Source organism: Polyodon spathula, chromosome 11 (assembly GCF_017654505.1).
Source record: "Polyodon spathula isolate WHYD16114869_AA chromosome 11, ASM1765450v1, whole genome shotgun sequence".
Classification (NCBI taxonomy): Eukaryota; Metazoa; Chordata; class Actinopteri; order Acipenseriformes; family Polyodontidae; genus Polyodon; species Polyodon spathula.
This window is the reverse complement of record NC_054544.1, coordinates 12,802,815-12,863,762: the sequence shown is the minus strand read 5'-3', so window position 1 is coordinate 12,863,762 and position 60,948 is coordinate 12,802,815. Positions and strand designations below refer to the sequence as shown.

At 35.3% G+C, this 60,948-nt stretch overlaps 3 protein-coding genes across 10 annotated transcripts in view; all 3 read right to left on the bottom strand.

The window, feature by feature from the left end:
- Window positions 1-825: 825 nt before the first annotated feature.
- On the bottom strand, window positions 826-14,411 carry LOC121322543 (CAP-Gly domain-containing linker protein 4-like). Of its 2 annotated transcripts, none has more exons than XM_041262648.1 (11): window positions 14,162-14,411; window positions 13,506-13,665; window positions 10,150-10,465; window positions 6,436-6,594; window positions 5,496-5,622; window positions 4,898-4,974; window positions 4,378-4,505; window positions 3,014-3,144; window positions 2,720-2,811; window positions 1,911-2,276; window positions 826-1,547 (listed from the first exon to the last, which is right to left on the bottom strand). In XM_041262648.1, the coding sequence occupies exons 1-10, from the start codon at window positions 14,250-14,252 to the stop codon at window positions 1,953-1,955; spliced, it is 1,605 nt and encodes a 534-aa protein (XP_041118582.1). In that variant the 5' UTR covers window positions 14,253-14,411; the 3' UTR covers window positions 826-1,547; window positions 1,911-1,952. The 2 variants fall into 2 exon arrangements, with proteins under 2 accessions (XP_041118582.1, XP_041118583.1); XM_041262649.1 differs by having other exon boundaries at window positions 827-1,547; window positions 6,445-6,594.
- Window positions 14,412-15,352: 941 nt separating this feature from the next.
- Window positions 15,353-28,810, bottom strand: LOC121323160 (Golgi reassembly-stacking protein 2-like). 4 transcript variants are annotated; one of them, XM_041264033.1, is made up of 11 exons: window positions 28,646-28,810; window positions 25,028-25,108; window positions 21,583-21,621; window positions 21,094-21,297; window positions 19,163-19,252; window positions 18,389-18,519; window positions 18,169-18,301; window positions 17,312-17,435; window positions 16,805-16,891; window positions 16,592-16,714; window positions 15,353-16,371 (listed from the first exon to the last, which is right to left on the bottom strand). In XM_041264033.1, exons 1-11 carry the CDS (start codon window positions 28,706-28,708, stop codon window positions 16,079-16,081), a joined length of 1,368 nt encoding a protein of 455 aa, XP_041119967.1. In that variant the 5' UTR covers window positions 28,709-28,810; the 3' UTR covers window positions 15,353-16,078. The 4 variants fall into 4 exon arrangements, with proteins under 4 accessions (XP_041119967.1, XP_041119968.1, XP_041119969.1 ...); XM_041264034.1 differs by having other exon boundaries at window positions 19,166-19,252; XM_041264035.1 differs by lacking the exon at window positions 21,583-21,621.
- Window positions 28,811-41,372: 12,562 nt separating this feature from the next.
- LOC121323657 (glutamate decarboxylase 1) overlaps window positions 41,373-60,948 on the bottom strand; it is a 19,983-nt gene continuing 407 nt past the window's right edge. The window contains exons 1-17 of one of the 4 annotated variants that reach the window (XM_041264845.1): window positions 60,943-60,948; window positions 59,594-59,758; window positions 57,080-57,142; window positions 53,119-53,274; window positions 51,844-52,086; window positions 50,010-50,100; window positions 47,509-47,621; window positions 46,737-46,852; window positions 46,540-46,619; window positions 46,336-46,390; window positions 46,084-46,200; window positions 45,546-45,610; window positions 45,381-45,459; window positions 44,700-44,849; window positions 44,254-44,361; window positions 43,373-43,462; window positions 41,373-43,119 (exon numbers count right to left, since the gene is read on the bottom strand). The exon at window positions 60,943-60,948 is cut by the window's right edge and continues 407 nt beyond it. In XM_041264845.1, coding sequence (XP_041120779.1) covers window positions 42,946-43,119; window positions 43,373-43,462; window positions 44,254-44,361; window positions 44,700-44,849; window positions 45,381-45,459; window positions 45,546-45,610; window positions 46,084-46,200; window positions 46,336-46,390; window positions 46,540-46,619; window positions 46,737-46,852; window positions 47,509-47,621; window positions 50,010-50,100; window positions 51,844-52,086; window positions 53,119-53,274; window positions 57,080-57,142; window positions 59,594-59,669 — 1,776 coding nt within the window. In that variant the 5' untranslated portion in view covers window positions 59,670-59,758; window positions 60,943-60,948 and the 3' untranslated portion in view covers window positions 41,373-42,945. The other 3 variants (XM_041264847.1, XM_041264846.1, XM_041264844.1) reach the window with 3 other exon arrangements.

Here is a 60,948-nt window from a genome sequence, read left to right as displayed (position 1 = left end):
TTTGAAAATAAAGGAAGGCATTCACCAGAATTTGAAACAGGTCCCACAAGGAGCACACAGCATGCTAATGAATTAGCCTACTGTGCCATCTCGCTTCCATGGAACAGCCTGCTTTTTCATTTACTTAAAATGAAATTAACAAGTTCTTTTGAAAATAAAGGAAGGAATGAGTTGGATTTAAAACAGTCCTCAAGGAGAAACAACAAATTAGCCCACTGTGCCATCTCACTTCAATGGAACAGCCTGCTTTGTAATTTACTGTGGGAAGGAAATTAACCAGTTATTTGAAAATAAAGGAAGGAACCAGCTGGATTTCAAACCCAGTCTCCTGGGAGAAACAACACAGCATCTTAATGAATCCGCCCACTGCACCACCTGTCTCGTTGTGACAACTTCTCACAGGCTGCACAGTTTTGGAGTTGAGAATTCAGGATCTTATTATACAATTACACTGCTACATTCCAAAATGTATTCTGCAATTAGTTCTTTGTAATCTTTTACCAGAGTACTAATTCAAAGTTTTCTTCATTCTTAAACAAAGCTGCCAATAACAATGCCTTTGCTGGTGCCTTGTTTCTTAAAACCAAGCCAAAGAATTTCCAAAGTGTTCAAGTGCAGTGCTTTGAACCTTTGTTATATATTTTCCTATAAATAATTAGATACTTGACCTGACAATCACCAAGGAGGCATGTTTTTCTCACCAATGATTTACGTTGCTTCAGAGGCGTATTTTAGATCAGACCTAGTATTTATTTCTTAAAATGTTGTTTGTTTTGTGCATAATATTAATGCATATATTTAAAAGGATAAATTGACACACTAACTAGTATTGAATATTTTTATGTGGAGTACTAATAATAATAAAAAAAAAAATACAAAAAAACAAAGGAATTAAAAACGTTGTCTGTCGTAATGTAACCACTACCAAATATATCTCTTACAACCAAAGCAATACCAAATACAGAACAATAGTCTTAATGTATAGTGCTTATAACTGGAGTAAGTGCATTATACACATTCGTCTTTCTGGGATGTATTCCCAGGAAACGACACAACAAATAGTTACTACACACAAGTATAGATGTACTGTTGCATTCTACAAACATGCAGAGGGGTCAATTAACCTCTTGTCACAATTAATAAAGAAAATAGTTTTTCTTTCATCGTAGAACCTAGACTAATAAAGGTACACATTGGTTTCCTTGCGAGAATACCAAAATCCATCTGATTGCACATCAATAACAAGAAAGTTCATTTTGATTTAAAGTGTCTGTATAGTAAGTAATTAATCAGGTAACTGAAGACTTGTATGTCGTTCTGCATACTGCCCCAAGGAAGTTTTAGGTATCCGCTGGGAATTTCACTACAGCTTCTAATGTTTTCTATCCAACAGCAAAATAGCTGGCCGTTGAAACTGAAGGCAAGTCTTTAAATATTACAGCTTTGTGTTAAATGTGTTATACAGTACTGCTGTTGGCTTGAGATTTAGTTCCTTGGTCCATTGTGAAGGTTATGATGTCCGTTTTGCCAAAATGGATTGTCCTCCACTGGAGTCAAAAGAACAAAAAGACAGTTTCACAAATCATGCAAAAATATCTTGTAGCATTATGTTTTCTATCCTGGCAACAACAGTAAAACATCTGAAATGTCAAAAGCAAAATCTGAATCTTGTAACCCTAATCAAATAGTACTGGGCAGTAGTACCCCATGCCAGATTGGCTCAAGCACAAGATTATATTTTTTGCACTCCCCGAAGCTAATGCATATCAGATCCTTTTTAAAAAGCAGTGACACCTGTGGTGCATTATAATTAGGGCTTCTTATTTTTGGTTTTAACCAATAAAACACCCCACCACACCCTATTTCCCCTAATATCGGTAGGAAAATAACAGTGAACAAAATAATTATACCAGAAAAAGAAGCAGGATTTTTTTTATTTTTTATTATGCAGATCAAAAAACCTTCTGAAACCCCTTCATGTCCACTGGCCTTGAGCGTTCAGTTGTGTAGCCAGGAGCTAGAGAAGGGAGTGGTGTTACTCTGTTGAAGTTCCTATGCACTGCAGGACTGCTGTGTGCCTCGGTCCTTTTGTCACTAGCGACTGTGACTAGTGGCTCACAGTGAACCAAGGTGTTGACATGCAGCTGGTTTCTTGTCCTTCGAAGTGATCTCCTGCAGCTCTTCCTTGAGGTACTTCTGCTCCAATCCGAGTCGCTGGAGTCTGGCATATTCGATGCTGTGTTTCCTGAATCGGGCAGGGCAGCTGGTTTGGAAAGCTATGAAGAGTAGAAGTTGTTAATTCAGTAAAAAAACAACAAAAAAATCCTAACTAGCAGGTTCCAAAATGTGGAAAACTTTCTGAAGCAATTTCCATCTTCTGTGCTCACGTAAGTTGCCTTTTTAAAAGTGATTACTGATAAATATATATATATATATAATATATATATATAATATTATAATATATATATAATATTATATATAATATATATATAAAAAAATTCTTTTATGAATCAGAAGTCTGTTTCGCCTTTCTTATGGTTTTACATTAGTTATGTTTTCACTTAAAAGACAAAATAACAAAGTTTCAAACAAACAAAAAATGTATTTAAAAGTTTTTTTTTTTTTTTTTTTTTTTTTTTTTTTTTTTTAAACAGTTGTACTTGTCACCTGTTTAAGTGTGTTTCTTTGTATAAAATTAAATAAATGGATGAACACAAACCTTTTGGATATCAGATATTGGAGTAAAGGTGCCATGGTTGGGTTTGCATGTGAAATATCGTTTCCCATATATCTCCCCATCACTTTCTCCACCTGTAGGGTTAAATAGACACATCTAGTTGTCACTTTATAGTTATTTGAAGTGCATGTGAAAAGTACAGGAATGACAGAAAGAATTTAACTTGAATTCTCTTATCCCTCAGTATTTATTATTTGATATATATATATATATATATATATATATATATATATATATATATATATACACACATACACACAAAACAGTGTTACTTACAGGGCGTGTCTAACTCCACACCAACAAAGATCTCCTTGGTGTTCGTAGTGGCCAGGTATCCAATAAACCGTACAACTCCTTTCAGTTTCCTTTCTATCAGCACCCGATCATCCAGCTTCAAACGCTGCTTCCTTTCACAGGTTTGAACAAAGCAAGCGAACTATTACAGTTTGCATTGTTAAGTTTCAAAATCTAGTTTACATATAATACGGCATTTGAAAAAAAAAATCACACTACAATGCAGTATTATACGATTATTATCTGATTATTATTATCATGCCATAAAGGAATACTGTGGGAGGTTGTTATACTGCAGGCATGCAACAGTGACACTTTCTTCAAGTGACAGAAGCATTATCATGATGTTAAATAAGTCATTTATTTTTTAGCCTTTTCCAAAACAAAAAAGTGACCCAACAGAGGGCTTAGTAAGCCAACGTAAAAAAGAGGCACGTCGAATTTGGCAACGCCACTCAAGCTTTTGCAGTTTCCCGTTTCTTATTTTCTGTCTGTGATTTCAGGCAAACCTATCCAACACTAACACCCGTAAAGACAGTGGTTCAAGTTACCTGGCAGTTCATCTAGGTTTAAGAATATTTTAACAGAAGAGGATGAATCAATTCTCACCCTGTAATTAGTTTACAGGCAAAAAATTAAATTACAAGGTTAAACTCTCTGCACAATCACTCAGTCTGTTAATTTGCTACATGGCAAATAATACAGAAAAATGAAAAAGGGTTTCAAATATCCTTCATGGTGAGGAGGATGGACATAACTGCAGCTCAAAATAGTCTGTACATCACCTTAGGATTTAACAGACAACATGGTTAAAAAGGCATACAACAGCATTCCTAAATCGAAAACTATAGGTACAACCTTGGTTCTCAAAGCTTGATATCAGACTACATTCATGAAGTTAACATTATCTTATATATTCTGGTAACACTTTATTTGAATTGAACACTGTAGAATTCATAACAACTTCAAAAAGCCTACAAAAAGCTTTACAACTAAGTGCATAATGACTTTGAAAAACACGATAACATGCATATACCAGTAAGTATTCATAAAACGGTGTTACTATAATACTACAAAAAATGATATATTTAATAGCTCGCAAGAGATGTAGTGTTAATCATAACTTTTGTTCAGCGCAGTTATGATTTTCTGTTTTTAGTTAACAAATTATTCAGCCCTACTTTGTCAATAAAGCACACATTTTTTTGTTTGTTTTGGAAATTTTAATTTAAAAATTAAGCATTTTCTTAATTTTTATTTCCAAAAAAAAAAAAAAAAAAAAGGAAAACCTTTATTAACAAATGGAAGAAAACTACCTATTGCTGATGCCTAAAGAGAAGCCTCACCTGTCTGTAGAAGATACATCTAACTGTCCCAGAGAGCAGCTAGATTCGGAGCTGTGACCTGGAACAGAACTCATATTTTGCTCTCTCTGCTCTGACGGAAGATGCCTGGTTTTGTTGTTTCCCTTTTGCTGATAAAAAACAAAGGAAGTCTTACAAATATGTCAGAAAATCAAAGACTTGCAGATTTGTGATGCAATACATAACAGAACACTGCAAGCATGCAAGTGGATTACAGGTTTACATCTCTGTGTATTCCCTTATGAACAGCAACAAGTCAACACACCCTCAGGAATCAGAATCAATGAAGCCCTTTATCTTTATCTTTACATTTTAGCAAAAATTAGCAATGCCCTCTTAGAACACTTTTCAAGTTATAGATTCAGATTATTCTGTATATGAAAAGGGAAGTTAAAGCAGTGAGTTGACTACTCTGCATGTATAAAGTATGGATCAGAGCCGGGTCCATGCTCCTGCTATATGTTTGTACAAAACAATCCATAGCTTTACTAGTCAAACAAACCTGGTGTTTCACATCATTCTCTGCAACTTCTCGACCTTTGCAAGAGAGTGTTTGAATACCTCCTCCATACTTGAAAGCTGGGGAAAAACAAAACAAGAGTCTTTTCATCGTAATGAAAACTGATGTGAATCTATAAAACCTTACGTCAAAGTAAGTGGTCTGGGTCATTGATATGGCCAGAGGTTTAAACAATGCAGCAGTGAAATGGTTAGTTTTTGAACACCACGTATTGGAACTCAACTGAGAAAATCAAAGAATACAGCGGTATGGCAAATACTAGAACAATAACTACTAGTTTCCATCACACTGTGAATATGAAATGGTTTATATGAGCAGTTCATGTAGCAAAGCAGCAGGGTTTACAAAAACATAAGTGTGGCTGGTTTTACAGACCTTGATTAGCACTAAGCCTGTACTACCTAATGATACCTTAGGCATCTTAGTCAAGGACTATTGTTAATTATAGTCTGTGAAACTACCAATCACTCACTGATGGCTACTAAAGCAAGACTAAACCTGATCAAATTTTTTTTGTCATTTTGAAATGCATTCTGTTGTACACAAGATAATTGTTAAACGTTTCTCATTCCTAGCGTACCTTGGTGTTGTAACGTTCCTGAATTCTTTCTCTGGACGTTCCGAGGCCTGGGACAGTGCTCTGCATTGGAAGCCTGAACTGCAGGAAACTTAGCAACATGATCCTTCGTGTGAGTCTGAATATCAGACTGAGTGGAACAAAAATAAATCCCAAAATAAATAGAAACATACACACACACACAAATACATCTAGCCCAGGCAAACCACAGTATTCAATGACTGCTGCCTCTATCATGCAATATAACAGTGTATACAACAGGGCTTTTTCTTGCATGTTGTAAGCAGACTGTTGACATATTGGAAGCTTATTCATTGATCAGTACAGCCAACCCTTTTAATATCACTTCAAAGGGATGGAGCAAAAATTGTTACAATAGCATATTTTATGTTGGTTTAAAATATACAATCTACTATACTGTACATGCTCAACATATTTTACTATTAAAAACAAAAAGCTGCAAACATATGCATTGTCGTGCTCTGTATGTTATAGTCTCCTACCATTCTTTATATAAGGTTTACATGCCACTCAGTTGCATGTAAACCTTCTAATCCAATGCTTCGGTTTCCCAAAGCTATATTAAGTAGGATGAGAGTATGGATAAAAATGAGTGATATTAACTGGAGCATGACAATAACTGGTGATATTATCAGGAGCTTGTTCCAATTGACTCCACTTATATTCTGGATATTCTGGGACATTTTAAGGTGGTGATAATAAGGATGACATTAACAGGAGTGATTTTAAGCAGGTTTGACTGTAATTAAAACCAATGAAACCTGGAGGCCTGGGTTTGAATGTAAAATGAACCGTGCTCAATCAGCAAGAGGGTGGAGCTCCAGGGCAGGCTTTAGGCACCCAAGGGGCAATAAACACAGAGGCCTTCAGTATACAGTGCAGCCAATGACAAGCACCAAAATCCCTCACAAATAATACTAACCGAACGCACCCCATTACCCTGTGGTCTGTGTTTTGTCAAGGTGTCTGTTGACTCCTTCAAGGCAACCAGAGGAGGGAGAGCAGAATAGTGGGGGCTTCGACTCTCTCCCTGCAAGGAGGAACTCTGTCGGCCTGAGCTGGATGAGCGGCTCCACTGTTCCTGAGTGTCACAAAAAAAGAACAGAGGTCATATAGACTGCTCAGGACCTTTCAGCCAATCAGTGCACACATTTCACCTCTATTCCACCACGCATCACATTCATGACATCAGCTTCATGAAATCATTCATAAGGCAACTCTCGGAATTCCATTTCTGCAAAGTCCATTCCAAACGGTGACATCACACCCGGACGCATACCTCTTCATCAAACTTTTCCCTCTTTTCAATGAAATTCACAATGGACTAAATAAAGGTTGGTAATAATCAGATGACAAACATAGGTGGCTCTTTAAATTGTGTATTAAAAATCAGTTTATAATCGAGTTATAAATGATGAACGTCTGTATACGTGTTATATCGACACACACAGTGCTTAAACAGACTTTGGCTTTCAGCCTTGGTCCATTAGCTTCTACTTGTGCTGACAGTCTGCCATACACAGACATATGCCGTCCTATAAATCTACATTAACACATGTATTTGTACACCCTAAAAACTATCCAATATCATCCTCTTATTATTCAAAGAACAAAAACTTTACAAGTGCAAAGTAACTGGGAGGGACCTCTAGGAGTGTACTGTGTGAACATTTAAATACTTAAAGTATTATGATTAAATAAAAATGTTTTTTTTTTTTTTTTTTTTTTTTTTTTCAATTGAAAAAGCCTTAGAATGAAGCATTATAATGAATTAATTAAATTAACTGAATAACTGGACTAGGCCAGTTTCCAAAAGAACAACATGAAATCTTTGCTTACAGCAGTGTTCTCAGTATTTACCCTAAGAGGTAAACATGGCTAATATTGAAGAGTTTGGCACATCAACAATGGATTGGTTCCTCATAGTTCAGCCAATGGGGGTTCAGCTGTTCCTTTTTAATTCTATGCACAAATAACATTTTCTGTCAGCTCATACTGCAAGTTCAAATTCTGGCATCTGACAGCAGCGCAGAGTCTGAAGGACCTGTAGAAAGAATCCACACTCCTGCCAGCCTCCTATTCTACCAGGAGAAAAGAACACTGGGATAGAAATGAACTATGAGGTCAAAGTAGTGATTGTGTTGCTATGTAACAAAAAAATATATAAAAAATTAAGGGAAAAGGTACAAAATGTAACTTAAAATATCACGAAGTACAACACTGACCCTGAATGTTTTTGGTATGGCACTTTCTGAACACTTATCCCTGACATACAAGCTGATCATTCCTACTTCGCCAAAAGAACTGGCAGATATGTATCTAATTGTTTATTACACATTACCCTCCAAGCTCCAGGTGGGTGATATAAAGATAATCTCATGACAGGCAAAAGCCTCAAGCCTAATATTCCAATACTGGTTTCAGAGACACCTTGGCAGTTTTTTAAAGGTCGTTGGCAATTCACCATCCTTAACAACGAGTGTCTTCCAGCACTGAATCAAGGTAAAAACTTGTGAAATAAACAGGCCATATTCGATGATTATTTTAGTATAATTCATTAATCATTGTTCATGAATTTTGTCTTTTTCTATTACAGCACCTAAGGCATTTCTCTCTACACACTGTACAGTTGCTATTACAAGTGTACATGGAAATACATACAACTATGCAGTGACAGCAACGACATTGTATCTTGTTTTCTTTCTTTTACTTTTGAATGGAGTTGGAGATCAATGCTAATTTAAGATTAGGTGCTCTATTCACTATGTCCAGCTGGTGGTGCCACATGGCTCTACAGTGTAAATAGCAAAGGAGAAACACAAGCATTTTTAAAGTCCTGTAGTTTTCATTGTGTTTATGGTTTCTGCTTCCCTTTAAAGCCAGTTTGCTTTGGTTTACAGTTTGCTGTTCCTGTCTGTCGGTTAGACTGTGGGCTATAGTCTCAAAGCTATTTAACCCAAGAAGAAGTGAAAAAGTAAAATAAATAAAAATAATAATAAAAAAAAATAAATAAATAAAAAAAAAACACCTTCAGGCAACTTACAAGACCCACTGTTAAATGTCTGAGTTGTTTCTTTCTGGTTTGGAAACTTTATTGGGTGTGATTTTCCTTTCTGAAAAAAATGCACTAATGACAATCTAGAGTAAATAGCTTTGAGAATATAGCTCTGTGTCTCTTGCTGAATAAATAAAACATTCAACGTGATCACTGTCTTGGCAGTCTTCACTGCAAAAACTCATTTTTAGGAGTAAAATGAACAGATATTCCACCTAGTCATTGTACATTGGTAGCAAATAGATTACATAAGGGTCTCCCGCACCTGTGGTACATCTTGCTAATTTAAATCTTTAACCTATTTTTGAAAAGGGACAATTATCCATTGAATGAAATCAAGATACTGAATTACTTAAATGGGGCTTGTGTGGGGTTAATGGGTAACAACGGTCCTATCTCCTATCACTCATCATTTCAGTAAAATGGATTTCATTTTTGGGTAGCTCTGATCTTGTGAGACGTTTGCTCATTCAAATATTTTGTCATCTATTTGAAAATTATCTATCAGGAGTAAAATGGGAAACATTGTTATCCATTATGATTTTCCATCAAACTTTCACAGATATACCATGCTGTTCTATATGTGAAATAATACACTTGTACCTCCCTCAATTGTTTGCTAATCCCTGATGAAAAGCAAAGTTCTCAAATTGCAGAAGACTTCATTTCATTTTTGCAGGAAACATGCTTTGCTTGTCTGGAATTTCAGCAGTCTTTAGCAGATCAAACAGTACCTTACTTATAAAATAAAATAATTAAATTACAGTTAGTGAAGCTTACAATCCATAGCAGGTAAAAATTGTTCAACTAATCTAATACTATCTTCTAAAGAATTCAAAACATCTTCTTAAGACAGCTCCATTACTCATTTTACTTATCTTAAGATTTCCTAACAAAAGTTTCTCAGTAGAGTGTATGTTATGAGCTAGGCCACGGTAATGTGAGAAGTTAAAAACTAGGTACAGCTGACAAGGATTTCATTTTAGAAAAAGTTCAATTGAATCATCAAAGATAACTGAGAATTTAAAAAGAATTGCCAACTATCACGACTATGGGCATTACTCACAAATCTTTACCTGTTATTTAGTCTGTTTTTCAGTGCCTGCTTTGATGAATTTAAGTTTTACACTGATGAAACACAGCTGGCAAATACAGACCATCTCAGTCAGAAACAAAACATTTCACTTTGAGCTCAAACCTCTCTTGTCTATAAGCTGACACCCTCTGTTTTATACCATGCACTAATCTACAAGTTACAATATTGTAAGGTAAGGTTAGAAATCAATGGAAAATAACTACATATGCTTGGTAATAAATGCTTTCTTTCTATGCAGAAACTTTCTTGAAATTTGAGCCTTGTGGTGTCTGCACGTATATTGTTGAAGGTCCTATCTAAAACCCCTTTACAATTTTACAACAGAGAAGCCCCATCTCAGAGGGACATCCTTTTTTTCTTGCAAATTTCCAAAGGACACGAAACGCGTTAGGAAAAGTGAACTTGTAAAAACTTGACGTAATCTTTCCAGTTTTCTGTCAGTCTTTTCGCTGTTACTCCTGCCCTGTCTGCCTGGCTGCACAAACCTCTGTGGTGCTGAGCAGGGTGGAGGGGGAGGAGCTGGTGGAAGAGGAACTGCAACAGGGGCGGGTCTGGGATTTGGTAGAAGTGGAGCTGGAGTGGGGACAGGTCTGGGAGTTGGTAAAAGTGGAGCTGGAGTGGGGACAGGTCTGGGAGTTGGTAGAAGTGGAGCTGGAGTGGGGACAGGTCTGGGATTTGGTAGAAGTGGAGCTGGAGTGGGGACAGGTCTGGGATTTGGTAGAAATGCAGTCTCGGAAAGCTGGTGGCGTGTTCCTCAGCAGCTTGATCAATCTCTTTTGAGCTTCTACAGTTTTCTGTAAGCTGTCAAGAAACGAGAAAGTGGTTTTATTAAATACCTGAAAATGTTTACAGCCTTGTATTACAATTCTAGGTCTTCAGAGATTTGTGTTGAAACAAAATACTTGACTGTTTTTACTAAAAGATAGTAGAACTGGTACACAAATACCAAGACAGTGGCAGACACCCAGACACACTGAGAAGTGAGTCATATTTCAAACAATCTAATAACAAAAAAGAGATGTCTGTATGTTTTTTAACAGTGTTAAATGAATTTAACAGTGTTTAATTTCAAGTGAATGAATCATAATGGTTTCCTCTCACATCACAACACGGAATGATGGTAAAACGTGACAAGAATGAGGGCAAACAGAATACATAGTTATGTATTTGTTAAGCTTCATATTTTTTATATTGTGTGAGGGTCAAGTAATGTAGGCAAAAAATAATAAAACATATATACATTTATAACAATATATAACAAAGCTAAATATATAACTTAATCTGTACTGAACAGAGAATTCAGAGTGGAGTGCATTTTCACTGGGGTTTGAAGTTTAAAATACAAACCTCCTTCATCATAAACTTACTATGAATAAGCCTAGTATTAATACTGGTGAGTAAAACATTAAAGATGACTACTGATAAAAGACTGTCTGAAGAAAACCAGACAAACTGGTTGTCTTGCCCTGTCTTTCTCCACTTTGATGAATGGCTTCTCTAAATATATCCAAGCAAAAGCTGTTATGCTAGTTTGGCAGCCTCACCTATAATCTGCCCAGAGCAATGTTACTACTGTGCTCCTGAATGTTTTTAATTTGCACTAATTAAACAGTATGGTTCATCGTAAATATATGTGCTACTGACATGTTTGCCTAAGTGTGTTTTCAGTAGCTTAGAAACCAAATATGCATGCATTCCTATAAGATCTAATCGTCTTGTAATACAAAACATTTAAAAAGTAAGACACTCATGCTGAGCCCCTTTTTCAAGAGTGGTGATGGTAAATTTGTGATGAATAGCCATCCATACCTGGACTCTAATCTCTCTATTTCAAAGAAATCTTCTCTAGCCAGGCTGGAAAGCCACAGATAATCTATAATTTATTTCCATTAAGAAAGCTGAACATCCAAAGTGTTCGCAGACAGAGTTGTTATTTCGAACTGAAATGCTCACTTGTTTTTCATTTCCAATGAATTTGAAGAATACAGGAAGTTAATGTTCAGTGGAGGATCACAGTAGGAGGTTCAGTCACCTCACAGTTGCCAGAGTGATTAGAAACACACACCCAATGAAGCAGGAGAGAATCTTCCAGACATCTCAGTGCTGGGTCTTTAGGAGGAGCTATTTAACAGCATTAGGCACATCTCCCACAGAGACAGAGGTTTTTTGTTTTGTTTTTTTTTAATAAATAGTTTCACACATTTCAAACAGTATGGCAAGTTAGCCCAGCATAAAATGATGTCATTGTCAAGCTGTAGTTCTCATTTTGAGAACATTGTATTTTATTTAATCATCTTTGTTGCAGTTGTGTTTATTTTAACTTTGTATTCCAGTCTTGTCAAGGTACTGCTACTGTGCAGACACAGACACATTCACCTAATGTAACTTGCACCATTCCTGTAGCAAAACCTTAGGTCAAGTATGTTGTGATGAAGGTATGAATCAAAGCATTTGACTTGGTTGACTTAAGGTCATTACAGATTTATTTGTAACCTTTTGTCACTGTAACTTTCTATCTTTCTCTCCTGGTTTGTATATCAGATCTACTACGGTATACTAGGCTATTGGTAGTAACATGGTTTATCTGTAAAAATGAATGCGTGTGTCAAATAATGAGATTACTGTGTAACCTCTTCATGTCTATTTTCTTGGTTCAGTGCAAAAGAAAAAAAGCCACAGGAGTAACACTGAAAACTGAATAAAGGCTATTAAATAGGTAACTTATTGCTCGCTAATGAGCAATGTGACTTCATATCTAACTCCTCAGGCTTTTCTTTTTCCAGGCTCAGTCTGAAGTTGGTACAACAGCATGCTGATCTTTCTTCATGAACACAATATGGAATATCTGATAGGACTGCTCACAAACTAACACACTTGTTCTGTTTTTACTGGTGACAGATGCTAGTACATGCTATCCCCAGCAGTGGCGTAGCTAGGGGGGTGGTTTTAGGGTTTTGAACCCACCCCCCAACCCCCAAGAAACGTAATCCAGAGTTCACTCATAAAACATTCAAGGCACACAATCAGTCCAAGAATGCATTTGTGATACACACCACATTACCATTAAAGATAATAAGCTGCATTATTTTTCCCCAGTGGTAATCGGTGTAGTCAAGCATAATTTTAATGAGCCACTGTTTTGCAGCTTTTCATTCTGAGGCATACCAATCCCATTATTTGTGAGAATACATTGTAAAATGTTCTGCGTTTTGGTGGTGTGCCAGGAACCCATACCGTACTGTGTTGATGAACACGTAGACTTAGTGTTCATGTATGCAAGTCCTGGGCAGGGGCCTTCTATGAATAGTATCCAGACAGGCCAAAGCCAAGACAGACAATGGTGTCTTGTGTAGCCGCACAATGTTGTGTTAAATCCCTAACTGCCAAGCCAATGGTGGAGCTCAATTCACTCTGTACTGTATGTGTTTTAAATACCTGAGCCTTTTAAACTCATTTAATCTCTATGCCAGCCATGGTCACAACGCTTTTTGAAATACAACATTTTTAGCTTTATTCTCAGTCCCTGTATACTGCCATATATTCTGTATACTTATCACTCATGAATAATTAATAATTCCGACTTAAGTGCTGTCCACGGTATTGTTTTGTATTAATCACTGCCGAAAAATATGAAGACAGTTCCCATGCCAACTTGTTTTTGTGATCCCAAGTTATCCTACTACCCGTATTTCGTGCTGATTTCCCATGGAACAATACTTTTACAGTTTCTTTACAGGTAAATATGTTAACCTCTACTTCACTTCTCTGCCACTTTAAAAGTATAATTTAGCACAGGGAAAGTTTTCTTACAGGTCTTAATTCACTGCAGAATTAAACTTACCGTCTATTCTCTCGAAGTAGTTCAGCAATACTTGAACACAGGGGGACAGCCCCTTTCCGCGCACTGTTAATAACAAACAGAACAGCCTTTGAAGCGATCTGTTTATCTTCTCTCAAACAATCAGAGTCTGGGTAACATTCTGCAAGAGGAGATTCCATGACTAGAACAAGAATATAAAAAATAAGATAAAACTCATAAAACATGGAAATGGATCTGAAAAAAAAGGCAAAATAAGAAATTGGTAGAAAACAATCCTTGCAAACTGATCAAGGCATGTGCATTTTCAAAAGCAGTCAGAAACCAAATCAAACTGTAAACAATCCTCCTGCTACCTGTATCCCTACGTAAAGTGGGGTAGTTTTATCTTCCTTCGTTTATATTTTCACATATCGATACGCAATACTAACCTACTTTAACATTTGCGTGCTGCTATCCAGATTCTAGGCTTTAACTACACAAACTTAGAATTATATATATATATATATATGAGTAAAATTCGATGTTAAACACCTGCTGCGGAAGGTGCAAAAAAGACACTACACAAAATCAAGAACAGTTAAAACACTACACATCATAACCAAGACCAGTTGCCAAAGGTCCCTCGATTCCAAATGCACATCGATACTCTACCAATAAACCAAAAGGCAAACCTTTACCTGGTTGACTGCTTGATAAAAAGCTTCCGTCCAGATCCATCCTGGAATTTGAAATCTTTTCACCAGCGGGGCTAGTTCCACTGATACTCATTTCTCTGTCTGCATTCGAGGTTAAAGTCCTTAATATTGTGTTTGTTTGTTTATTATTATTATTCTTAGAACTTGTTTCGAGTTGCAATGCGTTTTAAATAAGCGCGCAGTGAATACTGTACTTGTCAGACACACTTTGAAGCCTTCGGGCTGTGTCTGGAAATCCCGGTAGTGTCATTACCACACCTGCTGTAATAAAGCGGTAGTGCAGGGGAGGTATCTTAAGAGTGGTAAGAACTAACATTTAAACTCGTTTCAGTTGTATTAGTACCAGCAATTCTTCTCTCTCAAGATAGCACGGTGCTGCTTCTCATTTTATGTATAACAGCTGTACTTTGTTGTGCATTGGATGTACAGTTCGATGACCAAGCACCTCCAGCAGGTGGAAATCCAGTTTAGCTTGTTGGCTCAAATCTGCAAAACCATTTAAATGTATGTCAAATAGTGTGTATCTCCGATTAAAAATAAAACAAAGAAAACTGTGATGAAACCATGCCAGCGCATTAAGGTAACCTAAGCCTGTAATGTGTTACTTACAACCTTGAAGTTAGTTCGTCCTGTAGAGGGCAGCAGCTATCTCCCAATAATATTCAACTTCATGTTTTGCCTATGCAAGTGACGATAGCAACTAGTTTCAGTTAAAGTTGTGCAAGACATGATGTTTATTATGCAAAGAAACATATATAAAGCAAAGAGCACGTTATAAGCCAATTACTGGCCACCCAACCCTGTTTCTAAAACCACAAATTTGACTTTCATACATATACTTTGCTGTTAGTTTCTTCTTGCCATCGGATGAGGAAAATTTACCAACCACTACTAGGATTCACAGCGGCTCCATTTCAAGATTTCCGATTCCTCTCCAACAGTACTAGTAATGCTAATCATTCAAAGCAAATCTTGAAAAATAAGTGGAATCACTGAAAAAGAAAAGCCATTATTCTATCTTGTGTTGTGCATGTTACAATACTATTACATATTAAAACATCCATATACCAATCACGCCTTCAAAACAAAATGTTATTTTGCAATTAAATACATCAGGTTTATTTGCAGATTAAATCATGCACACCATAATTTAAATTACTCAAACAAAGAGTGTAAAATTCCATTTGTTTATTGCTTACTTATGTTAACAAGTTTTAGAACAGTTTTAATGACCAGCCGCCTACAGTGCCACCTTCTGGTTCCCAGCTATACATAACTTTGGTTCCATTTTCCACGTTTCCAAAGGCTTCATATAGTGGGTTGGGAAACATTTCAGAAGCATACTTAACATACAGCACACACTTCATATTAATTGAACAAAAGACTATCTTGTGGATTGCAAAGACTGGATAAAGAAATGCAAGACTAACAGTGTACATGCTGATATGTAATAAAATATCCTTGATGGAATTAAATCCATTGTGATAAAATAAATGTACAATCCATTTAAACAAAGCAACAAAGATAACCCTTTCCAATCACACTGTAGTCTTCCACCAAATTAGAGAAATTGCAGAGGAAATGTCAACTAAGCCATCACAATATAGGCCGAGAAGGCTTGGATAATTGTGTACATATACTGTGATGAAATATGCATTTAAACCTATTAGATGATTATGCTAGGTTTCCTTTAACATACTTTTGGATATCTGCTTTCCACTTTCAGAACACCCTTTTCGCCAAACGTAGACACCAAATGATTACGTTCTCCTCATTGTTTACAGGATTATAAAGAAACCAAATAGACTATTCTGTCCTACGTAATCTTGTGGGTTTCAGTATCTTTTCTGTGGCTAAATAAATATGCTAAACAAATCCAGCTCTGTCAAGGCAAAGTCGTTAGGAGGATTCTGAAGAAACTTGTGCATCTGTGGATTCAGAAGATTGAGCTCCACTGGTTACCGTTGGTTCTGTTTCCTTTTCATTAGAAACTGATGTTGCATCAAAGACAAGGGCAGGAATTTGCTCCATTGGAGCTGTGGCAGCAGCAGCGTTAAAAGAAGAATTTAACTTAGTTGGAACAGTTGTTACACCAGTGACTAGAGGGAACTGGGTGGGGAATACACTAGGCATTGGCAGAGGAGCCATACCAGGCAGGTTCAATGGTGGCAGTGGATGAAGTTGGGAGAAACCTGGAAGGCAATAACATTCAGTAAACAGACTATCCAATCATTTATCAAGCAGAGAAAAGTATTTAGAATTACGATTTTAATATTTGCATAAACCAGATTCCAACAATGCCATACTTGCAATGTAGTCTAATGTAAAAAAAAAATAAAATATTAACTAAAACTCAAACCAAATGTAGCATTAGGTCCTGATAGTTACGCGCGGGGAAACAGATGTACCTACCAGCTGTCGACACAGGTAATCTTCCAACTCCTGGTAATGAAATTGGAGTAAGATTTGGTAAAGTTATATTCAAATTTGGCAAATTGTGTAGGCTAGGTAGACCGGATGGTAATGGCATGAAACCTGTGTAGATACAAAAACATTAAATGTTATTTTTTCAGTACATACTTAACATTATCTTCTTAGCTATTCTAGAGAAGCAAAGATCCTTACCAGGTAATGTAGTAGCAGGGTTTAGTGGTGGCATTGTACCCATTGCAGGATTTATATGTGGAGGCAACAGCGGTACTGTTGGGACACCTTTTAACAAATAAATAATAAAAAAAAAAAAAAAAAAAAAAAGGTCTGCTTATTAATTCAACATTTGCACTAGAGTGCCTGTGTAAGACAACGCAAACCCCACAGAAAACTTCACATCAATCCAAGCCACTAAACTGGTGATGCATCCTCCAAAACATTTTCTACTTTAAGACACTGCCACTGTCACTCTTTCATAGAACTTAAATCAGCCTTTGCTTTAACTGCATGTCAAACTGCAACCCATGATGCTTGCTTTGGCCATTTATTTTTTCACACCATACAGCCAAGCTAACTGTGTAATAATAAAGTCACTTAAATTTTAGGAGATTCGTTTGCTTGGAAGCAGAATTTGTGGTTGTCAACAGAACTCGCACCGCTTCCATGAATAACATTACACATTTAGAATACAGAAATATTTACCTGTGTCGAGCACATTAGTTACAGCAGAGGGAGCTGAACTGATGGAAAGGCCCGATAGCCCTTCTTCTATTCCTGCAGGTGCAGAAGGCACAGCAGGTGTTGGGCTAACAGCAGAGAGTTGAACCTAAGATAGATGTATTTTGTTGATAAATGGCAAAGGTCATACACATCAAAACAAAAGTAATTTATAATTACAATCAGCAATGTATTTCTGAGTTATGGCTTTCTGCACTAAAACAAGGCATGCACTATAAAGAAGGCATTGTAATTGTCTTTTAAAAGGCATACTTTGATCTCCTTTTTCAATGAAAGAAAACAATACAGCGCAATATAATTGAGGCAGCTGGTAACATCAAGGAGAAGCTAAATTCTCTAAACAGAAATCGGGGAAAAATATGTTACTTGTTATAAAACACACAAACCTGTTCTTTAATATGATTTTCTTTATTACAAATGTTAAGGTCTCTATTGACAAACCTGTCAAACCTGCTCAATGAAATGTTTAACAGCCTGTTTTAATTTATATTTTCTATTTCAGATACTTCTGTGTATATCCAGACAAAGGAGAAGTACAAGCTATGACATTATTCCATTAAATAGTTACTACATTTCAAAAATTGATAATTTGATTTGTATCGTCATAGACAACACTCAAGGACATTTAATATAACCTGGAGGATCTATCCCTTCTAGATTATGTTTCTCAAAGTGATCCGAGGGATACCTTTTAAAACTGTGCATGAGAGGAACCTCCTTGGTGTAATATAGCCCTGTGGCAATAGTTTCATGGCAAGGCAAGTATTTCCTTGTACACTGTACATAACTGTTTACTCCACATAACCCATGAAATATCTTACCTCTGTAAAGCCATCTTTCAGTGGGCTGACCGGAACGCTAGGTATCTGTCCTGGTAGAGTTAACTTCTTTCCTTCTTCAAATGGACGAGTAGGTATCCTGTGTAAGTAGCCGTAACCGATTCCACAGCCTAGACTATTATAGGAAATGGTGTTATAAACGTGTCATTCAGAAAATCAGTTTATCCACACACTTAAAATTAGAGGTTGGTAGCCTTCTTACCTGCCCTCTCCACCCCATGCAGTGTTTGGTGTTATGACAACTTCTCGACAACTGTCAGTGTCTGTGTTGTACACATATAGTTTCAGGCCTTTTCCTTCATGCGTTTCTATGAGCGAGAAAAGATCTTCTGACTGAAAAAAGGAAGACTTTTTGAAAACCAAAAATACTACTGGCTGGTTTCACAGATCTGATTAGCACTGATCTTGGCCTACGTAATGTTACCTTAGGTAAGAAAGTCCATGATTAGTGCTAACGGATCTACGATACCATCTAAAGTAATTTATAAATAAGAAAATAAAAAAAACACATCAAGAAGCACTTACAACCAGATATTGTAATTAACTATCCTTATTCTTTTTAAAACATGTAGTATCACACAGTGGTATTACAGGCAAGAACATTAGACATGAAAGTGAAATTTTACAAAACAAATGCAATTATATTAAACACAGTTTCTTTACTCAAACTACTTTTATTTATTTATTTTCACATTTACACAATATTGACAGTGTGGCCTCTATCCATGAAAACATTCACCTTAGAGAATTTTTTTATTTTTATTTAATGAATTTGTTTTTAAATAAAAATATTTCCTTCATTGTGTAGAAGAGACATAAAGCTCTCTGGACTAATTAAAGTTAGAAGTATTTTTAAATCCAAGATATATTGCAATTTCATAGAAATTAATTCCAATTACTGTTATTGGGTTACCAAAAAAGGAAGGTAGTGCACATTTATAGATTAACCGCATTCTTTCAAAGAAATATTAACCACTACCTCGTTCATGACAGTGTCTGCACCAATAATGTAGTCAGTGTGGGGTCGCAGGCCTGCCAGTGCAGCTGGGGAATTTGGCTCCACTTCCTGGTAAAATAATTATAAATAAGACGGTTAATTATAGAAGACGTGAAAAGTACCCAACTTTCATTACGAATAGTTCTGTTAAGATAAATGTGCTGTTCACAATCCACCATAGAAAAATTAATAATCGCTGTAAACAGATCACACAATCAGGAAATAAAACATTATAAGCTGCAACAGCAAATGAAACAGATGGTGCAATTATCCTGTGAGTTGGTTAGTTTCCTCATGGCTGGAATCCAGATCTTCACATATAAACAGCCTATGACAGTTCACATTTAAATTCAATTCCTTTTCGTGTCAGACTTTTGAATGGTTAGGACAAATATTCCAATGATTAGACTTTCAATTTGCATTCATATTTGCAGTGGTTTTCATAATATGCAAAAAAAAAAAAAAAAAAAAAAAAAGATATCGGATATATCTATACACATTATGAATTGGAAACAAAATAAATAATTTAAAGAGAATGTGCACACAGTGTATCACATACATCTGTAGACAATTTATAAATGACACTATTAAATGCTGTAATTCCATTAAAAAAAAAAAAAAAAAATGAACTCTATTGAAGGGCGACTGGCTTCAAAGATTTCAAACACTATACACCCACCCCTCGTTATATCGCCCCTCCCTATACTGTGGATTCGGATATATCGCGGTCCTGGAGTTCCCATTTTTACAGTCTAACTGCGCATGCCTTAGCTGCAATACATAGGTACTTAGAATTACTGTTCATTTTATTTCGTACTGCACATCACAAACAAAGCATTATTATACTGTTATCATATACGCACGCATTGCACATTAACACAAAGCAAATTAAATATCTATTTGCTGAAGCGGTTTTTATTTCAGACAGCAAGTTGTTCACTTGTGGCAGCAGCAATGGATTAGCAAGTCACAGGGCAGTGATGTCAGCTCCCCTAGCAACAAGCCTCCTATATTTGGAATGCAGCGTGTTTGTGCATTTCAGGAAGGAGAGGAAGACTCATGAAATTAATTGGAGACTGAAGTTAATCAGAAGCAATTACCCTCTGCAGTACGAATTAAAACAGAGTACGGCTTTTTATACGAAAAATGAGAAAATGCAGGTTGCTTAGAGGATTTATACTGGACCCTGACGGGAGTGGTTGTACAGTATTTGTTAGCCTATTTGTTTTTCTATGGGTCTCTCGCTATATCGCCGCCCTCGATATATAGCAGATTTATATTGGACCCTGACAACCGCGATATATCGAGTGGGTGGTATATATTAGTTTCAACACGCTTAATCCTACTGTTTAAACATTCGAGAATTTAAACAGAATCAAATATGCCCAGTTTATTACCATTTTTTTGTTTATTATTCTGCTCAAAGTGAATATTGTTTCAAAAAATCTGTTCCATCTGAGTTATTAATGCAACAAGAGATAAGCAAGTCCTGTTTGCAATTGTAATACAGAATTACATTCAAAATACACACAGTACAAAACAAAATGCTATTACATTTTAATTGGAAAAGAATAAATACTGGTCTTTTATTTCACTTATAGTACACATTAGCAGAAAGAGAAGCACAGCACCTTTACTTGAATGTGCGCGTATGAGAAGTTACAGGTACCTAACTATCAAGACGTAGGTTTTTCTGATTGTTACAGATCGACAAATACACAATGCACCTTTACTTGTATACAAGCAGGAAGAAAACAAAGAAAGGAAGAAATGAGCATGAATTTCTAATCTAAGTATAGTAACAGCAAAATAGTACACCTGTCAACTAGGACAGCACTGTTCAACAATTTTGTATTGACATTGATTTCTGTCATCACTAGGCTTCAAATTTAGTAAATAAATATACTTACCAGTACATGCCAGACATTTTCATTGGCACCCTCGAAGCTGCAGAAACGAATGCTGACTCCAAGCAATCCTTGCCCTCCCCACATGTTACTGGGGGTCACTGTAGTTTCTCTCAGCTCAAGTGTTTTGCTGCTGTACACCAACATTTTCACTGGCTTCTCCACATTCGCTTTCAACAGGTCTTTAAGGGTGTCATTGTCTTTATTCTGTCAAAACAACAAGTGAAAAAACATAACTTTTTAATAACTAGAAAAAGATCTGGAAAAAAGCACTACAGACAAAATATTAACACATTCTAAAATCACCCAACAATAAACTGTTCAATAATGTCCTGAAGAAACCAGATTTCACATTCTGAATCAGCATTTCTATTATACAGCTCATAGATTTTCTTTGAATGCAATCTTTTTTCTGCTTTCCCTTGCTTTTTTTAATTGCAAACAAGTTAAAGGCAAAATGGAGTGCTCCTAAGTATGGTTCTAATAGCTCACCGGTTCAGCATTAGAAGGAGCTGAAATTCCCTGCTTGACCTGTGTAAGAAAAAGAAGGAACTTCTATGACATTTAATTTGCTCAATAAAAGACAAAAGTATTTTGACTACGCAGTGACCACGAGATGAATGCTGAATGGGTAATTGTACTTCCCTGGCTAGGAAAAAAGAGTTTCAAAATGCTGATCTTGGAAGTCACTTTTGCAGAACTGTCTCTCTCAGCAGTACGATGTAAATGTTGCCAACAAATATATGTACCTGGAAACATTTATACATATGTATATTTCGATTAGTTGCCACTACTGTATGAACAGCCTAGTGAATTTCATATACAGAGTTTGGGTAGATGTCATTTGTATTGCCATTAATTTGTAAACTTGACAAGTGTACTTTTGACCCACCTATCACAGGCTTTTCTAACTTAGTCTTGTACCGATAAATAACAATGAAATTATCAATTGGGACCCTACGATAACAAATCAATAATATTTTAATGAAATCGAATATTCCATGAAATTAAAAACGTCTCTTGTATATATTAACTTACTGTCAATAACATAATCTGTGTTGTTGTTTCTAAAAGTTAAGGCTGGTTCACACTGGGCATATGATTCAGACGGACGCTACGAAGATACGCAGGCTGTAGTTCACACTGAACAATCTTCTCCCTGCGTTAGTTGGTTTAAAACGGATTGGTTTATGCTGCTGAGAGACACACATCAAACACGGTTTAAATTCCTGAGTTGTTAGTTTTCATCTAAGATTTGAACGCATGGTGATGCGTTCGTATGCCCAGTGTGAACCAGTCTTTAAGAATATGTGTCTGTGAACAAATAAAGGATGATGATGCAGAGATCAAGAGTAACCTTCTTTGTTAATGTATTTTATACATATGATTGTTTTAAAAATCAGTCCCAACTTTAGCCATCTGTCTTGAGCAAAACTAATAATATTTAGCATTATTACGTTGTCATGTGCTGCTGTTTCAAAAGTTATTTCATTATTTTTTTTACCTTTTTGTTTTGAAGCAATGCACTGTCTACAACCTTTTTTGTTTTTGATTGCTGTCTCAGTCTAAATGCCACTGTACCGTAGAAGATGTATGTGATCCAATGAAACATTGCAGGTTGTACGAAATATTTTGCCACCAATAGAATGCAAAATTATTGTGCACGATCTGCTGCAGTAATTAGACATTTTTTTAAATTAATTTTGGACACTCGCAAAATGTTCACTCGCTTAACAGTATTAGTTGAGATCTCCTAGGTTACTAAACCCGGCCTCGATGCCAATCTCTACCAATCAGTGAGGAGAGCCCAGAGTAGTTGGCTGCTGTTAAATGTCAATCAATAAATCCTGTCCAGTTTTCTTTTTCAAATTGAAACAAGCTTATATTCACATCAGGAACCTGGACTGATACACATAACTTAATTGGATTTAAGTGCAGGGTAAAAGAACACAAAAATAAAGTTTTCACAGTGAAGTATGAATTTCACGGTCGGTGTCCTGTTTTTAACGGTCGTGAAATAGGTAGGGTCTTAGCAATGTACAGTATAAGTGTAAGCGAATCCACGTGGGTGAAACGCTTCTCTGAGCACTCCAGTATGTGACGCATTATTGGTTGTGATGTGGTATGTAGATTGATTAGGCCCATTCATGTATGAAAGAGATATTCTACATATCTTGGTTGCGATGTGGGCAGTAAGTCAATTAATAATAACTCCACATACATGTATGAAAGAGATACTATTCATATTCAAAGTATAGAGGCACAAAATAAAATTATCAACCCGAGTTGTTGCTGTCGAAAGTTCCGATGCAGGAAAGGGTCGGCTACCTCCAATGTACTGTTTGGAAAAATGACAATATAGTTATATACACGGAAGATAATGCAAATCTACGTGGAAGGCCATGTAATTCATAAACTGTAACCAACAGCAAATTAAAAATAAATGAGAGATCGAGTTATTTGCATGTGAATAGGCCATAATGTTAATGTAGTGTTCAAACTTTTTTTTTTTTTTTCCCCCCCTTGGACAGTGGGGTTGATTTTTTTTTCCTTCTTAATTTACCATTATGTTTACCTGGAAATGTGTCAGATTTTACACAAAACAAGACAAAGGCTAGTGATGGCCAAAATGTGTCTTAAAACATCAGGATCTCTTTGGATTAGTTTTTTATACCCTGCTTTTTTTTTTTTTTTTTTTTTTAAACTTCTGAACTGTTTTACTATATATCATGAAAGATTTAAGCAATATAAAAAAAAAAAAAAAAATACAGCAATAACTGAATCAGCAGGCAGTAAACTTCAACTACACAAGTGTATTTTAAATTGAGGCTACTAGCAACACGTTCTGCTTCTAATCCTACATTGAAAATTAACTTGTTTTAATGTCTAACAACTTCACTGTGTCCTTCACTGAAAACTGAAACTTTACTTCTCCGCTACTTATTTTGGCTACAACCCTAAACCTCAGGACATCAATGTCTGTACTCATGTTTAAATTATCCAGTGCTGGCAACTGATCCATCGCATTCTGACCAGAGGTGGGCACTTAAGAAAACAATTATGTTTTTACTGTGAAGTGCAGAGTGGCTATTTTTTCAAGAATTATACAATTAACCCAAATTTAAAAGTATTTTATTAAGGATCCCATATATAGGTTTATCTTTGGCATGGAATTAACTTTTTGTGGCAGAATTTTACGGCTGGAAACAAATATGATTTTTTTTTTTTTTTTTTTTTTTTTTAAGGTAAAGTACATCTTGCTGTATTAACAGAATACGTTGAAAAGCTACTACTACTGTAAAGCTGTATAATTTTGCTGTAGTTGGTACAGAACCATAAAAAGGACAACAGCACATCCGACCCAAGGATGGTGTAATCGATCACACCTCCAGAATAGAGTCCTTTGGGATAGGCTACACAACACAAGACCACATCCTGATAAACTGCACTAACCCAGCTATGATACAAACCTTTACTGATTCCATGCCCATGTGCCTGTCAGCACAGAACTACATCTGCTACACAGACTGCTACATCAGCATCAACAACATTAGGTCTTCAAAAGTGTTCAAACCATCCTGGAAAGACTTAGTTAATAAGTGGGATTACAATGTGTGCCTTAAACCAAGACACACATATTACCTCATAACACGTTGCATGCTTCTTTATTAAATTATAGTCACAATTTACAGATAGGAGGAATACTTACAAGCTTCTGTGTACACCCATTAATTATACTAAAACAGGAAGAAATGAAATGATAATATTCTGCACAAATTACCTGTTTGTTTATGTTTTCCCATACACTCCAAGACTCAATGATTATTTTATCTGCCCACTAAAGCAACACGTGCATTTGCATTTTCTGCTGAAACATAAACATTTACTGCAACTTCATAAATCCTTTAAGTATTACCACAAAAATGTAAGAACTTACCAATCGTGTGTTATTAATTGAAACAATGAAGTCAAAGAATGGCTCCAGCCCTGCCCGGTGTCCTGGAGAATTCTCTTGTACCTGAGATTAAAGGAGGATTGGGTTATTCTGTTGAAATCCGCACCACGTTTTCCCAAGTAAAGAGCACTGCCAATTGCTTGTCACCACTGTAACTGTTACACTGGAGATTTGCCATTGCCTTAGTGTTCCAACCAAACCAAAATCATTTGATTCAACAGCTTTGAATGTCTCAATGTGTGCAGAAAAAACACAAAACACACACACACACACAATTGATTACAGGTGAGATATAGAAATCAGCAGATGATCACCTTTAACAGTACTAATTTTCTATATAGCAAGAACTTGCTTCTTTACCCTTTAGCCCATATTTCCACTTTACATACCATCAGCAACCACGTTAAAGCCAACTTAAAGCCTACTGATCAATGGTGAAACCACATTATGCAAAGTGCCTCAAAGAAAAGTTATGCATACCGAGGAATACCTTTACTTGGTTTAAATAAATCTGATTTAAAAATTATCATTCAACTAAATGTTTATTTATTTTTTATCAATTTTGAGTGAAGCTTTCAGTTGAGTACCCCCTGACACTACACAGGTATGGAAATAAAATTGCTACTGCATAGCAGTTTCATCCACTCCAGGTTTTACTAGGAGCTAGATTAGTCCCAGTGTACAGTTGTCCCGTGTTAAACCAACCCCCTTCATAATGCCACCCTCGCATAACGGCAGCTATTTTCTCTAAACAAATGTTATCAGTATAAAAACAGTGCTATTTTTGCCCGTTATATTGCCAACCCCACTGCCCGCCACCTTCCCCAGCCAAGCAAAGGTAAATATAAGCATTGTAGTTTCCCTCATTGTAGCAACAGTGAAATAATCATGCCAATTAAAATAAAAGTTATGCAGTTAACCTTTGACTTGCTTTTCTAATTCATTGTTAACTAAATGCTGATACCAATGTCATCAACACTTCCGCTCCCAAAGCAAAAACAAAAAGTACAACATGGCGAGTCGACCCTACATTTAACACCAGAGCAAAAGATCTAAAAATAAGAAAGCAAGACAATGAACAAAGAAATGTTTTCTTGGCCTATACTGTTAAAGTACAATCAGAGACATTCTAATAGATAAAAACGAATGGTTAACCTTGATGGAAGGGGTCGATTTGTTTAACCCAAAAAAGGCTTGACGCAGTCTACAATAAGCGACTTTAATAAACCACGGTAAATATTAAAAAAAAAAAAAAAAAAAAAGTACGGTAAGAGGTTTGTTTGTTTACGTGCAAGTTTTGTACAAATGAAGTTAACTTAAACTAAAGCATCAGTTATGTAAACAGCAGAATTGTTTTTTTTTTTTAATGTTACTTTTCATTTTAAAAAAGTTTTGCCTGTACATATTCAACTTTTTTTTTTTTTTTTTTTTAACTGCTTAAAAAGGAATGCTGTCAAGCTTAAATTGCTTTGTAAAATAAATAGATGGCATCGTTCAATGGTATTCAGCAGTGAAGTTCAAATGACCAGTATAGTTTAAAAAAAAAAATAATAATAAATTTTAACTAAAGCAGCTTTTTTGTTTTTATGGAACTGTTTGGTGATTTAACACTAACTAGTGTTTATTTACTTATTTCCTATTTATTTAAGTATAAACTGTTCCTCCATAGTAATCACATGTTTCATACAGATGGGAAAAGATAATACAAAGTCACTAGTAGACCTACTGTGTTAAGAACTAGTACTGTAGTTTTAAAAAAGATTAATGTTTTATTAAAATGGTCTGGAGATACTGTAATTGTATAATTAAAAAAAATAAAATGTTTGATTTTATTGCAAACATAGATGGTTGTGTGTGTTTTTTTTATTGACCCCTCACAATAACACCACCCTCACTTACTGCCCATGACCCTTACCTGACGGTATAAAGAGGGTTGACTATGTAACAAGCTCAGGTGTGTCTTCTTAAACTCATAGTGTAAACATGAATGGATCAAACTGCTATGCAATGGGAGTCTTTTCCATCCCTGCTACATGGGACCTTTGTAAACTTTCAGTTACAAAGAACATCAGGTCAATGGTCACCACCCACAAAACTAACAAATCATACCCCCAAATTGTCAAATGTCAAAGCTTTTTATCGTGTGCTGTACTGAGCTAAACTTCTGTAATCATGCCCCTTGAAAAAATGGTCTACCTGGTGCCTATGCAAATACGTAACAATCAACACCATTCATGCTTAACATCAAATTTAAGATGAATCCAACCATATTCAAGTATTTAACAGGTCCGCACAATGTCTAAACCTTCCAGAACCAAATAATTATACATTTATAATTAATATAAATGGCTTAATGTTTCTATTTCACTTTGAATCTGATAAGAGATTTGATTAGCTGTGCAAAAAATAACTAAGAAAGAGGTATCCTGTGGCAGATGATGCTGATGCTAACATTATAAAAAATTACTGTTAGGAGAAAATCTTTAGGTCCCAACCAGATTCACAGGTGCACATTGTGCTCCTGTGCACAACTATTCTGCAGCCCTGGTATTTGCCATTCAAAAATATTACTTATTCCAAATGTCATAGACTTACTTCATCTTAATATTCAACTATAAGATCACTCAATGTAACTCATTTGTTTCACTTATTGAGTTAACACTGAGGTATTCTGTTTGGCAATGATCATTTCCAAATGCTAAATACCTCAATAAAATGTCAACCTTATCTTAACTGAAGGACTGAGAATATACATGTATAAATAATCTGTTAAGCAAATGTGAATTTATTTTTCAGTACTTAGACTGATAAACGGGATTTTTTTAAAGGGTTGGGATTGCACAATTCTTAATCCACAGGCTGTTACAGGACATCTATGACGCGTCACTTTCGTACCACCCTATTATATATAAATATACTATTTATATGAATTACTTCAACTCGTTAGTAAATTACTTTGTGATGAACTACAATTCACAGGTCAATGACTCGGATTATTTTACAAAACATGAACTAACATACTTTAATATTGGCGATTTAAACAACTGAGTGGAAACAATGGTGCTTCAAAACTCATTACTGGTGCCTAACCCACACAAGAGTAATAACACAACCACAAAAAACTAACATAGGACAAAACATCATGCATTACAGCTGTTCAAAATCTGTTATTTTTTTATTCAAGTGCATATACGAGCGATAACCTTTTACCGTACCACACGCTGACAACCTGAAATGAGCAAAGATGGGATTTCCGCAGACACTGTACTTATTGTAACACCGGTAACGGTAGTTGTTCATGGGAAATGAACGCCACGCATAATGTAGAACATCAACAACATGTAATTCAAGAACTATGACACATTATTGCAATCGTGAATAAAAAAAAGTAGTCTAAATGAAATAACTGACTTGAAAACGAGGGCACGACAGAGACACTTAGTATACTAGGCCGCGAAGAAATCCCAGTCCTCGGGTTAAGTACACTGCCTAACCTGGCTTAATCGCTCTGGGGATGATGGAATTTAGACACCATGCCGTGCTCCGTAAAAACTAGCTGCACATCTTTGAAAAAAAAAGGAATAAACTTAAAATGCATACTCTGAGCACATGATAACCCTCGGAACCTCCGCCGGGAATCTCGAAACTCTGCGAGCCCCCCATGTCTGCAGCTTCTTCAATGCTTATAATAAGTACGTATTCCACCTCGATTCCGGCCAGACTAGACGGTGCAACAGCCAAATGCTCCGTCAGCAACAACAGCAGGCAATTCAGCTGTTACGTGGCACTTGGAATAAAGAACCACGGAATGCTGGGATCGAGAAACTCCAACTATAAAAGAGGCTGGCGTTCTTCGAGAACAGCTACAGTATTAGGCATTAAGGTCCTTTGGAGATGTGATTGGAAGGGGAGACAAATTTAAAAAATACATACGGGAAATGATGTGTATGTATTAACAATCAGACAAATTGCCATTAAGTTGCTCCGTAAAAAAATAAAAAATACACACGTGTGTGTGTGTGTGTGTGTATATATATATATATATATATATATATATATATATATATATATATATATATATAATTATATATATATATCCCAATCTATAGGGTCTATAGTTCAGAAATCCCAATACTTTTATTTATCATCTCCCATTATCAAGTTATTTAGATAAATGAAAATAAATCCATTGCACAACTATGTCCTTTTCTTCATTTTTTATTCCAATATAACAATAAGAAAATTAATAGCAACTACAGTATACATATATGCAAGTAAATAAACAGGACAGTTGATGTGCCATTGTGTGTGTGTGTGTGTGTGTGTGTGTGTGTGTGTTTTAAACTTTTTTTTAAGCTGACAGTTCCTTAAGATACAATCATTTTGTTGTTAGTTTCTTGACATTGTGTATTCAGATTATCTTGATCTTGATTTTCTTTTATCTTGCTTTTGGGTGGCTGGTCATGACTTCTTTCAGTGTAAATATTAGGAAAGAACTTCATAAATAATAATAATAAAAAAGCAGTTTTTAAAAAGTAATTAAAAAGCAGAGGTAATGCTTTGAAAATATGGCCCACTGTTTCTTAACAGCATGTATCACCTACACCCAGTAAAACCAAATCTAACACGATGCATGTCATCAAAATGCATAATAAATAGAATAAAATAGCATGTCACAATGAATGGTCTTCAAATGTATTTAACTATATGCATGTTGTGAAAGATGAAAAACTCCCTACATAGTCAACATATTTACAATAATGTAAAAAGAAACAATTACACAGATAACTAATTAGAAAATGAATATAAAAATATATGAAAAGTTAACAAGAGATGTCAATATGACCTATTTGTTCAGTAGCTAATTGATCACATGACCTTGTCTAGACAGCTCTTGAATGACTCCCAATGACTCAGCATTGAAACCATGGTTTGGTTATTTTATCTAACGTCGTCTTGCCTAGTCTCCAATTATTCAATTATTCAATTATTGTCCCCTAACAAGAGTTCTGTATTGTCAACCAGGCTTATCCATTCTTCCAGAGGATTATTCCAAGACATTATAAACAATGAATGGTTTAGGCTGCTTGAAACATTTCTAATTCACATGAAACTCAATCAAAATAGTTATGCATCCGTGAAATAAAAAAAATGTATTACACCTTTGTGATTAACAAACTCTCAATTAGAAATGTATTACACCTTTGTGATTAACTAACTCTCAATTAGAAATGTATTACACCTTTGTGATTAACTAACTCTCAATGTATTATGCCTTTGTGATTAACTAACTTTCAATTTGAAAACTTGCATTTAGTAGAGTTACCTACTTTGGTTGACATGGCATCTTTGTCAAATGCAGTTTTCAGCTGAGTCATAAAATAAACGGGTAATGTCAGAGAATTTTCTAAATTTAAATCATACAAATGAGCTAAGAATCTGATTAATTTTGTCAGTTGATGTGGTTAAATTGTTGAGACTCAACAGACCTGGACAGTTATATATATATATATATATATATATATATATATATATATATATATATATATATATTATTATAAGTCAAAATCAAATCCTAGCACTTTCAAAAGCTTTCGACCTTAGTACCATTATGATATTATAGGGTCGTTAATTACTGGTTAAACCTTCCATAACGTTAGACGCCATTTCTTGCTAAATTAGAGGTTATTACTCTAATAATAATAATAATAATAATAATAATAATAATAATAATAATCTTTATTTTTATATAGCACGCTTCATAGTGGACCACCATCACAAAGCACTTTACAAGACACAAGACTAGGGTCTGTGAACTATGCATCAGTTGCAGAGTCACTTACAACAAAGTCTCACCTGAAAGACAGAGCACAAGGAGGCTAAGCGACTTGCTCAGGGTCACACAATGAGTCAGTAACTGAGCTGGGATTTGAACCTCCTATGACCAACATATAGACAACAACAGTGTCTGCTCTTGTTGCAGTCTTACTTGTCTTAACAATCTCTAAAGATGTTCAATGTAATAACAATTCTCTTCAATACATGGGGATGCCAGATATCCAACTGGAAGAAAAATATACTGCCAGTAAACACAACTCAAGATTATAACAAATAGACACACATAGTATGTGTTTTATCATTATATTTGTTAATAATTCTTACATTTAGACAGAACTGTATCAACTTCATCTTGTAAGGTACCAGCCAATGAGCGTTTGTAGGGATCCACTGTCAGCCCTTACCTAATAAGTCTCTTCACTTCCCTGTGACAATTCTTTGGAATTTCAAACAGCAGTGGGCTATTATTTGCTACCTAGAAATCAAAAGGGGATCTACATAAGGACTTTTCAACACAACCAGTTATCATTCTCAAATAGTAATACATTAGGTAATAAGGTTCATTTGCATGAATAGAATAACATCAAACACATTCGGATTAGCCAAATGAATAAACCAAGAAGCACTGTCAGTGCCACTACGTTGTTTTACTCATATCCCCACTAAAGAATAAACAGCATCTATACTTACCACCACACCTAGAGATGGAAGGTGGTGGTATCTCTTCATCCATGGGTGCCTGCCTTTGATCATGTGAAGCAGCATGCAGGTGGCACTCCACACATCTGCTCTACCATCGTGACTAGTGCCTTTAGCCACCTAGGGCGTCTGAGTCATCCCTTGCAACTTGCCTTTGGGAAATATAACTTGAGACTAAAGGTCTATTTTAACAATCTAGGGAAACTTTAGACTTTGCAGTTTGTATTCATATTTCTCCTTTCTTCTGTACTCTGTTGGGTTAATATTAAGATTAGCTGAAAATACACAGGTTGCATTCATATTTTAAAGTAAACCATCTATTCTGTGCATGATGGTTGAATAGTTTATTTTTAAATGTTCACTTTTTATTTTGTTGAAACCATCTTTAGCTGCTTACACAAGGTGCTGTGATTGCCACCTCACCTTTACCAATCAAATCCTGTCCAGGGAGAAGTTTTTCAGCAAAAGAAAAGCCAGAGACTTCAAAGTCATTATGTTATTTGGTTGATCAAGTACAAATAATAATATTAGTATGGGGTCAAAAGTTATACATATAAACATGTATTCACAATTTTTTGTGTAAAATAATTAACTTCTTTGAATGTGTGTAATAAGCATTTACTTTATTTAACAATAGGCCTTTATGCCAGTCCTTCTATTTATTGTTCTTTTTTTAATTTCTGAAGATCAACACAAAATACACCAAACTCTTGAAGTTCTTTTTCACCTCCATAGATCAACGCAGGCTCATCTTTAGAGGATGAAAAGTCTGTCCTTCTCCAAGGCTGGCAGGCTTTTACCAGAATCTCCTGCAGTATCATTCAGGTACAGTTAGATTGTCTGGGGGAGGCAGGTGGAAGAAATCCCAGGGAAAGGACAATGTGCTGCTGGATGTGGTGAAGAAAATGTGTCCAAACCCTACAAACAACAGAAATTTGAATTATTTTGACAGTAGACAGTAGTATGTTTTATTATTTGCATTCAGAAATACATTAGCTCCAGTTTTAAGAGGATTCCTGTGCATTCTATATTGAATCACATGGTGCATTTAATCTTTTTCTGGCACCCTTGTTGGTTAAATTCTTCAGATTTCTAGCAGTATGAAACCCAAGTGTCTAATATATAAGAACGGTTCTATGCAGAACCTAAAAATCCAGCAGTTATAGTATAATTCTATAGTGCCCCTTCACATTCGTTTCTAAGTGCAGTATATTGCGTTGTATAATATGTCATTAAAAACAACTGATTTCAATATAATATATGCCAAAATCAGCAATTGTTTTTACACTCCACATAGAGGTATGAATATAAATGTGAAACACTGGCTGTCTTTATTGTGGTTTGTTAACCACATAGTTTCTTGTGGCGTGTCATATTAAATTGATTAGCACTAACACTTTAGAATTACTTTAGGGAAATCTTAAGTTGATTGGACCAAAAAAAGGCCCTAAAACGAAGCAGACAAATTTCAGACACATTATTATTATTATTATTATTATTATTATTATTATTATTATTATTATTATTATTATTATGTTGATAAGGCTCTGGTATATAAAGCCTGTTTCTTGGTCAATGTCTAGTTTATGTTAACTCTCATTTCAGTATTATCATCATCAGATTGGACAATACAAATATCAATGGTTCCAAATAGTCTTAAGGCGTTTTCTACGCAGCACCGTATCTGCAAACCTTTTTAAATGTTACCCACTATTTATTTGAAGAAATTATTCTGCTATTAGGTTTCAGGCTCTAGGCTTTTAATTGACATTTCTAAAAGAAAATGTTTACAATTTTCTATTTCACTATTGGCTCTTTAAGGTTATAGACAGACAGGGGTATGAAAAAAAGTGGGTCACCTCACCATGCCCTGACAGAAAGCAACCAGTATAAGTACCTGATAAACATCACAAGAACCCAAACAGCATTTTGCTTATTGTTAGGCTTTAATGTGATTCTCAATACAATATACTGACACTACAGAATACAGGTACGTTTTACTTACTAGGTAATACCTTTCAAGTTTGGACCCAGATTAGACAAAGAACTCAACATGCCTCACATTATCTGGAACTCTGGGTATTCGTTCTCACCTTTGCACTACAACAATACCTTTATATATTATTGATCCATCGATTGATTAGGATTAATGGAATCTGCTGCGGTAAGATATGTATTGTGTAATCACACTACCTACCAAGAACTTATTAACGAGAGGGTGGATCTAGTACTTTGTGTATAATCATGTGTATAGAAGAAGATTTAAATACACTGAAACATGATGGCTTATTATAAACGTACTAGAATACTGTAAGCCATATCAACCAGACAGAGAGCTGCAGATCACTACTGAAAGATTTTAATAAAACCTTGTATGACAACCATCTTTGATTTCAAAATAAATAAACTAATTATAACATGTTTTTTGTATAACATGTGACAACTAATTAACTGTACACAATGCCATCAGTTAAAATGAATGGTAATCCATTACTGGTAACACCACTGTATGATGGCAACACATCATTTTTCACATGTTCTGCTATATGAGAACAGTAGTATATAACGTTGCTATCAAACAAAGCATTTTATAACAACAGTAATCATGCTGGTCCTCAATGGGTAGCTACTCACTAAGAATGACTTGCAGGCTAATGGGTATCAAATGATCCAGTTTAGGACCTCCATGTCAGTCATTGTCATCTCACTAAGCTGTACAAATGTATTGCAGTTTACCAGAGGCAAGTCTTATCAGTGAGACACAATCTGTCTTTAGACCCCTACACCCAACCTTTATTGGGTTTGTGATATTCACTGACAGAATCATGGGCGCTTTCGATCTGGTTGAACAATGCAAAGCAATTTCCCCTTGGTATTCCAAGACCTACTGATAATTTATCACGGAATACCAATTTACTATGCTTTAACAGCAATGTCCAAACTCGGACACCTAACTACATAAAATCTCCAATTGAAAAGAGGATTGGGGGGTGATCGGGCTCCGATTGTATACTCTTACTGTTCTCACCAATTCATGTTTGCTCTGATTCTGAGGTTAGTTTGTGTACTAGCAGAATAGTCTTGCACCATGCACCCTACTGTGAGATTATGGCTGATAACCTACTGTATCTTTTTCCAAGCCTATTTTAGCCCCTCAAATTGGAAGCTACAAAGTGACCTCCATATCAAATGCATAAGGATATGTTGCAGGTCTTTCATTGGTTCCATAAAATTGCCAAATATGTGATAATTGTTACATCTGATCTCATTTAGATTGCTGTGACACTGTCTGGCTGGCCCACTTGCTCAAAGCTTTGTAATACAGATTTCCCTGTAGGGATATTAACAGTAAAATCATGAACCCATTTGGTAATGTTGCTATCATAGTTAACAATTTCCAATAACAAAGGTTAGCTCTGTATTTAACAAATCACAACCAAGTTTAAAATTGTCATTTTGTTGTATTCCATGTATGCATTTAAAAAAAATTGATGTCATTAGCGTAACAAGAAAATTAAAAACTGTTTAAAAAGCTGGACTGTACCCATAGGAGAATTCTGGTGAGCTTCAGATTGAACTGCAAATCTAAGAACATCTGCAACTTTCAGCACTGGAACAAATTTGTCTCTCGGTGGCCAACTCCTAACAAAACCACTGAGTGGCAGGCCTGCCTTACACATCACACCCAGTCTAACCACTGTCCAGCTTTAGAGCACTGAAAAGCAGCAAATTATGCTTTTGGGTCTGTTCTGTGCTCTATAAACACAGGATCTGAAAACCGGTTGCTATATTAGGACTATTTCTACGGAATACTACATTTCATAGTGCCCACAAATTTAGTGCATTGATTTATTATTTCTTATCAATCAATCAATATTTACTTTATATAGCGCCTTTCATAGTGGACCACCATCACAAAGTGCTTTACAAGATAGTGAGGAAATACAGGGCATAGTACATTAAATACAAACACTAAAAACAATGCAAATACATTACATACAGGCATAATAAATTAAATAAAAGGCTAGGATGTGAATTCTAAACATTGTGGATGCATGTGTCATGCAGACTCATACGAATAAAATGGAGTGAAAAACCTGAATTAGCAATTTAGACACAGATGTCGGGCTTAAAGAGCATTGAAAGCAGGAGAGAAGAAGTGGGTCTTGGGAGTTTATTTGAAGCGAGCGACTGTGGGAGCTGCACACACTAAAGCTGGAAGAGAGTTCCAGAGAGTCGGGGCCAGGAAGCTAAAGGAGCGTTCTCCGAGTGTGGTGCATTTTGCAAAGCTGTTACCAGCAGGAGTGAAACTCAGAGATAAAGAGAGCTGCAGGTAAAGCGCAGTTGCACACGTGTATTATTAACACCAAAAAAGCAAAAACAAGACAGACACAAAATAAACAAGGTACAGGAACCAAAATAGAGGGTTAAACAAAAACACGAGTCCTACACCAAAAATACTCTGTACCTTCAAGCTGGACATTCACCTTCACTGAAGGGTCTTTACACTCTTCCACCCGAACAAAGGATTTTACATGTATACCATGTGGCTGGGGCTTGATTGACGACCAGTTATTCAATCAAGACCCAGCCACATTCCACATGCGGATTTGGCTGGGTGGAATTAACCCCATCCCTGGAAAACTTAAATTCAAAATAATGAATATATATATATATATATATATATATATATATATATATATATATATATATATATATATATATATATATATAGATAGATAGATAGATAGATAGATAGATAGATAGATAGATAGTAAATAACATTATAGAATTATATTAATTAACCCAACCCTAAAACTTATACAATTCTTCTACCATTTAAACCAATTTAGTTGGGGTGGCATTTGAACAGACAGACAGACAGCTTCCATATCCCCTCAGTATGGGTTGTGGTGCACAACTGCTAAAGAAGATCCTTAGTTCATCAGCCTCTGCTCTATCCTTGTCACTGGGCATATGTACGCCTGGCAGAGGGTAATAATGATTTAAGCAGAAATGTAATAGCATATACTTTCTTCATTGTTAGTCTTTGTGTTAATACTAACCAATATTTAAAATTTCCTTCACAGTTAATATGGTTCTCATACAGATCACAGCAGTCTGATAAAACCACTTCCTGGCTAACCCCTCTGCAGCTGTTGGGGTGGGCTGTTGACATATCTGTTTGCAATTGATTATCTTCAGTCCTGCAGTTAGGGTTTATGGTTTGGGTGTTCTGTTCAAATCTGAAGTTAATGAAAATCTTCATAATATATTCTGACACAATTAATTGCTGGTGTAATTTGGAAGGGAAAAAATAGGTTTCGATTATGCCCCAGATTGATGTTTTCATGGTGTTTGTTTAATTTATCTGCTGCAACATTTCATTACCTCTAGGATAGCATATGAGCCAAAGACACAGCACCTCTTTGATATGAAGAGTATTATTTTAGTGTACTTAATGTGGGGTTAATTAAAGATTTGAATATTTCTACAGATCTGTTTATTCTACCAGTACTAATAACATTGCATAGTGAATAAACAAGTCATTTTATTAAACGGCTTCATTTTATTTTGTAGCAATAGCTTTGTTTCTTATTGTGTATATTGTATTTCTCAATGCTTTACAATAGTGGATCGTTGTAACTTTAACCGTTATCGTACTTCTCTTTAGGAGAGATTCATATTACAGAAGAGGTCAATATTTGAGACACAGTCATCCTGCTTTATACTTTTAGTCAGGGTCATATATCACTGTTAAATTACTTGTCAGCTGCATAAAGAACACGTCTTAATCACACATGGCATTACTGATTGTGATTTGTGCCTAAAAGAGTAGCACTAATAGAAGGCTTTCAGCTTTAACGAAAAGCTCATTAAGGTTTTCTCAAACCATCACACCATTAGGTAGGATATGGCACCGTATCTAAAAGCACTCCTTCTTGTGGATTTCCATCTAGTATAAAGATGAAAAGCCCACCTGTTACCTTCTACAAATATGTTTTCAATTATTAATATGATGTCCTTCTGTAGATATCGAAGTCCATGATAAATATACACAAAATAAATAAACAAGTAAATAACATGCACTAATATTAAAATGGTAACTAGCTGTCGCACACTTGCCAACATTTGGAAACTGTTCGCCCTGCGACGCTCATTTTATATATATATCTATATGAGATATTATATATATATATATAGATATATAATATATATATATATATAGACCTACTTCCCTGGCTCAACACCACTTCCCCAGCTCAACACCACACGACCATCATGACAGTAAAAATAGACATATAATGAAGCATTCTTACATTTGTATAAGTTAGTGATCAGCAGATGAGTCAGCCGCACGAAGAGCACGAGCACAGCGTGAGGTTTTCAATAACCACTGTGCAGAACAAATGCATTTTTTTCCATGGGTAAATATCGGACTTTATTCCTATGCATCAGGATGCGGGACATTTGCTAGGAAATCGGGGCTGTCCCGACCATATAGGGTCTGTTGACATGTATACTGTCGTTATCTCCATCCTCTATATAAATCTCAAATGAATCTTTGAAGGAGGCTCATGTATTTGTGTTTTAAATTGACATTCCTTTCTGTTCTAGGTTACCGACATCTGTTTGGAAGTTATTTTCAGATAGTCTGTTACTGTTTTACTTCCTGGGTAATTTCTCCTATAACCACTCATCATAATACTAAAAATAATGTTGCCAATCATTTTATCCATTCGTAAAGCTCCACTGCTCTGCTGCAGTGAATTGTTTCTACATGATCCATTCTGGGAGGGTGAATATATTAACTGTTACCAGAAAACAAATAATTCTAAATCACAGTTTTAGTTTATCTGGGACTTTTGACTGTCAATATTTTATTCACGTTTCAATATATTAGTGAAGCACCAATAAGTGAATGTCAATATTTATCAAGATGCTAATTCAGCTGTGATTTTTATTGACAGTAGATATATTTCAACCATTGGCACAGTAATGAGAATAGTTTAGTACAGTGATGATAGCATTGTGAATGACCTCAATCGTTTAAAACTCCAGTAGCTTCGACAACATTCTTTACAGACGGGAAAGAAGTCATGTTTATTCAAAATACACCAACTCTAAACGTATTAACACATACAGCATTGCTCTCTAGGATGTGTGAATCGTAGCGACTTCTGACGTAAATGAAGGATTACATGACCAGACATATGGTATTTTAAAATTTTCGCTACATCCTCACTTGTATTGTCGGGGCTGTCTGGTTTTTCATAACGCTTCATATAGTATCCTCACGTAGCACCACATTTCTGTATGTTGTAGTAGGTTAACGTAGTTAGATACACTGACGTTCAGCCAGGCGCGCCAGAGGCAGTTGTGAGCCCATTTGCAGCGGTAACACTCGGCTGGTCCTGCCTCAGAGTGATGTGTCATTGCCAGGTGTTGACCATGGGCCCTTTTTGGCCGTCATATTTAGACAATAAAAGCCGTGGCCAAGGAACGTCTGCGAAGGGCAGAATAATAATCCAGACCGCCAGCTTCCAAAGAGGCCTTTTGATGTTAGACATGCCGTTACTGCCACCTCATAGTAGGTGAAAGCTACGGATAGGCAGGTACACCAATAAGCATTGCAGTACGTTTAACACCTGAAATGTAATCTCATTCAGATTACGCAATGGATAATATTTCACTGAATATAAGGATAACCCCCCGTGTATAGAGTCAGTGTTTACTGTTTTCAAAAGCTTTTTTTTTTTTTTTTTTTTTTTTTTTTAACTAACGGTTAACAGTGCTTGTAATTGAAATTGATGAGCTCATGGTTTGTTGGTAGATGTGATGCTGCAACGGAAATTGTAATGACGTTTATATTTTACGCCTGCAGTCTAGGGCTCTCAGAAAATAAATCATTTGTTTCGCCTGAAGAGGTTGTTATGTGTTATTTGCAATACAAAACGAATAAACCCCTCAAGTAAATTTAAACTTTTAGTTTTATATACATGGGAATGGCTTAAGAGTTATAATTGTGCACAGATCTCAATCGGTCTCATCCTGGTTTAACAAAAAATAATTGAATTGTATCTGAAAATGTGCCTCGTATGTAATATTAATGTGATCATTTTATTGAAACACCACACAATGTCAAAGTAAGTAGCTTACATAAAAAAATAAAAAAATAAATGTAAAAAAATCTGTAATTCGCGGATGTTAATGTGATTTAATGTGCTGTGTATTCAAATGAAGCATGACAGTCGTTCAGCCAAAATAATATGGACTTCAATTTCAAATCAGTCTGCCCTTTGCATTTGTGAATAACATAAAGGTATATTTACTAAAACAATATTACTAACATGATAAATACAGTGTGTGTGTGTGTGTGTATATATATATATATATATATATATATATATATATATATATATATATATATATATATATATATATATATATATATAGTTACTGAATCAATTGTTATTCTAAAAATACAGCACGTTTAAACAGTTTGTTCACAGTGTAAATGAATAGGGGGCTATCTAGATAAATACAGAGCTCTTCAAAGCCCTATGATGGGTTGTTGGGTCTTTAACAGGATAGGAAACATGAAGAATCATTACTCGCAAAGCTGGTTCAGGTACACAATGGCAATGTGGCCTCTTTATTTTCATTAGCATGCAATTATTCTCACAGGCTAAAACACCTGCTTCCAAATTAGCTGCATAATTATGCAAAATGTACTTTAGCTCAGACAATATTATCACCATTAACCCATTTCAACTCACTAATTGCATTCATAGTCAACACCTTATCTCAAACAAAGCACTCACAAAGAGCACAAGCAGTTACAATGCTTAGCCAAGGCAAAGCGAACATTACTGATGTCATAATGTCATGATCACTTAAGAATAGAACCAGCCAGGCGATCAGCAGTTAGGCCTGTAGAAGTCTCTTCAGATGGTGCAAAGTAGACAGCTGGAAGTTGTTTCTATCTGATAGCTGTTCAGAATGGGTGACGGATGTGGAGGTGGTGAGACATGACTACCAGTGTTCCACTGTGGTATAAATACGATTTTTTAAAACTATTTACAATCTAGTTCTTATTTTCTACTTTTGGAAATAAAGCTCGATGTCTAGTGTATTCTTCATGTGAAAACAAAAAATTAAATATGTACTCAATTGCCAAACTACAAAAAAAGGTATTTTGTAGCACACTCCTATTTAAAAGATTTCGTGATAAATGATAAATAAGTTCATGATAAATCCAAACCGCTATATTTGTTCTGCACTATCACTGCAGTGTGTAAGGTTCAAATTATGGGTTAAGCTTATATACTGAATTACTGGGTTCTAGCTAACATTTTCTGTGCACTTGACATGTGCCGAATAAATAAAATACATCACCTTTTATTCCTGCTGAAATTTCTGTTTACATAGATAGGCAATTAATGCTAACTAAGTGATTCATTTTTCTTATTAAATACAAACTTCCATAATATTTTGTCATCAATACATGTAGTTATTGATAGCAGTGTGTCTCTTATTAATAGCAATTACTTGATAAATAGATATTTAAGATGCAAATAAATTACTTTAGAAATTACATTGATTTCCTTTTTTTTTATTTTACAAAACATGTTTTGCTTGTTCTGTGGATTTGAAATATAAAACAGGAATTATGTCACGACTCTTAAAAACCAATTAACTAAATTATATATTTTTAGTATAATTTTTTTATTGCGACAGCTTTTATGAATTATAGTACAAGTGTAGCATCTTCTATAGCTCTAACTGATTAAATAATTCATGGGATTAGATCTGTTAGCAATTTCAGCATTATTGCTAATAACGGCAGTGCAGCTGTAAAATATAACGGACAAATGCATTGTGGATTCTTCTAGTCTTGAGAATTAAACTAATTTCCCACCACACATCAGCATAGAAAGATACAATAGTGATGCCAGACATACTTAATTATGTTTAATACAGTTTTAACATAAACATCGAAAACAAAGTAGTGCTTTAAATATATTTGTTTTATTATAGCTGTAAAGACTACAGCATTTTTGCAAAGTATGCTTTTAGGTTTAGCATTTGCAGATCCCATCCTCCACATGTTACACTTTAAATAGTACATCTTATTAAAGAAAAATAATTTTCAATATATTTGTATAGTTTCCAGGGCAGATTCCATCTGTCAGATTGAGTTTCTTATCATATAAAGTAGTTTTGCAATAGTTGGTAATGGTAACTATCTGGGATCTTGTCCAAGTGACACTTACACAGTTTGACAAAGGAACATTTAATACAACGCGATCAATACTCAGTGAGATATCCCAGTTATAGAAGATACATATTTGACTAAGGGCTAGGGTGTTATATAATTCTATTTAATTTTTACAGACATTGTGATAATTTAATAGAATATAAGCTGTTATATCCACAGATGTGACATTTTAAGGGCAACGGAATAAATATATTAGCAAATGTCAATTTCTTTGGCTCACAAATACACTAAAAACATTATTGAAAACTCACTTTGATCATATAGTGTTATATAAATAAAGATAAATTACAAATGGAAGAAAATACTAGACAACTCTTTAACACTAGTCATTTCTGAATATAAATAAGGAAATATTTCATTATATACCTATATATTTTTTTTCTTAAACATCTCTTACTGTAAAACTATTACATATATTATTTTGTCACAAAGGCAATTAACAATAATATACACAATCTACACAAAATCATTATCTCTAAAAACACAGCAATATTATAACTCTGACAATGACTGTGTTATAGTGATCCCCTTTACTCACACCAAAGTGGCAGTACAGCTAAGATATAAGGTAGTGCTTCAGGCGCTGTAATTACATTTATAGCAAGAGCACCAATATTAAGTATAACACAGTTAAAGAGAAATTATGTTTATTTAAATAGGTCTAATGTTTGTGCTATACCTTGCCTCTAGGGATGATTCACGGCACTGTCCACAGCACTCAACAGTTCAGGAACCCTAGCACTCCCTCATGTGGCACGCATGCTGAGGATTATTCATAGTCAAGTACATGATGGATACTTTTAAACCTTAAAAGAATTCTTAAATACAGTTGTTAATTCTAATACGGTATAGTCACTGCTAAAGACAGAACAAACTTGAATACATATTGACATAATACTTCTGGATATTACAGTTACAGCTTACCTTTTCCCTAAAAAGACCTACAGACTTTAACAGCTCGAGATGCAATGGGAACCTGAAACCTCACTGTAGGTCTAGTTAGAACTGGTCATGTCAAAACTGGTTAGAACTGTGCTTTTGACCAAGACACTGATTGCTTCCGAGTGAGGGCTCTGTCTTTTTACAAATCGTGCCCCAGTCTCTCGATTTCATCAATGAGGAAGTCGATGTCTGACTTTGTGGCGGCTGGATTTGAGACGATCATTCTGAAGAAGTTGACTTTATTTCCTTGAGGCTGGTATCCTACCATAGTTGTGCCTGTCTCCATCATACGTGCCTTGATTTTCGGAGCAACCTGTGCAGGAAACCACATAAGAATAAGCCTTTGCACTGTTCAGCAGCACACTGGAAAGCATAGTGAAAACATTAACAACATATTTAAGGTACTTTATAGATAGATCAAATGTTTTATTTGTTTTACTGTGAGGTTCAAAATTGTATGTGGTACCTTTGGAAAACCTCCCCCTAGAAAACACCCCAGACTAGAATTAAATATCGGGTTACATTTTTTGCATTTAAATGTTAAAAACAATGGCATTGTTTCCTACCTTATGCAATCTTTCCCTTCTCTCATCACAATCAGGCGTACCCCTGAGGCTTAGTGGAATGTACCAGAAACAAACGTTTGTGTGCTGAGGCTGAAAAAACAAAACAAAACAAAAAAACCCACAAGAAAGGTTGTTAATCACAGGCACAGAATTATACACTTCCTTTTTAATCAGAGCTTGCTAAATTTTATAGTTAATTTATTAAAATCATCAACATAAATGGTTTTGTTTTTATTTGATGTATTTATTTTTTGCCTGCTTACATTTTGGGTAACTTTGCTGTAGCTGGCATTTACTGTACTGTATGTTTACAGACATTCCGAAGCGTATCAGCCTGTTAGAATTTGTTAGGAGATGATGTAAGGTGCTGCTAAAGCAGTGGTGGTTGAATCCTTAGTTTCTCAAGCAGGTAGAGTGTTAGTGGAGGCATTGTGACCTAACGGGCAATGCCCATGTATTGTGCCTGAAAACTAGTCAAAGAATAGTTCAGGCACCATGCCTACTCCATCCCTGACCCCACACAGAGGGCTGCTTGAAGTGAGAATCTAAGTGCCACCTTTGATAAGGGATTGGTGATATCAGTTTTTGTCAGCTAGGAACAGGGCTGACACCACCAGAAATCATTGCACGCTGCCAGCACATCAATCACTGCTGATGCAGTAGGATGAGATCAAATGGGCGACCTAGAGGTGGAAGGCTTCATATCTCATTGCTAATCCACTGAGCCACCTACCGCTGTTATTAATGATTCAGTCTTAAAGCGTGCAAGATAATGGGAACTGCTTTATAGTTATCACACGTCTCTCTCTCTCTGCACTGATGTTTTATGTAGATAATGCATTTTGCAGAAACGGGGGATCAGCCAGCAAATGATGACTTGCCTCTCCATCGAAGACCATTTCGTACCCTTCCCTGTTCTTTATTTTAGTGTAGAGGTACTCGGAGAGCTCCAAGCACTTGTTAATCTGTTGCTCAAATCCTATTGTGCCCTTTAAAACAAAAAAGAAAGACATGATATTGCAGAAATATACATGGCACTTTATGGTGTTTATTTCTTGATTAGTTATATTTAATTGAGTGTGCACTTTAAGGCACAGTTTAATTGGTTCAAATTAACAATTAAGAACATGGCTGGAACAAAGATCTTGACTAGAAATGCTGAGGTTGCCTATCCCTGGTCTGTTTTATTTTTCTTATGCTCTTATGTTCTTAATACCGGAAATACACATTACATGGATAAAGACATTAACCAAAACATTGCAATTCAACCATAGCTGTGTTAATCATGTTTAGATATATTAACAAGCAGATTGCAGCATATATTTACCTTTGCTTTCCACATGAGCCAGAATTTGAAGATGTCCACATGACGGCCGCACTGTATTGCCTTATCTCCGGTGTCATAGGCTATGTCATACTGCTTGTCCTGCTGAAAGAGGTATCCGGCACACATCTGATTGCAGCCTTGGAGAATACCCTGCAGAGAAGTCACTGCATCAGTACCATGATAAGCACTTCTGATTGACAATAGGAAAAAAAAAAACCTTTCACATGCTCCATCATGGTTTCGTGGTTTTTATGTGTGGTAAGGCAATCAGTGGCACAAAAGTGTATTTGGTCATTGTTATGATTCTGGAAATATTAAAAACAATAATGGTCAAAAGTAATCCTTGGTACCTTGTCATTTTATTATATTGAGTGAAATGACATTCTGAAAAATACCAATAAATTGTTAACATTAATTGTTATAATGTGATAAATGTATATTCAGATCAAAAGGCAAGCAGTCAGACAGACACTGTGCAAAAGTAGTACTTTTCAGCTGAAATTATAGAGCAACAGTGACACCCAGTGGGCAGGTGTATGTAATAGCTAGGATTGTTTAGGTTGTTTTTTTGTTTTGTTTTGTTTTTTTCAGATTGGGTTTCAAGGAATTTGAAAATGAATGAGCTCCAACAACATGGCACAGAGGTTATATATTATTAGAATTCTCAATTCCAGAGCCCACCTTTTCTCTGACAAGAATGGCTGAACACTGTAACAAAACTCCCATCATTTTGTGTGGATTCCAGGTCACAGAGTTGGCCCTATAACAACAAATAGTATGTTTGTAAAACAGGCCATAGGCTGCATGTTCTCTACAATCATTATCAAAAGCCAAGCTTTTCAGTACCTTTCAATGCCATTCAGCTTATGGCGATGCTTCCTGGACATTAGCAATCCACCTCCCCATGCAGCCTGTTGGAGGGAGAAAGAACAATGGAAAACATTTAATGGGCTTTACTGTTAATCAGCCAATACACCAAGTATGAGGGATTTTAACATGCATACAATATAGGTACATTATTAACTCTTTCAGTATCTTTGCAAAGGACAGCTATACTATAACTAATTTAAAAAGTGTTGGTATCTTTTACAGAAGTCATACAAAAATGATACAGTAACTACTCTGTTGTGCAGAGTAGATATATTTGTTACTAGACTCCACTAGGTGTAGTGTTCTTCCATTCTGAGTGCTGTCATGTTTCCTAGGCCTCTTTACAGATCTGCAGTGTTGAAAGTGTTAAAGGCTGGTTTGTATATTCATTTACTGTTATATGAAGTAAATACTGTTAGGAATAGAGGGATTCACACCGGCTGCAGGTTCTAGCTGTTCTCTCATAATATTGCTGTTATAAAGTGTAATAGACAGTTTGATAAAGTTCACTTACATCCACGTGGAGCCACAGGTTGTACTTTTCACAGATATCTGCAATCTCCTGGATGGGGTCGAAAGCACCGTATACTGTGGTGCCAGCTGTGGCATTCACAAACATTGGAACATGTCCCTAGAAATAAATAGAAATTGTATTCATTCCACAGAATTAGCCGTCCCAACGTTGTGAAGCGCTTTACCTCAATACAAAGTCACAAGGCTTAGTAACAATAATGCGATTGTGTTTATCGCTCATACATTTGCTCACCTTTTGCTTAGCGTCAAGAATCTTGGCTTCCAAATCAGCTGGTATAACTCTTCCCCTGTAATAAAATGGACGGACACAGGGGTCAAACAAACGTGAAAGACATATTTTACACCTCAGGTAAATAGCAGTTACTTGATATGCAGAGTAATGATGTTTTATACAGGTTAAAAGGACGACCATGCAATTGCTTTTTAAACATCATACCTTTCATCGCTTTTCAGCAAAATAACGTTTTCTGTTCCAAACCCAAGGGCAGCACCAGCTTTCTTTATAGAATAGTGGCTCTGCAAAAAAATAATAATAATTTCAAATGATTGCACAATACTTCAGAACATTTGATTAAAGCCAAATAAATCTCCTATAAATTCAATGCAAGGTATAATTAAAACAAAGGGACCCACATGTTCTGATGTAAAGAGGACCAGTTTGGGGGCAGCAGCCATGCCTTTGGTTTTGACTTCAGGGAAATACTTGTACCGAGCTGCCATGACACTGTACATGTTAGATATGGCTCCGCCTGTGAAGAGATTTTCAATCAGAAGATTTTACAAACAATGTGTGCCTCCAGAAATACAAAACAGTAACTCTCAATAACAAATACCATCCCAAACAAACCAAGCCATTTAACGCAGCATCGTCCAGTGGTCCAAAATGAGTTTCCCTTATATGATACTGTTTTAAGTTGGACAACAGCATTGTAAACCTGTAATTCCAAGCTTTGTCCTTAAACAACTTTTTTTTTTTTTTTATTAGTAAACAAATGCATTTTTTGTTCACTTTGCAAAACTACCTTATAAACACTAGCTCGATGGTATTGCAGGTTTTTCATAATTTGGGAATCAAATCTTTTTTACATATTGCAATACTATATTGTCAGTGGGTTTTCTTTTACCTAAAATTGAGCATCATATCAATGCAAGCAATACATTTGATACCGAACATTTATATTGTGGAAAGTTAGTGATATGAAGTGGCAGAGCCACATTCAATTCAAAGACAATGTCTGCATTCCTGGTTGACAGTTATATTTAATTGCTTCATCAGATCTGTCATTAGAATGTAAATATCTTGAAACAAGAATCTGTAAAAACATCAACTAGCAATGCTGCTTTAAATCACCCTTACACTGACATCTGACATCACCATGTGTAACTGAGGCCATTAACTACTTACCAGGTGAAAATATACCATCCCCATCTCCACCTGGCCAACCAATCATCTCCCTCATTTTCTTCAGGGTGAGCTGCTCCATAAGGACAAACACTGGAGCAATCTCATAGGTAAACCTGGGAAGGCAAAGGGCTACCTGTTAAAACTTACCCAAAGACAACACACTATTGTACCATGACTGATGGGTGTGTTTATTTCAATCATATGACACATCTTAAATTGTATGTACAAACTCACTGGGAACTCACTGAAACAGCATTAGAATGGGAAGAACCCTCTGTATTCAAAACCAAGTCAGCCTGAAATTCAGTGGGAAATGGTCACACTGCATCAAATATTCCTTTAAATCGTACTTAACATTGTAATGTTTTTTTTTTCTATTCCAGTAATATTTAACAAATCATATTTGCATTAATTTATAGAAAAAGTATAATTTTCCACTTGATTGTTATATGACGCGTCCTATGTACCCAACAACACAAAGAAACGGTTCAATAGATTTATATTACCACAAGTATCTTTCACTGTCATGTAACTAACAGACCTGCTGAGGCTGTTTGTTTTGTTTCATGTCTTTCTGGCACAGACTGCCTCTCAGACTAATGGATCAGGACTGGAATTTTATAGGACTAGTTAGGAAGACCATAACTGCTACACTACAGACTAGATAACTAGTCCTGCAGACACACATGCTGTAGCTGACCAGCAAACATAATTAAGGTTATTGAACAATGTCACAAAAAATCTAAATGCAATTATTCATGTGAAATTATCCTGGTGATAACTCCCCCCCCCCCCCCCCCCCCACCAAGGGCAATTTTATTTGAACATTAGGTGCCAGTCAATAAATGTCAGGAGTAATTATAAATAATGATTCTCTGATTAGTCATTACAAATAACAAGCAAGCAGTCAGCCTTTAAATACATCTATTGCAGCTGTGATGCACAGGGCAACATTTCAGCTGCAGATTAACAAAGAACCAAGCTAATGCGTAGAAAAGGGAAAGCACAATATAAAATTAAGGAAATTATATTTTTAAAAAAGATTTTGATGTTGTGACATAGCTCCATGCTGGATCATAGGCTTGTGTTTTATTTTCCTAATACATATAGCTGTTCATTGCAGGCGGTATGAACAAAAAATAAATACCTGGCCTTATTCTAAAACATCTGTTAAAACAATTCAATTAGACAGCACATGTAGTTCCTCGTATGGTTTCAAATGTATTCTTACAAGGACTTGCATGTTCAGCTAGAACAGTACTGTTAGAAGTAATAACAGAAACCTGTCTTTTTGGCTCATTGAATGGTTTGGTGGTTTTCAAACTAGAAGGAATCTGTTTTTCTAGAATTAAATCTTACATTGGAGAATTTAAACTAAATGTAATCAACAAGGTCTGCTTTCTGATAAAGTACAGTGCATATATAGTTAAATAGGAACTCTCCAGCTTTAAGTAGATTAAGGAAAGACATGGAGCTTAACCTTCCCTGTGTAGTGGCTCAAAATGGGAGACAACTATTTGAAATGTACCCAGCATTATGCCATACGTTTTTACAACTTAATGTCCTTGAAGTATTGTTCTTTATGCAGCTTTACATTTCCAATAGGGGCTTATCGACAAGTACATTTTATATGACAATAAAGTCAATCAGTGCTCTGACCAGTTTTTGCATAGCCTGGGGGAGCAAATTTAGTCCCTGGATGGTCACATCTGGCAATCTTTTAATACCAGCTAACAATCAAACAGAGTCAATGGACCGTAACCCTGTATCTAGGGCAACTTCTGCATGTACTCCATATTAGTATTCAGTCTCATTCTGCTCATATTTTTAACACAAAAACCAATATGCCATTATTTTTCTTCATTTGTTTTACAGCTAATAGTGGCCCAAACAAAAAAGCTCAGAGTCAAAAATTATTTCAAGGTTCTTAATATAATATATACCATAAAAGAAAAAAAAAACAACACATGAAATCACACAAACTCCATGTAGCGGCAAAATGTAGATCAATATTCAATTCAGCTTGTCTGTAGGGGGTTGGATATGTGTTACTCAAAAGAAGAAGAAGAGCAACAACAACAACAACAAACCACGCATGTAGTTTTAAACATCTAGATTTTATGTTATTGTACAGTAATGATTATCATAGTCTGGGAAAAAAGCTTCACTTTTCAATTCATAAAAAATCAAAGTATAAATTCATTTGAAATCTGACAAATCCCTATGGGCAGGTTTTGAAAAAGCACATTTTTCTGGCTGTTTATCTTTACAGTAGGGGACACTGAAATTAAGAATCTTCTACTGTACTGCACTACAAAAGGGTTTTTATTTTCCATCTCCATTTAGCTCCTTAAAAGGGTACATAATGTAAAAAGAACCAAGATACATCTTTGTTAACATTGAGGAGTTTCTTTTTTAAAAAGCCAGGTGACCTGTGAAACATACTGAACACACTGAAAATGTAAGTTTGCATGAAATAAGAAACACGTTTTTTAACTCACATATTAGTGTTGGCTGTTGAGGTGAGCCATTCTCCAGCCAAACCAACAATGTCCAATCCACAGGAAAGCTGGTTGAAAAACCTAGGGTGGCCTAAAAAGAAATAAAGAGCTTTACTAACACAGGCTCTTTTCTGTAGCTTTACAGTCTGATCTAGGAAACCTGGGACCCATGATTTTAACACTAGATCCTACAGTCGGCTATATACAGTGAACTATTACCCAGGAAGAGAGAACAGTTGAACTATTACATATGCTTAGGCACTTGAAATGAATGATGTATTTATTTACAAAACTACAACACACTGAGAACCATTGTGTGATTATAAAACACAAATTGTAAAAAAAAAAAAAAATGGTTACAGGATTGTTTAACAGTTTGCGTCCTGTCAGGGTTATTGTTTGTTTGAAAAATACACATTTTTTGCACAGATACTGAATGTCTTTCAATGATTTGAAAGGAAACAGTCATTTTTTTTTTATCCAAATGACCCACACACGACACAGAGCTTTGCATTTCAGCACCAAGGACAGCTACCAATAGCAACCCAGAAATGCCTGCTGCAATATATATATATATATATATATATATATATATATATATATATATATATATATATATATATATATATATATATATATATATATGTGCAACCTGTCTGCTGTTTTACACAGCTCATAAATCTATAGCTGGATTCCCAGAGGTCAGACTCTAGTTAAATACTGTGGTAGAAAAATAGCTGTCAGTAGTATTACCAAGTGTGTAATAAACAGCTATAGCCATCAAAGTTATCAAGAGAACTGTATTGCTATTTAAAGCTGTTGCTTGGCAAATATAAAGAGCCATTTTTAACTAAACTGGCAAAAAATCGAAATAGATAGGTGCAATAACAATGCCTTTAAATAAGGCAATATGTGGATATTCAACAAAGGATTAAAACAAGAAGCCCTTGCGAAAGCAATGACGTGAGTCCAAACGCTTGTATGCTTTGGGTTAATTGCAGTCTAAGGAATTTCAGAATTACTTGGGTGTCGGTGCCTGTTTCTGTCAGTAGTAATCATTTAAGTGCTGTTAAATGTGTTTACTACCTCCCTGATAAAAAAGTATCTTCTATAAAGGTGCTAATTAAATACTATAGATTCGTTTCAGGCTCAAAGGAGTATTTAGTGAAAAACAACAACAACAACAAAAAAAAAAAAACAACAAAAAAAAAACAAAACAACAAAAAAACGCCTATTGATCAGACAACAGAGATTCCCGGAATCCTCTCTGGTCTCAAAATGTATACCATAACTTTTCAGAGCTAATGAGTATATAAATCCGCGAGAACATGTTTAGTATGCAGAGATCTGAGTTGATAGTTAATAGCTACATAGCCATAACGAACACCTGCACGCGTTTAAACCCTCCAAACGTTTTATCAGTTTCTTTACACTTGAATAACTACAATACATAATTTCATACTGTACACATAATGTTGAAAGCCACATATGTCACCTCTCTTTTTTTAAAAAAATGAACTGGAGCATTTGTCTGTGCCTGACTTGAGCTGGTAGAATTTTTCAGATATACCGACGTATTAAATTGATATATCTAGAATAAGCTATATATATATATATATATATATATATATATATATATATATATATATATATATATATATATATATAGATAGATAGATATAATCTGTTGAAGTAAATGTACAGAACAATTGCAAATAAATCATATGTTTAACCTAATAGATATTATAAAACCGATTAATAATGAAGGGTGCAGTTATTAACGCCGCTATACATTTGTCAGGTAATTAGATGACTGTGCTCAAAAGGTCTTTACCTGTTCTCACTCCATATTTCAGACTGTCTCTGCAGTCTACCAGGATCTGTTCCAGAGACTCGGGCTGGTCTGAGAGTTCCAGGTTGAAGCCTTCCATTCCTTCCAAGAGCTGATGGGGGTGATGGAAATCCAGCACTTTGGTGGACCTGTCAAAGGTTTTCTTGACATAATTCAGGAGAATGTCAACCACCTCCAGCAGGAACTGCATAGTCTGCTCCTCTCCATTTTTGGCGGGTAATAAATCTGTTTAACAAGCAGTATGTGTTAAAAGTTTTGCAGGCATTAATTTGTTACACGTCCTTTCCCGTTGTTTCTAATCACTTTTATACAATTGGGACAACGCTCTTTGTGTACAAAATAACCTGTTTATTATATGTGTGATCTAAAACAAAACGCGTTCTTAACCTTAATCGATCACACTTCGTTAATTTAACCGTTTGAGAAAGATCAATACTTCGATAAGATATCTTAAAATGCAACAATTACTAAAACAAACTGCTTAGGATCTTTTTTTAGCTAATATTGACTGATGCTGCTCAAAAGAAGTCATAATACGATATTGAGGGTGAAAAGGAAACTGTATTCCTTTAGAAATTCCATAGCAATACGTATTACATAAAATATCATATGTGTGCATCTTTTGTTCTGAAGTCTTGGAGTGCATTAATATATATTTAATTATACAGTCAGCTGCATTAGAAGAATATAAGGAGCATTACATTTATAACAACCACCTAAATGGAAATACTCAACGATGCAAAATGCAAATACATAAGAAATAACCAACATTAAACGATTCATAAACATAGGAAATGATATATTCCAATTCAGTGCACCTTGCCATTTCTTCAAATTGAAACAAAGAAATACAAGACATGAGGTTTTTAACAGCTGGCTTTCCCATTAATTTCTCTAAGAAATAAATGCAACCGATATTTTATATGCACAGACAAAAAACGACCCCATCAACGAAATGTCAATGTTGACAAAACACAAATTACACAACTAAAGTGATCATTAATAGGCTACAGGCTGTACTGTTCTACAAATTAATTAATAAAGAGTTGGAAGCGCGCAAGTAAATAATAACAAGTATTATAAAACAAGAAATACACCAATTACCCCTCAAAACAAAACTCCTGCAATAAAGTATACATTGGGATATTTAAATTCTATATTGCGTAGAACATATTTGTGCAACAGTATTCCAACTGTTGCTTTTTCAAGTATTTATATTAAACAAAACCTTACATTTATTTATAACCAGAAAGTTACCTCTTGCAAATAAATTGGAGAAGTCGGTCTCGGTCCGCCTGAACCTGGATTCCCTCTCGCTGTTTTCACAACCCAGTAGGTTAGAAGACTGGCGTTCCTTCAGGGTGCTGACGATGCGGCTCTTGTCCTCGAGATTGTTGTTCTTTTGCAAGAACCCTACATTGTTGCACGGAGTAGAAGTAAGAGGCGGCCTGTTACCACTGACCAACATTGTGTTTTGTTAAGAGGAAGAAAAAAAAAATACTCCCCCTTTGGTAACTTGTTTTGTTTTTAATTTTTCCTATGTTGTCCGGGGAAAGTGTATTTATGGGGGCTATTTGCCTGTAGGAGGTTGTGCCCAGTGACATCAGCACCAAAAACCAGCCATGCAAAAACAGATATTCGCCATTTAGTGCAGTGGTACCCTCGGATAGATTATATTCCACTAAGCAGCCTTTAGAATGCGGAATGAGTCGATGCAATTTAAGCCTCCAGGCTGAATTTATAGACTGAGCGAAGCGGACAATGATGTATGACTGCACTGTGAGACATTTCATTGTATCTAACGCTAATATCACAACAACGAAAGCACATTAATGAATGTCGTTTAAAACAGTGCATACTTAACCATTTTTTAAACCTGGCACTGTGATGGAATACAGGGGGATAGTAAAGGCATTTATAATGAGAGAAGTTTTACTGGATAACTTAGTGAACACAAAATATTCAGCTTGCTGATAAAATTATTTGTATCCTTGCTTTATTTTTTAATCTATTGCAATCATTTACACGTGTATTAATAAAGGGTTGTTGTAAGGGCAATGAACTGCATTTCATTTCATAGTCATTTCATTATTAAAATGATTTAATATTCCATATTTGTCCCTTTTTTGGAATTTTAAATACTGCATCAATTTTAAACTCACTGAATCTTCTTAACAAGAATCAAGTAGCCTGTGTCATCTGCTCCAAATACAGGAGCAAAGAGCGCAAGCAACCACTGTATCTATTCCGGGAAGAGAAGGAAAAGAGGGGATTTATACTGCTGAAGCCACATCTCTCTAGACACCACATAGAGGGGTAACAAAATGGTTCATTACATTTGTGTCGTGTACTTTAAAGATTCAACCGACCACAGTCGTTTGTGTATCATTCCATACACAAAAACTGAAATACTGTCAGCTGAAGCTTGGAAACGGGTTATTTTTATATAATAAATAAAAATAATAAATTAGAAATGCGCATATAGCCAATAGACTAAATAGTTTATAAATACAATTATATGTTGCACATTTATTAAAAAATGCATTTATTGTTGTATTTTTGTAAATGTTTAATGTTGTTTTCCTATTAATTGGCATATTGCGAAAAATAGCTGCATATAACAACTAAAATACAGGACACTAAATCCTCCTCAGATAACGTTCACTTTCTCCTTTTCCATTGTCTGCGGTGTCTGTGCACGGACCGCCAACGTTATCTCGCAAAAACAGAACCCTGACGAATCGCTATTTAATAAGTTTCTCGTTAATCTTTTTTTTCCGTAGAGGGAAGCGTTTTTGACCCGATAAGGGTTGATGAATTCGAGGCTGCAAATCCATGATATAGCACACAGGATTTTTTAATTCCTGCTAACACTATGGATTTTTCTGTTAAGGTCCCACACGGCTGTTGAACCGTTAGCTAAAAACGATTAATAGACATGTGGGATTGTTATTGCTGTTGTCAATTAAACTATTTATGAGTCACAGGTTTAGTGTTTCCCTGGTAGCCCTTTCCTTCAAGCAAACTATAAAATGAACTAATTTCAAATTACTATAAAACATGTATATCCTGGCTTTGTTTATAGATCATAAAATGTCGTAATTAAAAACACATGTGTATAACTGTAGGCCTATTGTCTAAATTGTTATAACAAACCTGGTTTATATGAGTACACACCCCCACAAACCCTGACACTTATTTGGGTTTATTTATTGTATGAGCTTGATGGTTGTTTAGTATTATATTTGTATTGCTCTAATCGGGATTTGTGTGTGTGTGTGTGTGTGTGTGTGTGTGTGTGTAGATAGATAGATAGAAATACAAACACACACACACATATATATAAGAACATAAGAACATAATAAAGTTTACAAACGAGAGGAGGCCATTCGGCCCATCTTGCTCGTTTGGTTGTTAGTAGCTTATTGATCCCAAAATCTCATCAAGCAGCTTCTTGAAGGATCCCAGGGTGTCAGCTTCAACAACATTACTGGGGAGTTGATTCCAGACCCTCACAATTCTCTGTGTAAAAAAGTGTCTCCTATTTTCTGTTCTGAATGCCCCTTTTTCTAAACTCCATTTGTGACCCCTGGTCCTTGTTTCTTTTTTCAGGCTGAAAAAGTCCCTTGGGTCGACACTGTCAATACCTTTTAGAATTTTGAATGCTTGAATTAGGTCGCCACGTAGTCTTCTTTGTTCAAGACTGAACAGATTCAATTCTTTTAGCCTGTCTGCATATGACATGCCTTTTAAGCCTGGAATAATTCTGGTCGCTCTTCTTTGCACTCTTTATAGAGCAGCAATATCTTTTTTATAGCGAGGTGACCAGAACTGAACACAATATTCAAGATGAGGTCTTACTAGTGCATTGTACAGTTTTAACATTACTTCCCTTGATTTAAATTCAACACTTTTCACAATGTATCCGAGCATCTTGTTAGCCTTTTTTACAGCTTCCCCACATTGTCTAGATGAAGACATTTCTGAGTCAACAAAAACTCCTAGGTCTTTTTCATAGATTCCTTCTCCAATTTCAATATCTCCCATATGATATTTATAATGTACATTTTTGTTTCCTGCGTGCAGTACCTTACACTTTTCTCTATTAAATGTCATTTGCCATGTGTCTGCCCAGTTCTGAATCTTATATATATATATATATATATATATATATATATATATATATATATATATATATATATATATATATATATATATATATATATATGTATTGGTATTGGTTACTGTGTATGTTTTGAAACACGTCATCTAAACAATACGTGTTCACCTGAAATGACTTAACACGTGAACAGATAGTATGTAAATGCCCGTGATTCGCAAAGCTTCTTTTGAAATTCCCCATTTGGTGGAAATTAACCTTCCTCACCAACAGATGGCGCAGCGGCCATTTTCCAAAACTTGGAAAGCTTCCTTAACTGTATAGTGTATTACTTCTCATTGCCTATTTAATCTACAAAGCAAATCCTAGAAACTGTGTATATAAAAAAAAAAAAAAAAACTGTACCTCTGATTTCTGGGACGGACACTGCGTTATTAAACAAGCTAATTATCCAGGTAGCCAGTTTTATTTCCATAACAATTACCCATTAATAGTTTTGTACAAGAAAATGTTCGACATACCGAGTAGACATAGCACTTTCACGCAGAATTCAACACATTTGTCTTTGAGTACTGTATCACGTCTATTGGCGGGCACACACACACACACACACACACACACACACACACACACACACACACACACACACACACACACACACACACACAGGTTACAAAGGAACAACATGAATCATTTCTCGAAATGTTTGATTTTCTAGAAATCATTTCATGCACAAACCCACACTTTTCTGTTATTTATTTATTTATTTATTTATTTATTGTTTGTTTGTATGGAACAGGGGTATATCAATAATCAACAAATTATTACAACGCGGTATTCAGTTATGTTGTTCTGTAAAGGCTTTTACTGACTAGAATGTAAACGCAGAGCGTCCCTTGAATTGGTGTCAAACTTAGCCCTATAGGACGAATGTTCTCTCATACAGTAAATTAAAAGGCCAGATATATGGCAGTTTTCAGCAATTTTTTTTCAGATTAATGAACAGATTCTGACGTTAAAAACAACTCTGCATCATTCAAATGAAGATTTCTGTGGAATGGATACTGTAGCTTAAATATAAGGTACATTTAAACTTACCACAAATCTTCATCCCAAGTTTTCTTGTGCATCCATGAGCAACTCCACACCATGCGTCATAAGCTAAAAAAGAATGTTTTAAATACTCTTGAATAGCCTATTTATGCACGTGCATATTTGTGTTGTAGCCATAAATAAACAAATACAAAAACGCGTGTCTATTATATTAAAATAAAGTAGTATTAAATATATTTTCAAAGTATTGATATATCAGACCATCAATACAAGCCACCTAGGAGTAAAGTGTCTGATAAATGTTGGCACATATCCGGCAAAGTGGCAGTTTAAAATAAACTGCCATGAAATGGGGTTGGGGGAGAGTTCAAGAATTAATTGTGTGAAAAATAGTATTAGACTAGATCGGACTTGCATGACTAGCCTTTGTCCAGCCTGAGATTAGGTTGACTCAAAAACACAATAATGCGTTTCACATTCTCTTCCTATACTGTGGTTGTTCAATACCCGTTATGTGGTGTATATGGTCTTTTCGTGCACTCAACTCTCCAAGCACTGCAAAAGCCTTTGACAGCCATTAGTTCAAGCCAGACCAGCAGGGCTTTAATTTTTTTTCTTCAAGTCAGTTACAAAACAATGCATAGTGTATTTATGAAATACATAACATGAACATATTTAGATACTGTGGAAATATTTCGTTATTACATCTGGAATTGTTATGTATGTTATGTTCTATATGATTATAATGAACATGTTATATGGTGTACTTTAGCACAAAGATCCACAACCGTAAAGTGCATGGCAATCTCAAGGAACGATTGCCGTGAAGCTTAGATGTACAGCACTTCAAGCCTGGATTACAATAGATAGGCTACATTTCCAAAATATGGATGAATATTTTTTTTAAACACCAGCGGTACATCATTTATATGACTTGACACGTTTTTAAAAACAAGTTCCATTATTATTACTAATAGCGACATTTTCTGCATGATACAAGCTATGTACCTTTTTAAATATATTTAATATATATATATATATATATATATATATTATATATATATATATATATATATATATATATATATATATATATATACACATATACACATATATACACACACACACACACACACACATATATATATATATATATATAGATAGATAGATAGATAGATAGATAGATAGATAGATAGATAGATAGATAGATAGATAGATATTAAAAACTGACAGATAATTTCCCCTGCGAAGAAAATCTACTTAAATCTTAAAATAAAACTACGGGTTTTGTTTATCGAAGGAAGGTTTCCGTCGTGGGTGTTGATCCGTGGTGCGTTGTATCGTTTTCTTTGTGTTTATTGATGTTAGTATGTGAAACAGTCGAGACAGTCTGCAGAAAAAGGCTTTGCTGACAGTTTTGTAGAGAAGCTCCGACACCCTAACCAGCCTCAGGCCAGTGAGCTAGATAAGGCATGACAGCAAGACAATGGCAGCAAGGACTAAGAGACACGAACATAAAATACTCCACCTCCCCTAATAATAAGGATAATCATAATAATACATTTTTGACTATAGACTTTTGAAGGATAAAATTTAGTTGGTTTAGCGAGTTATTATTTTTCTTAGATTAAGAAATATATACATGGCTTGTTTTCTATGTGTGTGTGTGTGTGTACATATATAGATAATGTATATATTTATTTAAATAATATAATAAACAGATTTCTGTCAGTAGGAAAAATATATAAAACACAAATTTAAAAAAATAACAACATTAACATGCTTAGCAATCAACAGGGGGGAGTGTAATACATGTTGGGTCTGAACATTGATTAAGCTGATACTGGCCATATTCGTCATGCGTAATTATGTCATCGGACCCTTTGTTTCTGTATGATTGAGAAAATTGTTGAGGCAGAACAGCAAGCCGTTTATATATATCCATTGCATCCTCTCCTACCACTGACACTTAAATAACCCGGACCCATTAGGGGCAATTCTGTGCAGCTACAATTAGCGCCACTTTTCACCTAATTAAGCTTTGAACCACTCACTCAAGCGTTTTGGGTCAGCAAGCGAAGAGCACTATTAAATGGAAGAGCACTATTAAATGCAAAAGCACTTCATAAATGAATTTAATTTGTTTTTATTTCCTGGTTTCTAATAGCTCAAGCAATGCAACTCTTTAAATAACACACAGAAACAAAACCTGAAAACTCAGACTCGTACTCATAACAAGATATAAAATAAGGTTTTATTTTGAAGTAAAGCACCTGCATTGTGGCTCGTCGTGTGTATTATACTGACAGCGCCGGTGCTATAGTCTAACCATCACGTCATATTAGAAAACATATATACAGTATAGTCTATTTAAATGCAAAGCTGAAGAAAAATATATGTTAAACGGATGCAGTAGATCCGCTAAGCTTACTACTGTCGTGATTTGTTGGATAAGAGGAATTTCGAAGTTTGGTCTTTTTATTTTTAGACCAGGGTTAATGGCACTAGATAAAGTGTAAATAACACAAGTAGAAATATAGTTTTATCAGATAGACCTACTTGTGGATGGGGGTCGTAAATTAGTCGAGTTGGGATCAGGACCGCCGCCAGAAGAGGAAGGATCAGACGCTGCCATCAGTTCTGAGATACAATTGTCCTCACTACTATCGCTGTTGTCACCTTCTCCGAAACTCCACTTATTTTACCAAGATGGAAAGTAACGGTCTACTGCAAGAAAATGAAAAGATATTACAAACCTTGAAAACTCACCAAAAATGATACATTTGAATTCCGTATTAATCTGATTTACCCCGGTTTTGGAAACGCATTTAATCTTAGCATTGGAAAGCATGAAGTTCTTATGTTATACATATGACTAACCACATACTAACATTAATATCAAATTGTATAAGAACATTTTTATAGTGGTAGCAAATTATGGTGTTTATTTTAGCCAGGGATAAATACGCCACAGATATTAACCAACAATCATAAATTAAGAGCACATTTTAAAACAAGTGAATGGACCCATACAGAACTAACTAATTTCTGTTTCTGTGCGATGTCGGAGGGTTAGCTTATTGGAAATAAACAGAGTGCGATAATTCCTATGGGTTTTGTTTTGACTGGTAGACACCCTGTTCGAGACTTCGACGGATGTAGCAGACCTTGAAGTATCTCGTAATTATACCAGTTGGCACAGATTGCCATAATGATGTCTTGTATCAAATTTAATCAATTTGCTAAACACATTTTAAATGAGTTTCAATATTTCAAACTTTGAATAACTGTACCCTGATATAAGGGAGAAAGAATGGGTATTTAAAATATTTGCATTTAAGAAAATAGGTATACAGCTAAATTATAGACACAAATGCAGACCTTAATTTCATATTTTACATTATGTGCTATATTACAAAAAGCAAACGGCGAATACATTGCTTATCTCTATGAATTGTCAATAAATTATTGATTAAATACCGTATTGATTTACTAATTACGTGGAAAATTCGTAAATAATTGCAAGTTTATAATAAAATATCAAATCATTCCTCACACAAAAACTAATGGTGAGAGAAGAAATATACAAGTTTAAGATTTTTTCATATTCATTGAAAGGTATTGTGTTGATAAAACGGCTTACCTTCCATTCCATTCCATTAATAGAGCTACAAATAGTGACAAACTGTACAGTCTGTGCTTACACTTAACCCTAAAGTTCTGTCAATTTAATGAATCTAACTCGAGGTACATGTATACTTTCATACATGTTTTACTGACTTCACTCACATGAGCTTAATTAAAAACATGCACAATCATCACTAACCAGTTTTGTGAAAGTTAAAACATAGCCAACGATGTATCCCTCAGCAATGCATATTTACAGAAGCACAGGATCCGTATCTTACCGTTTC

Coding starts and splice junctions, on each gene's coding strand:
- LOC121322543 (XM_041262648.1), bottom strand. CDS start 14,252: ATGAGTATCAGTGGAACTAGCCCCGCTGGTGAAAAGATTTCAAATTCC. Junction 4,975..5,495: donor AGGAACGTTACAACACCAAG/GTACGCTAGGAA, acceptor GTTTTTCCCCAG/CTTTCAAGTATGGAGGAGGT. Junction 3,145..4,377: donor GATGTATCTTCTACAGACAG/GTGAGGCTTCTC, acceptor AACCTGTGAAAG/GAAGCAGCGTTTGAAGCTGG.
- LOC121323160 (XM_041264033.1), bottom strand. CDS start 28,708: ATGGGGGGCTCGCAGAGTTTCGAGATTCCCGGCGGAGGTTCCGAGGGT. Junction 21,622..25,027: donor CAATTAATAACACACGATTG/GTAAGTTCTTAC, acceptor TTTCTTACACAG/GTCAAGCAGGGAATTTCAGC. Junction 18,302..18,388: donor GCATGGGGTGGAGAGGGCAG/GTAAGAAGGCTA, acceptor TTCCTATAATAG/TCTAGGCTGTGGAATCGGTT.